Consider the following 72089-nt stretch of genomic DNA (forward strand, 5'->3'; position numbering starts at 1 on the left):
TATATATATAAACATCAAATGTTGAGGCGCTGGCTGAGTGATTAATTATTAACAGTATAAAAAACATTTGACATGCGTAGTATATCTTAATAATCACTTGTGACAAATCAATATATAAATGCCATAAAAAGTCTATTAAACCACTTATATCTTAGTACATACAAATATTGTGATGGTAAGCATATGTGAATACAATCAATACAAAATGAATAACTCAAAATACTGTAAGTCCTTCCCAATATTATTAAATTTCTTCTCATCCACTTCTTTAAAAATTCACCACGTGCAAAAGAATTAATACATGTTGCATGTTCTTCTTATATAATGTGCACCTCCACCTAAGGTAAGGGAGCCACACCCCAGATCACTTTGGGCCACCAGGACCTTCACAGCTTTGGGGAATACATTTCTGTAATGGATCCTGGTCATCCTCTCACTGGTCTGTATCCTTTCATTTATGTTGTGCCCTGGAGCAGTACCCACTATGCAGAGCCTTAGTAAATTACAATATCGCTGCTGCTCGTGTCTCTGAGTCATCAGGAAGTCATCACCTTCCACCCCAAACTCGCTCATCCATGTCTCTTTATGGACCTTGCTTTGTGCACTGGTACGCAGTCATGTTGGAACAGGAAGAGGCCATCCCCAAACTTTTTCCACAAAGTCTGGAGCATGAAATGTCCAAAATATCTTGTATGCTGAAGCCTTAAGAGTTCCCTTCACTGGAATTAAGGGGCCAAGCCCAACCCTGAAAAAGAACCCCACACCATAATCCCCCCTCCACCAAATGATTTGGATCAGTGCACAAATCAAGGTCCATAAAGACATGGATGAGCAATTTTGGGGTGGAGGAACTTGACTGGACTGCACAGAGCACTGGCCTCAATCCGACAGAACACCTTTGGGATTAATTAGAACAGAGACTGCGAGCCAGGTCTTCTTGTCCACATCAGTGCCTGACCTCACAAAAGCACTTCCGGAAGAATGGTCAAACATTCCCATAGACACTCCTAAATGTTGTGGACAGCCTTCCCAGAAGAGTTGAAGCTGTTATAGCTGCAAAGGGTGGGCTAGCTCAATACTGAACCCTATGGACTAAGACTGGGATGCCAATAAATTCATGTGTCCCAATACTTTTGGTTATATAGTGTATAGTGGTTACTGCACAAGATAGGTCTGTATAGAGTTGTATCTTGTCAACATCACTATTACTATTGTTTTATTTTATTTTTTAAAACTGTGTTTCTTTGCCATTGAAAGTCCCATGGAAAAAAATGATATTATACTCATTCTGATTTAGCAGCTCGCTAAGTAGCAACCTCTATAACACGTTAATAAAGGCAACACTGATACCTTTTTATAGCAGGTCCAAACGGTCCAGACCTTTTTCAGTAATGGCCGTCCGGCTTCTGTCAGATTGGCTGCCGTACACACGGGCCAAATGTCGACCAGTTTCAATTGCACCGGCCGATCCCTCCTGACTTTCGGCCCATGTGTAGTAGGCTTAATGAAGGGAACTGCTTTTAGTGTTTGTTTATTAGCTACTTAACTCAGGTCCTAAAATGTGTGGTTTCAAGGACCTGTCAAATGTGTCAGTCATAGTTGGTAATTCTGTACTCAGTAGCTGCTGTTTGCATTTTGTTTCGGTCAGAACAAAAGTGTCAGTTCCGTGACAGACTGTAGGACCCTACTAAAGACTAAAATGTCCCCTACTTGAGCTCAGAGCTGATAAGCAAACCTGTGTCCTGGTTGCTGAAAAAGGGAAACGCTGTCAATTAACAAACATGTCGTTTTTGTTCATATAATCCTTATGGAACCTTTTTTTTTGTTTCATGACTGTTTTTTTTTATTTCTTATCAAGTTCATACAATGGGAAATGACAGTTGCATAGACTGAACCTCAGCCTTTTGCTTGAACAAAAAAATAAAATGAATACTCAAAAATTAAGCAATTCATGAGTGGTGAGCTTGCACTATCATAACAATTCAAGAGTGAAAATTCAACTAAAAATGCCCATTGGTGACTGGTTTTCTTTGAAGTTATTTTAAACCCTCAGTTTTTTAAGCATTTTCAGCAACTGATTTGATTACTTACTGAGTATGCAGCTTCATTTTTAATTCTTGCCTATGTTCCAGTCTAATCTGGTGCCATAACTGCTGTCCCAGGTTTCCTGTTTCAGAGTTGATGTCCTACACTGTGTGCCTCAATAGAAACACATGGTCTCATAGCCTAGGATAGCAAGCTACTCCCTTAGGGCTAGTTTACACTAGCTTCAAAACATGGATTTGGACATGATTCGTTAACACTCTCTGAACGCCAGTCAAAGATCCTGTCACTAAATAAAATGGTTAGCTTATAGTCCTGTTTACACCTGCTTTTGCTTGGTGCTTTGATAAGGCTTTGATGAGGCTTTGGTGGGGCTTAGGTGGAGCTTCGATGGGGCTTCGGCGGGGCTTCAGTGAGGCTTTGTGGGGCTTCGATGAGGCATCAGTGGGGCTTCAAGCGAGCTTTGCCATAGACTTCTATGGAGGCTTTGAAGACGCTTTGAAGCACCACTGAAGCTACATGGGGTATCATTTTTAAAGAAAAGCTGAAGCAAAGCAAAAACAGGTGTAAACAGGACTGTAAGCTAACCATTTTATTTAGGACAGGAGCTTTGACTAGCGTTTAGAAAGCTTTAACAAAACCTGTCCCGAAGCCTTGTTAAAGCCTTATTGAAGCCGAAGCAAGCGTAAATGAGCCCTTACTCTTCCCTCTTCCTCCAATCTAACAGACTGGCTGGAGACTACACGGCCCACTGTTAACTCTGTCCTGTGAAGTTCAGTGAAGCAGCACCAATGGAGCATAAGCAAGTTGTAAACTGTAAGTGCCGGGGTAAGATTTTTAACAAATAGTTTACTGAGGAGTGTTTATTTTATTGTGCTTAAACAACAAAAAAATGCTGCAGATTTAATACTACTTAAACTATATCAATATCTACCCAAAACACACAACTAGCCAAATGCAAGACCACGTACCAGTTGACTGGGGTGAAATATGTTGGAAATTTAGAATTAGAATAGAATTCACATAGAATTCGATAGTCTAAGCTATTTATAAATGTATATTTCCAAATATAGTACAGTACATCTCATACTGGTTGAGCTATGTGGGCTTATAAGGGCGACGTCAGGGCTGTTACGAAAAAAAATGAAATTCTGTGCCGTAATGAACAACATTTGGTTGTTATGGAAGCAGAGAGTTTCACTGCTCATACTTTGTTTTCTCTGTTACACTTCCTCCTCCAGAGCCCTTTTCCTTCCTAGATTGAAATATCATCTAGTGACTTCAGATATATATGGTATGCATAAGGTGCTAACAAAGTGTGAACATTGGCCAGAGATATAACGATAATAATTATATTTCCTGGAAGTCTTCATGGTCGAAAAAATAATATTTTTTAATAAAGATACTGCAGATACCTAGGCTATGCCTTATTTCTATCATTTGTTTTTATATGTGTGCATGTTCTACTATATGCCTGTCTGTATACATACATTTTTTTCAATGCTTTTTTTATTTTGTATGTTTAGATTTTACACTATGTAATAGCATCTGTTGCATTTAAAGTGAAGGATCACTATCTGCTTCTCAACCATATTACATTTTTCTATCAGACTACTATATTACAAATAAGGCATATTGTTGTAAATATATATTTGTTCTCCAGAGAGATAGCATTTATTAGGTTAGGTATGTCTAACAAAAACTTTCTGTTATGTGCTACAAATTCTTTAGACTCCTGTTATTGGCTAACTGACAAGATCTCTGCAATTTTGTTTTTGTGCTAAAAAAATGGAAGAAACTAAAACAGATAAGATCAATCATTAGAACACCCCTGCAGTTTTCCAGAAATTTCCCATTGACCATTTAGCACAATAATGCCACCACAGATGTGACTATTTTGTAGCACACAATTGTTTTATTGCAACATTGGCAACCGGGTTCATGTCCAAAAAGTGTATAAAATATAATTCTACTTGAAAGGTAAAGCAATTGCCTCTTTTTACCCGTACTTTCTGATATGATGCTGACTTTGATAAATATCCCTGTAGCTGCACTAAGGAAGAGAAAAGTAAATGTTTGCATTTATTTCTGGATTTTCACTTTAAGTGAAACGTTAGTCAGAAAATTAAGTCTAGCTAGATCACGTCAGGCTGGCCCCTTTTGTAGCTATAGCTTTGTAGAACATTAAAAGTAATGCCTATACTGTTTAAAATCCAGTAATACACTGTCTCGCTCTGCTCTGCACATGCTCAGTTGCCTTCTATTTTTTGGCACTGTGCAGAAAATATAGAGGCCGATCTGCTGACAGACTAAATATTTAATGCTATTCAGGGACTTTGGGCTTCACCAATATGGCAGCCAGGGGCTGGCTGACAACATTTGGCCCAGGGGGCAAGTACAACCCAGAGGCTCATGGTGGAGCGACTTGGCTCCTCTCCTACTTTTCTTCTTGCCTGCCTCCTCCCAACCCCTACCTGCCACTTTTGTCATCCATGTAAATTAACTGGTTCCCGACCGGCGCAAGCCGATGTACGTCGGCAGAATGGCACGGGCAGGCATATTGGCGTACAGGTACGTCCAATCTTTAATCCGCCCTGCCATCGCGAGCGTGCCACCGGTGGCGCACTCACGTGCCGGTCGGGACCCCCGTGAGTCTGGTCGCGGGTCCCGCGGACTCGATCGCCGCGGGCATACCCGCGATCGTCTCACGGGGCGGCTGAATGGAGGAAATGCCGTGTAAACAGCATTTCCCCATTCTGCCTAGCAACTAGTGACGCTGATCTCTGCTCCATGTGATTGGAGCAGAGATCAGTGTTCACTAAATGAAAGCCTAGCCCCCCCCCACAGTTAGTAACACACCCCTAGGAACACTTAACCCCTACACTGCCACCCACTGGTTAACCCCTTCACTGCCAGTGTCATTTACACAGAAATCACTGCATTTATATAGCAGTGATTACTGTATAAATGACAATGGTCCCAAAAATGTGTCAAAAATGTCTGATGTGTCCGCCGCAATGCCGCAGTCACAATAAAAGTCGCTGATCGCCGCCATTACTAGTAAAAAAAATAAAAATAAAAAATGATTAATAAAAATGCCATAAAACTATCCCTATTTTGTAAACGCTATAACTTTTGCGCAAACCAATCAATAATCGCTTATTGCGATTTTTTTTACCGAAAATATGTAGAAGAATACGCACCGGCCTAAACTGAGGGGAAAAAAATTTTTTTTTATATATTTTTGGGGGATATTTATCATAACAAAAAGTAAAAAATAATGCATTTTTTTCAAAATTGTCGCTTTATTTTAGTTTATAGCACAAAAAATAAAAACCGCAGGGGTGATCAAATACCACCAAAAGAAAGCTCTATTTGTGGGAAAAAAAGGACATCAATTTTGTTTGGGAGCCACGTCGCACGACCGCGCAATTGCCAGTTAAAGCGACGCAGTGCCAAATCGCAAAAAGTGGTTAAAACACAAGAAAAAAATGAAACAATAAATCACATTTTAGGCCTATTTAAAATAAATAATTAGAGAACTCTTTAATCTCGTACCCACAAAATATTGCATTATTTCTGTACTATGAGTGAGAGAATCACTTAAATAAACCTACATTTGATTTAGAAAAATCCTGCCATGTGTACACACAGATACAGTCAGGGGCTAAGGCATACTTTTTTGCCAGTAATAAACCAAATATATTTAATCCCCTTTTATATCAGATGTCCCCCTTCACATCTGGAGTCTCCCCTTCACATCTGGAATCCCTCTATACATCAGGGGCTCCTACTTAGCATTGGGCATCCTCCTTTACATCAGCGTTTCCTTCACATCAGCAGTGTCCCCTTAAATCAGGACCCTCCCTTACATCAAGGGCCCCCTACATCAGGAGCCACCTTTTCAGATCAGAGTTCATTTCCATAATAATAACTGCTAACATAAGTGCCAGCTTACACAGGAGAGAAGCAGAATGGTGGTCTGCCTATGTAAACAAGGCAAACTGCTGTTCTGTCAGTAGGGAAGGTAATGATCCTGTGTTTCTGCAAGGTAGGAACATGGATCAATACCTTCCCTTAGTACAAGCACCTCCCCATAGTGAGTAAGAACATTTTAGGCACACATTTTACCCTTTGATCGCCCCTGTTAACCCCTTCTCTGCCGGTGCCATTGGTACAGTGACAGTGTATATGTTTTATCATTGTATTAGTGTCACTGGTTCCCAAGACAGTGTCAAAAGTGTCACTTATTGTTCCGATTTGTCCATAAAAATATTCCCCATTGACAACGTCAGGTATGACGAAACGCGTCTGGGAAGGCACGCAGTGACGCCACCACGTTGTAGGAGAGGAGGACCGGGCTCCTGTTTGCCGGCCGGCTTTTCTCATTGCTCCTATATGCTGTGTTTTATCTACATACTTGTAAGTGCATTACTTTTATTTATTAAACTGTTCCTACGTTATTACGCTATGTCAGTCCCTTTCTTTCCTGTGGGCCTCTGAGTGCTTCATATCGAGACCACTGAACAGACTACTATCTTGGAAATACTGCTAAGAGATGGAGTGCTGACCCAGCTGAGGAAGGTTAACCTGGATGTCATCCACTTATCATTTATATATGCTTCATTCCATATATTTTCTGGTAAGCGCATTCAACATATGGTGACGGGTATTTCACGCGCCTTGGAAAGTGTTGAACCACTGTGGTGTTGTCATTTAAGAACACTTACGTCCGTTACTTGGATTCACCTATGAACTCTTCTTAGATTGGACTTTTTTCACTTTATGCCATTTTTTGGCTTTTTTTGGTTATCTACACATTATTTGAGTTTTTTTTGCATAATTGTATTAGTTTTTATTTTTATTTTTATATTTTATTTTTTAATTTTAATTTCACATTATGTAGTGGAGGGTTGGCGCGGCTTTGTATATACTTTATTACTGTTGGGTGCCATATCACATTTATTGCTGCCGCCTATTTTGTTAGTTTGTCTATTTTACACTATTTTTCCTAGCGCGGTTTACATTTTTCCCATAAAAATATTGCAGTCCCACTATAAGTCGCTGATCCCTACCATTACTAGTAAAAAATAAATATATCCCATAGATTGTAGATGCTATAACTTTTGTGCAAACCAATCAATATGCGCTTATTAGGATTTTTTTTTTACCAAAAACATGTAGCAGAATACATATTGGCCAAAATTGATAAAGAAATTTGACGAATTAGTGACCAATGGCAATTAATTAACCCCTTTGTGCTGCATTAGTGGCAGTGATAACAGTGTTTATTAACCCCTTCATGCTGCGCCATGAAGGGGCATAGAGAAATTAACAAACGTGAACTTAGCAAAATACATTTTTTGTCAATTGGGAAGCTGAAATTAAGGAGATTTTTAGTGGTTTAATAGGCGCAGTGAGCTTTAAGTGGCTTAAGAGTTTTAAGGGTTACAAAGGCTCATTTTCCTGGTCCAGTTCTTTTGACAAAAAGATTTTTCATTAGCTTCATTATGTTATATTTTTTCACAAAAAGGCAAAATTAGACAGCAAAAAAGAACAATTTAAATAAAAAAGTTAAAGTGACAGTACACAATTAACGGCCAAATACACACAAAAAATCGACTATTACTGGAGTACTAACTCGACCTAACCCGGCCTTGGCGATTCTCAATTTAGGTATTGACATGTTTCGAACGGTGATTACCCACATCTTATTGGGAGTTGGAACTTTGATAGTGACCCATTGGAAAGCATATAAAGCACCAAATGTATCAGAAGTCATTAGAACTACCCAGATCACACGACAAGTAGAGGCGCAAAAGATCAGAAAATAATATACTCCAGAGGGCTGTCTGTATAAAGTTATATTGGACGATAATATGAATGAGAACTTTTAGTTCTCAAGTCCCGTGAAAGTGTCTTTCGTTCTTTGAGTGGGACTTTGGAATGCAGGGCTGCCACCACAGGGAGCTGAAACCAGGCTCCTAGACTGTTGCAGGAAAAGAGAAGAAGAAGGGGGCGCCTCTGGGTGTAGATTTTTAAAAGGCAATTTATTCACAGGTAAAACAAACAGATGATGCACTCACATTTTCCAAGGCATAAAAAGGCATGTAGAATACAAGGGGGGCGTTTTTTTCATCTGATTCGTCTGTCACATAGGATCCGGTCCATCACATAGCATAGCGGTGACACGCGGGTCGCGGGGTTGTGACGTCACAACCCCGCGACCCGCGTGTCACCGCTAACCAAGCCTCGCTTTGGAAACACATCCTCTGCGTCCACCATGCCGGCATTTTTTAACAACAAACTCGTGGTAACGCCAGGAGAGGACAACATGACACCTGTGGACCGGATCCTATGTGACGGACGAATCAGATGAAAAAACCGCCCCCCTTGTATTCTACATGCCTTTTTATGCCTTGGAAAATGTGAGTGCATCATCTGTTTGTTTTACCTGTGAATAAATTGCCTTTTAAAAATCTACACCCGGAACTACCCAGATCCACTACGTTTACGAGTCCCTCCTAGCTGGTAGAACTGGGCGGAAAAAATACTTTGATAGTCAATGGAACTTGTGGAGAATTTGGATAAAGTATAATTAATGGAATCTTAGACTCAAATATAATAAGTTCTCTTTACTGATAGTTAAATGCAACAGGATCACCAGACCACTAACCCATCCCTAAGGGCCGGTTCACACTGCGGCGCGAGGCGAGGCGACACGGCTCGCCTCGCCTCGCTCCCGCAAGTCGCCCCCATTCTGTACAATGGAACCGTTCTGAGAGGAGCGACTCGAGTCGCTCCGACTCAGAAAAAAGGTTCCTGTACTACTTTGGGGCGACTTCGGGGGCGACTTGCATTGACTTCTATACAGAAGTCCTCTGCAAGTCGCCGCTGAGGTCCGTGCAAGTCGCGGCGAGGCAAGTCGGAGACGCCTCGCCGCGCATCGCTGTGTGCACCGGCCCTAACCTATTCCTTTCCCTGTCCTTCCCCTTGCACCCTGTAACTTTCCATATAGTTTCTATAACTGCATTACTGAAACTCATGATATTATTTAGAGCTACCTGGTAGATGACCTCATGTTGGCAACAGGAATGGGAATTGCGAATGCAAACCATGGTTCTCTTAGTAACCACTTATAATTGTCAATGCACATAATGGTATATTGCAGCTTGTATTTCTGAATAATATCTTTGTGTAACTATGCTGTTGACTCCTTTTCACGTGATGCAATGTTCTTTCTCTTTGCTACAGTTATTTGTTTATTATTTCTTGTGAAAACTTAATAAAAACTATTTGCAAAAAAAAAAATACACATAAAAAAAAAACACAAAATACAAAGAACACCAAATTAAATAAACGAAACTACCCAAAAAATAAGAATAATACACCCTCTAATTAAAGAAAAAATGTATTTATTTTCAAGCTAATTTAACCTGAGCAGCTCAAGGAGTGATATCTTGGGGGAGATTTATTAAAACTGGAGCACTCAGAATCTCTGTGCATGGTAGACAATGATAAATAAAAGTACTGATAAATAAAAGTCAAGTAAATGATAAATAAAATTTCAGTAAATTAAATTAAAACTCCATGAAAATATATCTTTCAGTACCCATGTTCAAGGGTGACAAACCACGTGTTTCTGAAACTTGGAAGATCCTTTGTAAAGTGAATGAGCTAACGCAGGTCAGGCCAGCTAATGAATACAGGGTGAGCATGGCAAAAAAAAATTGTTCCAAATTGCAGACCTCCCGAAAATTTGATTGGAGATGGTCTCCAATGACAATTGCATCTTGGAAATGCAAACAATAATCATTAAATATGTAAGTTTGGTTTCAGTTTTTAGTTACTCACAGCCTTCTATTTTCAATCAATAAAAACTCAAATGTAATCGAATATAACTTGTCCTATGTTTGGATAAACTTGATTTCCACTGCTATTTTTCCAACTTTGAGAACTTTATACATGTCCTACCAAATAAAATCTCATCATGAATGTCTCATCAGTATCAGTGGGATACCTTGAGCCAATTTTCTTTTTCTTCTGCCTGTCACCAATCAGTAATACATGTCTCTTCGCTATATGTACTTTCATTTATAACTGGCGCTGCTGTCAAAATATGCCATGTTGTTCCCTTAAATGTTATGACAAGCTGCGACATATTTACATCGCAGGTTGACTTTCACATCTTCAATAGCTTTAATCCCAGGTACTTCTCTAAAGATCCTTCTACAAATTGGAAAATTAAATAGGTAGATGCTTTAATAGATTAACAGCAAATAAGGCAATTAAATAACTTTGTGAACTTTCCGTATACACCGGGATTGACACACTGACGGGCCAGGGCTTGCACGTGTGCAATTATTGTTATTATTGTTTTTATAATGTGATGGGTGGTCTGATCTGAGAGATTAAATGTCTAGATCGGATGACTACTATAGATTTTATTTATTTCTCTCTGATCTTAATTTATCTTGAAGTCCAGGAACAGCCAAAATGTTTTTTTTTTTTTTTTACAGTCCTAGAGAGAGTGGGGAAAAGTTTGAAACTCTGTCAGGCTTTACTGATACCTGTGCTCTCATTTCCTATTAATATCTAGTTTATCAGCGTCAAAACAGAAAGTTAAAGTGGTTGTATACCCATTCAGATGACTTTTATTTATATTGACAATTGCAGGTTTCTAAACTAGTTGTGCTATATGAATGTCCTCTTACCTGCTTGCCTTGCGTGTTTTCTTATATTTCTCGCTAATGACATCATGCGCGCATGCACCGTATGTCCTATTTTTCTGGCAAGCAGAGACCCTGCTGGAAAAATGCAAGGTCTATGCTGGGGCTGCGTCATCTCCTAGTGTCGACGTCAGCCCCGACATCCCGCGATACTTGCTTATAGTTTTTCCATATTGTAAAGAGGCTTGGATACCCCTATTACTGTGCATGTGCGGGATTATGGAGAGGAAATGCTACGTTGGGTGGAAGTCAATTAGAAACCAGATGCGAAATACCAAAGTTACTATAGCATCAGCTAAAATCGAGGATGAGCGTTTCTAATATAAATGAAAAATGACAGTAAGAATGATTTTTGGGCATACTCTTGGTGCCCATTTTATTGTTAATTGATATTTACATTTGAATATTGTTTAAATCTTGTATCTTTGAGAGAGTGTAATACCACTTTAAAGATGCCCCTGAATGGGAAATACACACACATCATTTAATATTTGAAAGAGGTTTGCACTCCTTTACCACAAATCAGTTTATAATGGTGGTACATGAGATCGGGGATATTGATAGTATACGACCAAACGTATAAATCAAGAGCGATTATGCCTCATATAAATTGTGTACACTATTGCTCCCCTTAGTCCACATGTGTGAATGAAAATTGGTATAGACAGATAGCGGCTGCTAATAAACATAGAATCCTAGAGTAGGGAGGCAGCAAGGAAGCATGGATTGTCTATCACCAGACACTGACATTCTGCCTATAAGTAGATACATGTCAAGTAGTGAATACGTGTAACGCTTTCTTATTACTTCTGGAAATGAATCTGGAAATGCAGAACTCCGTGTAAAAAGCTGAATACACATCTGAATAAAATATCAGGCCAAAAAGGAAAGAGAACAAAAATGGAAAAACAGCACACTATTATAATAATTATCATATACTATAAAACCATACTACTGAAATAGAAAAGTGCTAAAAAAAAAGTAAATCATCATCACAAAGTCATGTAATTTCTTTCAGTCCAGTGAGTCTAAAGAGTTAATTACAACTCTAATATAGGCCAGGAAATGATGATCAAAGTAATTTCAAAGATCCCATCACCACACCTCATGGGGTCCCGCTCCTTATAGTGATTACATTCACCAGATATAGATAAAAATCGTGCCTTGGAATAAACCACTTTATCCAGAAAATCTGTAAAAGCATGTAAAATGCATATAAACACTTTGAATCATTTCTCAGACTGTGTGTGAAGCTCTCACTGCTCGTAGGGTACCTGCTTGTGGCGATCCCGAGTTGAATGCAACACTCACTGCCAAAGCTTTGTCAAAATTGAAAAGCTGACTGGCTGTGAAGAGCTGTGTATATCTGCTTCAAAATACTGATGTGCCTACCATTGTTACTACCTTTGCATGTACTGTACAGTACATAAACTAAATCATAGCATACACTACTAGTTGAAGGAAAAAACAACTGACAGCTCCGGTCGGAGCCACTGTACTAGCAATCCAATGTTAGTACAGCAATCTCCCCTGCTGTTCTATTGTGTTCTGATGGGGGTGGGGCAGCCCCCCCACCAGAAAACTCCGGTCAGTGCTCTCAGCCATTGGCACTGGTTAAAATTTGCCAAAGAACACATTGACTGGCCTAAAGAGAAATGGCGCAACATTTTGTGGACTGATCAAAGCAAGATTGTTCTTTTTGGGTATAGGGGTCGCAAGACAGTTTGTCAGACAACCCCCAAACACTGAATTCAAACCATAGTCTGTGAAGAAAGTGAAGCATGGTGATGCAAGGATCATGATATGCAGACGTTTCTCATACTATGGCGTTGGGCCTATTATAGCATACCAGGGATCATGGATAAGTTTGAATACTTTAAAATACTTGAAGAGGTCATGTTGCCTTATGCTGAAGAGGAAATGCCCTTAAAATGGGTGTTTCAAGAAGACAATGAAACACATCACTAAACAAGCAGCATCTTGGTTCCAGACCAAGATTAAAGTTATGGTGTGGCCAGCCCAATCCCTGGACCACAAAGGAAAACTTGTGGGGTGACAATAAAAAATGCTGTCCCTGTGGTAAAACGAAGATATGCAGAGGAATTGTGGAATGTAGTGCAATCGCCCTGGGCTGGAATACCTGTTCACAGGTGGCAGAAGTTGGTCAATTGCATGCAACACAGATGTGAAGCAGTTCTTAGAAACAGTGGCTATACAACCGAATATAAAAAAGTTTTTTTGGAAAAGCCTAATATTCACTGTTTGTTATATTGCATTTAAGTTCATTATTTTTCCTGATTAATGTACACAAAGCACCCCATATAGACAGAAAAACACAGAATTGTTGACATTTTTGCAAATTTATTAAAAAAGAAAAACTGAAATATCACATGGTCCTAAGTATTCAGACCCTTTGCTTAGTATTTAGTAGAAGCACCCTTTTGATCTAATACAGCCATGAGTCTTTTTGGGAAAGATATAACAAGTTTTTCACACCTGGATTTGGGGATCCTCTGCCATGCCTCCTTGCAGATCCTCTCCATTTCTGCCAGGTTGGATGGTAAACGTTGGTGGACAGCTCTGGCTGGGCCATTCAAGAACAGTCGCGGAGTTGTGGAGCCACTCCTTCATTATTTTAGCTGTGTGCTTAGGGTGATTGTATTTTGGAAGGTAAACCTTCGGCCCAGTCTGAGGTCCTGAGCACTCTGGAGAAGGTTTTCGTCCAAGATATCCCTGTACTTGGCCACATTCATCTTTCCCTCAATTGCAACCTGTCATCCTGTCCCTGCAGCTGAAAAACACCCCCACACCATGATGCTGCCACCACCATGCTTTACTGTTGGGACTGTATTGGACAGGTGATGAGCAGTGTCTGGTTTTCTCCACACATACCGCTTAGAATTAAGGCCAAAAAGTTCTATCTTGGTCTCATCAGACCAAAGAATCTTTCTCACCATCTTGGAATCCTTAAGGTGTTTTTTTAGCAAACTCCATGCAGGCTTTCATGTGTCTTGCACTGAGGAGAGGCTTCCGTTGGGCCACTCTGCCATAAAGGCCCCACTGGTGGAGAGCTGCAGTGATTGTTGACTTTCTACAACTTTCTCCCATCTCCCGACTGCATCTCTGGAGCTCAGGCACAGTGATCTTTGGGTTCTCTTTTACCTCTCTCACCAAGGCTCTTCTCCCCCAATAGCTCAGTTCAGGGCTGGACTGGGACAAAAATTTGGCCCTGGACTTCATCATGACCAGCCCACTTTAATTTTGAGTGTCTCAATCAGCACTTCCCCTTACATCAGAGTGTCCCCCCTCTCCTCCCCCTCCCACGTGTACTCACAGTTTTGAAGGCAGCTTCTCGTTCCTCTCTCCAATCATGTGATAAGTGACAAGTGATAAGAGGAGAGAGGATGGAACGTCTGCCAGCTGTCTATCTCCCTCTGCAGGCTGGAGGGAGCAGAAAGCCTAATGCCCTCTCCAGCAAGTGACGGCAGCTGCTGCCCCTAACAGGAGTGAAATTGCGATCACTCACTGTCAGAGAGGAGCAGCTCCAGGACTGCACCTGACCGTCCCACTGAGCCATCGGCCCACCAGGAAACTCCCTGTAGCCCCGATGGCTCAGTTTGGCCGGTCGGCCAGCTCTAGGAAGGGTTCTGGTCATCTCAAACGTCTTCCTTTTAAGGATTATGGAGGTCACTGTGCTCTTAGGAACATAAGAATTTTTTTTGTAACCTTGGTCGGATCTGTGCCTTGCCACAATTCTGTCTCTGAGATCTTCAGGTAGTTCCTTTGACCTCATGATTCTTATTTGCTCTGAAATGCACTGTGAGCTGTAAGGTCTTATATAGACAGGTGTGTGGCTTTCCTAATCAAGTCCAATCAGTATAATCAAACACAGCTGGACTTAAATGAAGGTGTAGAACCATCTCAGGGATGATCAGAAGAAATGGACAGCATTTATATATGAGTGTCACAGCAAAGGGTCTTAATACTTAGGACCATGTGATATTTCAGTTTTTCTTTTTTAATATCTCTGCACAAATGTCAACAATTCTGTGTTTTTCTGTGAATATGGGGTGCTGTGTGTACATTAATGAGGAAACAAAAATTAACTTGAATGATTTTAGCAAATGGCTGCAATATAACAAAGAGTAAAAAATTTAAGGGGTCTGAATACTTTCCATCCCCACTGTATATTGTACTATATATTTATATACAGTGTATATATATATATATATATATATATATATATATATATATACTGTATATATCAATGATAAAATAATAGTACTTGGCAGTGTGGTGGATTTGTATGGAAGACACAGGGGGACATTTACCCTCTGGGCCAGTACTATTACAATATACTGAGCCACATAGTGGGCATTACATAGCTATAAGCTTCCACTTGATCAAAGCATCTGTCAAAGATAAGTCTTCCAGCACTAACTTCTATTGCGGCTATTATTTATCTGAATGCCAAGAGACATAAAGGAAGAATTGCTGAAGGATGTGGATAGGGGTGTCTTTTAGAAACATGCATGTCCTTTACAACCATACACTGTTCATCACACGCACCAGTCAATGATGGCATTTTTTGCACTGTGCATTTTTACGAAATCTGCCTATACTATGAAAGGACCACTTTGTTGTAATTGCCCCTAAGGCCAAGATTTCCAGTCCACCCCTGAATACTGGTAATCATTTCAACAACAACAATAATAATTATAAAAATATCTCTTAAGAGACCCCACAAAGGACCAGTATTTGTGAGTATAATTTAATTTTTATAACGACACTTAAACATTTGAACAATTTTTGAACTCCAATGTTATTTTTTTCGTTTTATTTTTATTTTTTCGTTTTTTATGTAGCTGATTGACACAGTAAACCCATGGAACTGTAGCTTTAAAATCTGCAGATTATACTTTATTCTGCAGAGTCTTAAAAGTTAATTTCCTATTGTCTGCTGAAAAGCATTTTGTAAGTTACTTGTTGTTCACTGAGACAGTGCCTTATACTCTTAGCCTTTTAAATATGGCTTGACTTCCATTAAACTTGCATCCACCAGCACTCCTGCAATCTCCTCTTTGCTGTCAGTAATCCACGTTGATAGATGCCCGGTTGGTGTCAGTGAATCCTCCTGTGTACATTGCGTGAGTTCACTATATGACGTGCCTGAAAGCTTTCTGAGAATATTTGGCATAGGTTTGGTTGCTTGCACAGTATTAAGTAATAATGCATCAGGAACCTGCAAGCAGACAGACAGAAATAGATATTTGACAGGCAAAGGAGCCTCTCTTTTTTCACGGGGGCAGCCTGAAATGTATTCAAAGTCACAGACTGGAGGATTTTCATTAGGTGCTGACATATGCAGGCCTGGACGATACAAGCAAATGCAAAACTGACAAGATTGTTAGTCAAGCGTATCAGCAATTTACAGCAACCAGAGAGTACTGAAATGCTTTGAATATTCAATTGCAGGAGACATTTGCAATAACCACTTTTTTTTTCATTTGCATGAAGATAGAAATCACCTACTTATACTTAAAGTAAAACTCTAAAGCATGTGTGACGATGTTGAGCTGCTCAAATTTTTAATATGTATATGACAAAAAGGAAAATTGATTAAAAATATTTATAGAAGTTTTTGGTTTGTTTTTTTATACCAAGGAGCAATAGAGGACCGGCTAGCTAGAACCCCACTGACATACTGTAAAAATAATTTTTTTCAATTTTATTTTATCTGATTAGGTCACCTTTATGCCCCACCCTTGATTCCCCCAAGCCGTACTGAAAACATCCACAGCGTCTTAACATGTTAATAACACTTGAATGTTTTTTAATGTGTTTGTATATAATGGTTTTAACGTTATCCTATTAAAAACTTTCAATTTTTTACCTAATCTCTAAGTACATTTGTGGAGTGTAGTTATCCTTTAAAAATTAATACATACCTATCAAGCTCATTCCCTCTGTGTAAATAATGCTTTCAGTATTCACCAAGAAGTAAGGCCCCTTTCACACGGGCGGATAGAATGGTGCTTTTAGCTGCGGATTTTCTAGTTTTCCACCGCAGCCAAAGGCACACAATGCTTTCCTATGGCCCTGTTCACACGCAGCGTTTAACTGCGATTTCGTTACGTGCAGTTCGGTGCGAATAGAAAAAATAGAATTGTATGCGTCCAGGTGCGATGTAGCGCAGCTATATGCACATAACCTCAGGTAATCGCAGTCTTTTGTGTCAACTGCAGCTAGCAGCGTGAAAGAAAAAAAAAACACCTGGAAGCACATCCTAATCAGCAGGTGTACCTGGGAAATGACACAGGAAGTTGAGAGGGATAGAGGAAAGGGGAGAAGACAGCATGGCGGCAAGAGACATCTCACATGAGGCCATTATAGCACTGGTGCCTGCCCGACCAGAGTTATGGGACTCAGAATGCCCAGGATATGCTGACCGAGTGCTGAAGAGAGCAAAGTGGGAGGAAGTCTACAAATATGTCACACCGAACTGGGACGAGATGTCTGCAACTGAACAGGATAACCAAGGTGAGTGCAAGGTTTGTTGTGTCTATGCAGCAAGGTACACATGCATCATAGTGAAGATTATAACCCCTAACCCCCTAATGATCAGGCCATTTTATAGCAATACAGCACTGTGTCACTAACAATGCTGCAAACAAACTAAATTGAATGGGAAACCAATGGTTGGAGTCTTCCCTATAGTGTTGTCCGGGTGGGAGGGGGCAGATCTGTCTCGACTTTTGTCCCTAACATGTGTTATGTTTTTATATATTGCAGGAAAGGAGATTTATACACGTTGGAGGTCCCTGCGCGACCGGTACAAAAAAGAAGTCAACGAAGAGAAGGCTGCGGAGAGAAGCGGAGCACCCTCAACTCGTCGCAGGCCTAACCCCCATGCAGAGGCTTTGTCAATTTTGAGGCGCACCACCGAGATGTGCGCATAGTATATCCATTTATTTTACTTAGCGATTTGTAACCAGTATAGGCGTATTCATGTTTTTAAAGTGTAATGTTGTTATTGTTACCTAGAACTGTGTCAAGTGTCCCTGTGAGAGCAAGCGCAAGGCGTGAAAGTTCGTCACCATCACCATCAGGAGACGATGACACCAGTCAAGAAACCACAGAGACAGTGTCATCCCAAGAATATCATCCATCCACTCAAGAACCTGCGGTATGTATTTTAAAAATGTCACAATCTCTGTCCACAAAAAACATATTACTTACATTTTGAAAGGGCAGCTGGTGTTGGTACAAATGTTGGAGAAACAACAACGGCTTATTTTTGCGCAAAGTGTCACTTGTACTTCTGGCTTTGGAGGTCTTCAGTGAGATCAGTTTTTTGCGGCAAAACAAGTACCTGTGTCTGATCTATTCTAAACAGGTGCTGCAAGCTCAGACACGACTTCAATATTTGTACAAGCATCATCATCATATGCTGTTCACTAAAGTGTGACCTCAATATCAGAAGCATAATCTATATATTCTAACTATTGCAGGCAAATCCAGATAGGAGAGTCCGGTCTACTTCCACCACCCGTCGAACACGCCTTACTCAACAAGAGACACCTTTTGAGGAATATTTCAACCGTATCATTGCAGAGATGAGAAACCAATCACAAAACCAGGCCAAAGATGAAGAATTCTTCAACATCTCAGACCCAGATGTTATGTTCTTGAGAATGTTGCTTTGTGTCATCAGGGAGATTCCTGCAGATAAGCGCACTGAGGTCAGGGGTGATATACATGCCTATTTAACGTATATCGTGTCCGCTTGCAAAGAGCAACGCCCATATCCTAAATTTCAGCCATGGGCTATGGGTTTTAATTCACCTAGTGGCTCTTTCAGTAGACCAATGCCCAGTCAGCAGTGCCATGACACAACATCTGCCATTAACCCTTATGCAGGACCCCCACCACTGTATACACCTTACCCATCTAATCCTGGTTACCAAAGGATGCATGTGCAGCCACACCCAGTGTCTTCACCCTCATCTTCCCATTCAGGATCACCCGTAGATTTTGGCAGTGAACCAAGCCACTAATGTTTACAACCAACCCCAGATTCCTCCATCTACACTGAACTGTACGCACAGAAGAATCTCCCACTGTCCCAAGCTTATATGTGTTGCTACTTGGCCCCACTTGCTCTCACAATACCTGAACATTCTGATTGGGTGCTAGCATTGTTTAGGTTGAGAGCCTTGGCCCAGTGGGAGATAACCCCATCTACACAGTGCAGTGTACATGGAGACATATTTTGCACTTTCTCCATCTAGCCAAATATTTCTGAACTATTTACTGCACTCAGTGTCCATCTTTAAAGTCTAAAAAAATGTATAAGGCCCCTTTCACACATGCATACACATATGTCCGTATTTCATCCATCTGTTTGCGGATGAAATACAGATATACATGCATCCCTATATTTTTATATATATATTCCAAAGGAATTAAAAAGTTGTCTATACTTGCAAGCATTCAATGTTTTCTAAGGTTTGTCTATTTTTTCTAGACCCTGTGCGTAGCAAAAGATAGAAATAAAAACAATTTAAATTGTAGAAAATTGTCGACTACTTTATTTAAGGCAAATGTGAAAACTGGCACAAAAACTTGAAAACTGTGATAAAGAACAGTAAAACTTTGACATGTAAGGTCCATGCAACACCGGTAACAAATTTACACATAGTCATATTGCCATGGCAGCTGTCCATCTTCAGTCAGAAAGTAATCTGTGAAATGTTCACGGACTTGTAGGGCCTGATTACTTGGACGAGTGCCAGTAACATGACCCATGGGTTCTTCAGAAACAGGGGTTTCGGTGGCCACGATCTCCTTACCCCTCAAAAAATTGTGGAGAACACAACATGCCAGAACCACATTGACGGCATGATTGACTTCTAGATGCATGGCTGTCATCAAAACACGCCATTTGGCAGTGCAAATGCCAAATGAGCACTCAACCATTCTTCTAGCTCTGCTGAGTCAATAGTTAAAAATTCGCTCAGGGTCTGAGCAGGTGAGTAGATAAGGCAAATGCCTCATCTCTGAGCACTACAAATGGAAGATCCGGTCCAGTAGTGCCAGGGAGAGGCCTTGACCGTGGCACCTGAAATTCGCCATATTGAAACCGCCGGCCCATTATGGAATTTCTGAAAATTCTAGAATCTCCAGAACTCCCATACGCTCCAACGTCCACAGCGATGAATATCATATTTGCATCGCTGATTCCTAGGAGCACAATGGAAAAGTATTTTTTGTAGTTGAAAAAGCGGGAACCGGATTTTGGAGGTGTCACGGAAGGGATGCCTAACACAGGCATCCAGCACAGAATAAACAGATCAATGGGCTGCACTGAGGAATGAGGCTCGAAAGGTAAGTGAAAATATAAATATTTATTAAGGAAAAAGGCACACCTGCAAACCAAACAAACACAGCAAACCATAAACAAGCAAGAACACAAATAATACACAGCAAACCCCAAAACCCTAAACTAACTAACTAACTAACTATATACATGGAAAGGGAACACATATATAACAAGGCAGGGATGAGAGACAAGGGGAACAGGAGGCCAGGTGGAGGAAGCGGAGCCAAGGCAGGGATCAGGGGACAAGTCACAGGTATAGGGAACAGAGTCCAGGACAGGAAGCAAATCAGGAACAGGTCTCAGGCAACAGGTCAGGCAGGGACAAGGCTAGCAGGAAGGATTCTGAAGCAATGAGCCTCAGTGAAGGGCGGGCTTATATACTTCCAAGCCATACCACTTCAGGTGCAGCTGGATTATTAGAATGTCTGTTTGCTGGGAGACACCCGCTGGTGACCACCAGAACTGCAACCTTTGATGGCAAAATAAACAGTGACACCAGCAGGCGATCCCAGCAACAACACCGTTCCTGACAGTTCCCCCCCCTAAGGAGTGGCCTCCGGACACTCCATTCTGCCCTTGACCTGACAGTACATGTAAATGGGGAAAAGTCCAGAAAAGTCTCCCCTGTGACTGCGGACTTCCTTGCGCTCTCCGGCCAGAGTCTCTTAACCAACTGGGAGGCATGCCACCCAAGTCCGACAATGGAACGTGTATCCCACCACCAGGGTCTGGAAGTTTAGATCTGGAAATAAAAATAGGCTGGGCAACGTGCTTCGGGTCATCGGGCTGGGCAGCAAGCATCGGGTCATCAGGCTGGGCAGCAAGCATCGGGTCATCAGGCTGGGCAGCAAGCATCGGGTCATCAGGCTGGGCAGCAAGCATCGGGTCATCAGGCTGGGCAGCAAGCATCGGGTCATCAGGCTGGGCAGCAAGCATCGGGTCATCAGGCTGGGCAGCAAGCATCGGGTCATCAGGCTGGGCAGCAAGCATCGGGTCATCAGGCTGGGCAGCAAGCATCGGGTCATCAGGCTGGGCAGCAAGCATCGGGTCATCAGGCTGGGCAGCAAGCATCGGGTCATCAGGCTGGGCAGCAAGCATCGGGTCATCAGGCTGGGCAGCAAGCATCGGGTCATCAGGCTGGGCAGCAAGCATCGGGTCATCAGGCTGGGCAGCAAGCATCGGGTCATCAGGCTGGGCAGCAAGCATCGGGTCATCAGGCTGGGCAGCAAGCATCGGGTCATCAGGCTGGGCAGCAAGCATCGGATCATCAGGCTGGGCAGCAAGCATCGGATCATCAGGCTGGGCAGCAAGCATCGGATCATCAGGCTGGGCAGCAAGCATCGGATCATCAGGCTGGGCAGCAAGCATCGGATCATCAGGCTGGGCAGTAAACACCGGGTCATCAGGCTGGGCAGTAGACTTGGCAGCAAGCACCGGGTCATCAGGCTGGGCAGTAGGCTTGGTAGAAAGCAACGGGTCATCAGGCTGGGCAGCAAACACTGGGTCATCAGCCTGGGCATTAGGCTTGGCAGCGAGCTCCGGGTCATCAGGCTGGGCAGCGAGCTCCGGGTCATCAGGCTGGAAGGCCGGGACATCAGACTGCAAGGCATCAGACTGGAAGGCCGGGACATCAGACTGCAAGGCATCAGACTGGAAGGCCGGGACATCAGACTGCAAGGCATCGGACTGGAAGGCCGGGACATCAGACTGCAAGGCATCGGACTGGAAGGCCGGGACATCAGACTGCAAGGCATCGGACTGGAAGGCCGGGACATCAGACTGCAAGGCATCAGACTGGAAGGCCGGGACATCAGACTGCAAGGCATCAGACTGGAAGGCCGGGACATCAGACTGCAAGGCATCAGACTGGAAGGCCGGGACATCAGACTGCAAGGCATCAGACTGGAAGGCCGGGACATCAGACTGCAAGGCATCAGACTGGAAGGCCGGGACATCAGACTGCAAGGCATCAGACTGGAAGGCCGGGACATCAGACTGCAAGGCATCAGACTGCAAGGCCGGGACATCAGACTGCAAGGCATCAGACTGGAAGGCCGGGACATCAGACTGCAAGGCATCAGACTGCAAGGCCGGGACATCAGACTGCAAGGCATCAGACTGCAAGGCCGGGACATCAGACTGCAAGGCATCAGACTGCAAGGCCGGGACATCAGACTGCAAGGCATCAGACTGCAAGGCCGGGACATCAGACTGCAAGGCATCAGACTGCAAGGCCGGGACATCAGACTGCAAGGCATCAGACTGCAAGGCCGGGACATCAGACTGCAAGGCATCAGACTGCAAGGCCGGGACATCAGACTGCAAGGCATCAGACTGCAGGGCATCAGACTGCAAGGCCGGGACATCAGGCTGGAAGGCGTCAGGCTGGAAGGCCGGGGCAGCAGGCTGGAAGGCGTCAGGCTGGAAGGCCGGGGCAGCAGGCTGGAAGGCGTCAGGCTGGAAGGCCGGGGCAGCAGGCTGGAAGGCGTCAGGCTGGAAGGCCGGGGCAGCAGGCTGGAAGGCGTCAGGCTGGAAGGCCGGGGCAGCAGGCTGGAAGGCGTCAGGCTGGAAGGCCGGGGCAGCAGGCTGGAAGGCGTCAGGCTGGAAGGCCGGGGCAGCAGGCTGGAAGGCGTCAGGCTGGAAGGCCGGGGCAGCAGGCTGGAAGGCGTCAGGCTGGAAGGCCGGGGCAGCAGGCTGGAAGGCGTCAGGCTGGAAGGCCGGGGCAGCAGGCTGGAAGGCGTCAGGCTGGAAGGCCGGGGCAGCAGGCTGGAAGGCGTCAGGCTGGAAGGCCGGGGCAGCAGGCTGGAAGGCGTCAGGCTGGAAGGCCGGGGCAGCAGGCTGGAAGGCGTCAGGCTGGAAGGCCGGGGCAGCAGGCTGGAAGGCGTCAGGCTGGAAGGCCGGGGCAGCAGGCTGGAAGGCGTCAGGCTGGAAGGCCGGGGCAGCAGGCTGGAAGGCGTCAGGCTGGAAGGCCGGGGCAGCAGGCTGGAAGGCGTCAGGCTGGAAGGCCGGGGCAGCAGGCTGGAAGGCGTCAGGCTGGAAGGCCGGGGCAGCAGGCTGGAAGGCGTCAGGCTGGAAGGCCGGGGCAGCAGGCTGGAAGGCGTCAGGCTGGAAGGCCGGGGCAGCAGGCTGGAAGGCGTCAGGCTGGAAGGCCGGGGCAGCAGGCTGGAAGGCGTCAGGCTGGAAGGCCGGGGCAGCAGGCTGGAAGGCGTCAGGCTGGAAGGCCGGGGCAGCAGGCTGGAAGGCGTCAGGCTGGAAGGCCGGGGCAGCAGGCTGGAAGGCGTCAGGCTGGTAGGCCGGGGCAGCAGGCTGGAAGGCGTCAGGCTGGTAGGCCGGGGCAGCAGGCTGGAAGGCGTCAGGCTGGTAGGCCGGGGCAGCAGGCTGGACAGCAGGCAGAGACACTGGCACAACAGGCTGAACAGCAGGCATTGGAACATCAGGCGCGGAGGCAGAAGTGGGGGATGACAGAATGGTATGGGTTGGGAAAAACTTCCGTTTCTTTTTGGTTTTAGCAACTGAAGATTTGTATGTGGGTACAGGGCTGTAGGTAGTGGATGCAGCTGGTAAGAGCGAAGAGTGGAAGGATGGTAAAACAGAGGGAGCAGAACTTGAGGGGAGATTCAATGGAACTGATGAAGGCAGCTGAGAAGTAGCAGAGGGGTTAAAGGCTGGGTAGGTACAGCAGGAGGAAACAGGGTACTGGTACTTCATTGGTAGCAGGGTGTATGGGTCAGAAATTGTGGTTGTTGGGGGTAATAGAGAGGAAGATATCCCAGCAGGCTGGTATCTGGACACAGAAATGGGTGGTTGGGAGCTGACAGAAGCTGAGTACAACAAGCTTGACCAGGCCTGTAATAATGGTTGCACAAAATCTGGTTTGCACACGGTTTGTCTGACCAGAGACTGCACTGAATCAATACATGCTGCAAGCACCTGTTTAGGACAAGCTGAGTATTGCTCAAAGAAAAAAGGTGAGTCATCTTCCAACAGCCACACCAAAGACTCTACCTGAGCTGCACTAAAAGGGGGTGTATAGTCATCACCTCCACTAGAGGCATCAGACAGAGCCAACTCTGTACAGATCCAAATCAATGGTTGCACATCCTCAAACAGAAAACTGCCCTGATCAACAAAAACATGGGCTATACGGATACATTCCAGCAGTTGCTCTCTAGTGTATTCACCTAATGTCTGACGACAAAAATCTCTGTCATCTGTTGCCAGAAGCGAAAGATACAGGATATCATCCAGATGCATTTTTCTTGCCAATAGCAAGTGTCCAGATCCTATTCCCAAGTGCAGCCGATCTGTTAGTATGGCTTCAGAATTCTGTCACGGAAGGGATGCCTAACACAGGCATCCAGCACAGAATAAACAGATCAATGGGCTGCACTGAGGAATGAGGCTCGAAAGGTAAGTGAAAATATAAATATTTATTAAGGAAAAAGGCACACCTGCAAACCAAACAAACACAGCAAACCATAAACAAGCAAGAACACAAATAATACACAGCAAACCCCAAAACCCTAAACTAACTAACTAACTAACTATATACATGGAAAGGGAACACATATATAACAAGGCAGGGATGAGAGACAAGGGGAACAGGAGGCCAGGTGGAGGAAGCGGAGCCAAGGCAGGGATCAGGGGACAAGTCACAGGTATAGGGAACAGAGTCCAGGACAGGAAGCAAATCAGGAACAGGTCTCAGGCAACAGGTCAGGCAGGGACAAGGCTAGCAGGAAGGATTCTGAAGCAATGAGCCTCAGTGAAGGGCGGGCTTATATACTTCCAAGCCATACCACTTCAGGTGCAGCTGGATTATTAGAATGTCTGTTTGCTGGGAGACACCCGCTGGTGACCACCAGAACTGCAACCTTTGATGGCAAAATAAACAGTGACACCAGCAGGCGATCCCAGCAACAACACCGTTCCTGACAGGAGGCTTGATGAGCCGGATGTGTTTCCCATCTAACGCCCCAATGCAGTTTAGGAAGTTGGTCTTCTCCCAAAATTCCTCCGCTATTTCCTCCCACAGACTGGATGTTGGTTCCGGCATAACTGATGTTTTCAGTTCTTCCCATATAATAAGACAGGTATCGTGCACTATGGTGGATACGGTGGAAATTCCCATCAGAAATTGATGATGGAGGGAGGTGAAACTGGCACCAGTGGCAAGGTATCTGCAATACAAAATTGATAACAATTCAGAAAATATAAAAAATAGTAAAATAAAAAAAATAAAAAATAAATCAATATACATATGAAGTTCTACATGGTAACAAATAAACATCAGCACCTATATAAGCTGCTGACTTTTAACACATCGCAGCCCAAAGATGAAACATCCCTCGGCTCTGGTAGTAGGTGCTGGCATCCAAACAGGAAGCCTTGTGGTGGGTGGGTCTAATAAAAAAAATAATTTGGTGGTACCTTGCTTGTTAATGCAAAATTCTGCCTTTGTGTTCAGAGCTCACCTACATAATTATTAACTACTGAAATATTATGATGTTTCCTATTTGCATAAAAAGACATTCACGATTTTCACTAGAAATAAAACACCAGAAAATAGTAAACATTTTCTTTGTTGGGACAGAAACGTTATCCGCCTCCACACAAATTAGGCCCTATCACATATGGACATGATAAATATATGGTAAGGATAAAAAAAAAACTGACTCTGCAAGGCACGATAGATAGTTTTCAAGGATAAAAAATAATGGTAATGGTAGTAATGTGCGAAAAATCACTGTTGTGATATAGATTAGGTCACAGATTTATCTATATATATATATTTATACATAAACACTATTGCCAATATTGGCTAAACCTGCATGTACATGAATTTAAGCATTTGTTCAACATATGGAAAACCTGCCTTAAAGTAAGTAACAGACATTCTTCTGGACTAATGCTTCTTCGCATATTGGTCGTGGTTCTGGTCAGGCGTCCTCCCCATGAGTCCTCAGCTCACTGAACATGAGGGCAAAGTAGCCGATCGATAGGCGCTGGGACGTTAAGGGATGGACCCAGTAACGAAGAGGACGTCGCCTACTCTGGATCGCTCTTCTCGTCTTCATCCTCATCATCAGCAATATGAGCATTGCAAGCAAACTACCCATATTTGCATTCATTTTTCAAAAAAAAACTCTGGCACAAAACTGAACACTCCTCTCCCTGCAAAACACACACTCAGCCAGAGAACAAAGAAACAGGTTTGAAATACAGAGGACCAAAATGCATCATGGGTACATTCCAGAGACCAAAAACATAAATAAATAAAAGGGTTGCTATGGGAATAACACTGCAGTTAAAACCCAACCGCACAAAAACGCACGTAAACGCAGTTAATCGCACTGTACAAACGCAGCTGATCGCTGTGCCTTGGAGCCTTGAATATCGCAGAAAAAAATAAACATGCTAAACTGCGGCAGAACAGCCGCCCGTGTGAAAGGGGCCTAATCCATTAGTTGCAGGTACCTACTAATGCTGATGGTCAAGTTGCTGTTACTTGTACAATTGCTGCAGCCACCAGTCAATAAATGAAATATGTGTGATCGTGAATGTTAAATCAACATGTATTGGTAATGCAGATGCCATTTAACCTAATATATAATTTGGGATGGAGCCTAAAGTATATGTAAATTACTAAAATCTCATTTAAGCGTTTCCATATAATGTAATGTCAATAAATATGTATATATATATATATGTATATATATATATATATATATATATATATATATATATATATATATATATATATATATATATATATATATTTATTTCTTTATTTTTCTTTTAATCTGCAGCTTCCATTAAAAAACAAATGTAGTGTTCCAATTGTGCTGTTGAGTTGTCACTGAGACTTGGCTGCAAAGAGGTCCAGGAGATCAGCAGCAGAGATCAGCAGCATTGCGAGGAAACTTAGGAGGTAAAAAAGGTGAAAAATTATGTATTTTATTATAAAAAAAATTGCAATTGTTTATAATACATATTGAGGTTGATTTACTAAAACTGGAGAGTGCAAACTCTGGTGCAGCTGTGCTTGGTAGTCAATCAGCTTCTAAATGCAGCTCGTTGAATTAAAGGATACGTTTCCATTTTCCAAAAAAATTATAAATGCACATTTTTTTTCACCTGCAAAAAAATGTGCTTTTATTATTTTTTGTTGCAGGAGCATGGAAAGCATTGCACCAGGGATCCACAAGTCGCTGATGCCATGCAGGTCTCCTGCACACTGTCAGTGTTATCTACTTGCCCATACATCCTGTATGGGTAAGCCAATACTCCCTGACAGGAAGACTCAATGAAATACCATGGCGCTTCACAGTGCCGTGGTAGTTCATTTAGAACTACAACCTGGCAGCCACTAAGAATGTCGGGGCTTGTAGTTCATTCAGACACACAGAAGCTCTGTGTCTGAATGACATGGCCAGGAGGGCAGAGCCCCGCATGGCCACACTGTTTTTCAAACTGTGGCAGCTAGTATAGGGAACTTATTCCCATACTGCTGCCACAGGGAGGGTTGCAGTGGGCAGCGGCTGCAGCACTGGGAGGTTACATGTTCCAACCTAAAATTGGGTGGAACATGTAACATGTTCCCAAAGGTGAACTTATCCTTTAAACTTTGACAACAGAAACCTGGAAGTTGAATAGTTTCTATGCAGAACTGCATCAGATTTTTCACTCTCCAGCTTTAGAAAATCAAGCCGATTACTAAAGTGATTATAAAAGTTGTATTTTTTGAAAAATAACAAACATGTTATACTTACCTGCTCTGTGCAATGGAATGGTTTTGCACAGAGTAGCCTTGATCCTATTCTTTTTGGGTCCATTGCCAGCGGTCCTGGCTCTTCCCCCCTGCCGAGTGTCCCCATTGTCAATTCACACACAGGGCACAGCTCTGCCCTGAATGCGTAGAATGCATTAAAGTAATACAATTTCTGCCTTTAAAACCACTTTAAAGAAAACTAAGCAGTATATTTATAAAACAGTGAATGTGACTATGAAGGTTCTCATTTATCCTGGTCATGGTATATCTAGATACTAAATCACATTCAGCTGGACTTTTTCTGTAATATTGAATATGTTTTGTAGTTTACCAAGACACTTCTTCAGTTTCTAGAGTGCCAAGAAGATACGCCAGAATTTATATTCACACCTTAGAACACCTTGATCCAATCACAAAGGAATGTACAAATGCTGAATGTACACATCTTGCCCAAGAGCAGGATGAGAGGTGTGAAATGTATGGTGCCATCCTGTCCTAGTTACATCACACCATTGTCAGTGTTAAAAAGCCTGCATAGGTGTTAATTCCTTGATTTACAAGATTACAAGGCTATAGATATGAATTGTTGTCAAATTGAGATGTTCAAACTTGTGCAAGAAATATGGTGACAAAGGCACCCACCCCTGTTCAAGGATGGTTTTTCCATTTTGACATAGAAGGCCACATTCGTGCCTTTTGCGAACTGTGTACCCCACTGTTCTCAAAAGAATGCCACTTTTCCTTAAGTGTTAGGAAGACTGCTGCTTCTCACTCTGTAGAATTTGTCATCTTTTGTTGGACCACTCATTTGTTAATAGCTTGTTTTGTTTCCCCAATGTACAGCTCTTTGCATTCCTACCTACACTGCACTGCATATACCAAGTTGGGTCTTTGGGTGCAGGCTAAACTTTGGCTGTTAAGGCGTTCATATGAACATAGCCAAACTTTTGCTCATCCAGTGGAAGCCAAACATCACATATGTCTACCCCCTCTTTATATGGTAGCTTCCCACTGTCAATGGTTGCTAGCACCCCTAGCAACCACAGACATCACCAGCACCATTAACTTATATGGTTGGGAATATAACAAAAGAGACGGGGATAGCAACGACCTCACTGCCCAAAAACTGCTCAAACTGAACCCAGGACAGTTCAGCTCATCCCTATTAAGGATGTAAATGCAGTTTATTGCTGGGCTTTGTGGACACAGGGATGCACTATTTGTTACAGATCCTTCTGCATTTTTCCAAAACAGCTACATACAGGATGACTATATTACACTTGTGTGTTTTGTTTTGCCTCACTGCTACTGTCACTAACTAGTTTTTATTTGCAGAGTGGCAGCAACACTTTTTGGCTTTCAGCCAATCCTTTGGCATATTGTCAAAAACACATTTGTGTCCTCAGCAACATGGTGACACACTGTGCCGTTGACAAAAATTGTCAGTATTGCAGAAACACGCCAGCATTATGCAGGTAAGAAGGGTTTAGTATTCCTTTTAGGGTGGGACTTCACCCAATCTCAAGTCAGTCTGAGCTAGCCTTCCTCTCCCCTGCAGGGTATTTTTACTGGGGGTGAAGCTGCTAGCGGTGTGGTGTGTGGAAATAGCAGAACCCTGCTACCACCACCTACAGGGGAGCTCCAGCAGATGGTGATAAGTGAGCCACATGTCTTACTCAGGGGCCGTCTTTAATATTGATTGGACCCTGGGCCAAACTTTTCTTAGGGGCCCCCTCCCCATGCAGTTTTGCTCTCCACCTGCTCTGAGACATACAATAAATAGCAGCTAGACTCAAAATCAGTTTACTGAATCAGATCAGGTAGCTATTGCGATTGGTTGCCAGAGGTTTTTAGTGTATCATTATCACTCACTGACTGGTTGCTAGAGGTTACAGAACACATTATAGCTCACTGGTTAGTTGCTAGAGGTTACAGCACATGATTTCTGCTTGTTGATTGGTTGCTAGAGATTACTGTGAATATGATCTCAGGGGGGCATGATATACATATCAATGCTGCTGGCCACCTCTATTTACATATGAATGCCAGTAATTTACATGTAAACACAGGGTCTCCAGGTGAGTCATCTGGGACACAGCACAGGACTAAAACCTCAAGGGGCAAGAGAATTTAAACCAGCATAGTTGGCAGGTATGAAGCAGCCACTCAACAATGTCAGGGCCCAGGGCAGCTGCCCCTTTTGCCCTGCCTTAAAAACGACCCTGGTCTTACTCTAAGTGGACCAAAAAATGCTGCCATTTGTGACTGCATAAGTCCATTGGATTTATCTGCAAGCCAACTATAACTTATAGTTCTACTCCATGGACTATTTTGTATTGGCAGATCAGTTGCTGCAAAAACAGCCTGGAATCAGCAGTCAGCTAAGGAACTACTGACACCAGCCACTGACCACCAAAGTAAGGGATACTTTACAACTGACCATGATAGTAGAGGGCCACGTAACCACAGACCACCATAGTAAAGGAGCACCTTATCACAGATCAACAAGGTAAAGGGGCATTTTACCACTGACCACCATTGCAAGTGGGCACTTTACATTTTCCACTTAGTGCAAAATAACATATGGGAAATATGTGACCATACCCACCCAATCCTAACCCTAACATGGGTATGAAAATACCTATGTGATTCTTTACCTTTATACAGCATCCCCTTCCAAAAGACAGACTTGAATAAACTGGCACACAGTGTGGTTGGTTTATTAAAGGATTACAGACTGTGCACGCTACCAAAGTGTATGTTCTCTTTGCAATCTCACTGTTTACTCAGCTTAGTGAGTAGAGCGCAGTTACATTCAAATTGAATACCCAATCATGTCCAGGAAAAATCTAAAAAAAAAAACAGGATTTTTGCTTGCACATGATTGGATTAAATTTACCACATTCACCTTGTTTACAAAGCTAAGTGAACCATTTCTTTTTTTTTTGTAAATTAACCATATTATCTTTTTGCTATAAATTGCAAAGTGGGGTGCTCCTTTATTGCAATAAAATGCTACTCTATAGAGGTGATGCAGTCATGCACTAAAAATGTAATCTGAAACTGATGATTTATTTAGATTTATGAATCTTTTTTCCAGTGATGTCACACCAGAAGCTGAAGTAAATATTTGATTGTAGGCCTTTCCTCCCACAAACTATGGGTGTTTATTGCTTCCATAGAATGTGTGTGAGAAGTGTGTGTTTACCCATAAAGTGCTCCTGTTCCAAAATAAAGCAGCCATAAGTTCCCTACAAGAGAAGAAGTACTATATGCTCATCTCCCCGGCTGCCTTTGTGTCCTAGTCTGTTCCACCGTTATGGTAGTTTCAGAAACCTGTTTCTCATGATTGATGTTATTGTTCCTTTCTACAGACCTTATATAATTACAGAATTCAACTGTGATTTAGGGGTTGGAGGAAGAAACCACAGTGCCTGGTGGAAGACACCGGCATCTGACACTTTAGGAAGTGTCAAATGCTCAAGGACAGAAGACAGCCAGGTAACCATACTACACTTCTTGCAGAGAATATTCAGGCTGTTTTTTCTATTTTAGAACCTGACTTTTAACCATTTTCATTTACTGTATTTTTCGGACTATAAGGCGCACGTAAAAGCCTAAATTTTCTCACAAAATCGACCGTGCGCCTTATAATCCGGTGCGCCTTATATATGACCTGTTGACATCGCTGGAGTTCTTTGGTTAATGCACCCGGAATGATGGCAAGCACCGAATTAGTTTTCTTCACTTGGGCTTTAACAGTATCTGTCAGATGGGCGCGCATGGAGTCACAGATCAATAGGGATGGAGATTCGTGGAAAAAGCCACCCGGTCTCTTGACGTAAACCTTCGGACTATAAGGCGCACGTAAAAGCCTAAATTTTCTCACAAAATCGACCGTGCGCCTTATAGTCCGATGCGCCTTATATATGGAAATATCCATTTTATCAGCCGGTCGTTGCTAGTGCGCCTTATAATCCGGTGCGCCTTATAGTCCGAAAAATACGGTATTCACCTAAGAAATAGAAATGGACAACTTTCATTGAGGTCTGAGCCAATGGCTTAGCTGGTCATGGTGGTTCATTTGAATAATGCATCCTCTGTTTTTAACTTGTTATGTCTGATGTTTTCTCTGATGAAATTTTTGTCCAAAATTTAAGACATTTCGCTACCACTGCACTTTTATAAATGTTAAAGAAGTTATGGATTTTTCCATGGTAAGTATGCATATTACAACAGTTAGCACATATCACGTGATATTTTTCTAACGCACAAGTTGTAGGTTGTAGAGCTGAGAATCAGGGTATAACCAAAGCTGACTATCATTTATATGTGCTCAAACAGTGCATGGAGAATCCTTCTTCACAGATCTAGATAAGAAAAGCTCCCCTAACAGGGGAACAATAGTCCATGATTAAATGAACAGATTCTTTGTTAATCCAAATTTTTGGGACAAGTTGCTCAGTGTAAATGGAGCATAGTGGAACCTAATTTCCTTCAAAGAATGCATTACTCAAGAAATACATCAAAACCTTCCACTGGTGACAAATCACCTGTTGAGTGAGCACCTGAAGACAAGACACCGTGAATGATGAATTTGCAGCTAATAATTGATCAACGTACTTTAGGGACTTTTTTTCCACTAGATTGAACTAGATTAACTGATGCTGAGGATAATAACTGGGACATCTGGCATCAAAAGCTGGAATGTTCTTTATTCTTCACCCCATTAGAGGTGGAAGTATAAAAGTACTTATTTGTAACACTGTTAAACGGTCATTATCTTGGATTACTAGTGTAAGTTTGAGAAAAGTGTTGTCAAATACTTTTTGGGTTAGTTGTGATATATTTCTCATAAAACCAGTTATTAGAGAACAATTAAGACAACAAAGTGAGTTATTATTGATATCCAGGAAACACTGCTATTGTGCTAAAATCAGTTTTGCTTTATCTGAATTTTCTGTATCCCGTGGCAAACAGAATCCAGACAGAACCTCACAGTCACTGGAAGTATACTTCCTGAATAGGGATGAGTGAATTTGCCCGGTTTCAGTTTGTGAATGGTTTTGCAAATCTGAACTTTACAACCCTATTGCAGCCCATAAGGGGTGAATTGTGTTATTCAACTCTGGGCATGTGTATAGCTACAGTACTAGGCAAGCTATTGTTAAAAAAGACTGGGCACTGCCAAGGGGAAATTGGCAGCTCTTCTTCCACTGACACCATGTGAGCCCACCCTTTTATAGAAAGAGGACTGGGTTATCTATTCCTTCAAATTATTGTCTTTTGTGGACAAAAGTTTGTGATTTGCAAATTCCCAAATTCCAAGGATTCACAGTCGATGCAAACCTGTGGAAGTGGTAAACCCAAACCTCATCCCTATCTCTGAAGGGTGTTCCCGCATCTTGTATCATTAATTATGTTTAAACCCAGTTCCAATAAGTTGAAAGCAGATTGGTGATGGAGAGAAATGTTATAGTACTGATATTATATACACAACAATTCCTATGCTAACAATGATAGTTGTCCATAACAGGATAAAATAAAACAAAATATGGTTCACATGCAGTGTTACCATATTTTTGTGAAATGCAAAAAAATGTAAAACAAAAAAGGTTTAATGCTCTATGTACTACAAAGGGAAAAGCTATGAAACACAACACATATCACAACCTAATACATAAACGATTACTAAAAAGAAAAAAAAAAGTTAAAGGGTATTCAGAAAAATAAAAAGGTGAAATAACACCCTACACCCCCCCCCCCCCCAGCACCACCCAGTCCTTGCTGTAGTTACCTCCATGAGTGATGTGCTGTTATTGCCCATGCAGCCGGCATAGCAGTCCAGGGATTTGAAATCACTGCTCTTCTTCAGCACGGTGCATTCTCTCCTGCCGTTGGTCCCCCCTCTTCCCTTGGTTCCCGGGTTTTCCCACTCTTACCGGGAACACAACCGCTGGCTAGGGGAGGGAGAGCGCTGTGAGACACAGGTAAACTCACATGTAAACAATGAAATGGGAAACAACTTTACTTCTGGTTTCAGATGCACCTATTCCAGGCCAGTACAGCCAGGGGAAACATCTAACCAAACCCACCTATGCTTGGTTAGATGGCATGAAGGGCAGGGGAGAAATTGGGGTCTAATGTCTCTATGAAGAGTACCTTTCACCTGCCCAAAGCTATCACATGGGGTTTATTAAGAATAAATAAATACAATTATAATAAAATATATCAAAATATATTTTAAAAATTGTTGTTGCCCTGCACACATGTGCAAATGCAAGCCCAGGGTGTGCGCGCTTATGTAAACCTCAGTCGCACCACACATGTGACATATCGCCGCAAAGGTCAGAGTAAGAACATTAATTCTAGCACAAGAGCTCCTAGTCAACTCTAAACTGATGAGCTGTAAAGGCTTTTAAAGTGTCACCTATGGTGATTTTTGGGCAGCATCATTTTTGTTTGTAATATCATAGGGGGAACACAATGAAATGTTTGATATCTATTAACTCAATGCCACCTTTTATATTTTAACCAAAAATGGGTATTATATTGTGTGTTTTTGCACTAAAATTACATTTACAGGCATACCCCACTTTTAAGTACACAATGGGGTTTATTTACTAAAGCTGAAAAGTGCAAAATCAGGCTCACTTCTTCATAGAAACCAATGAGCTTCTAACCCCAGCTTGTTCAATTAAGTTTTTGTAATAAAACATGGAAGCTCATTGGTTTCTATGAAGAAGTGAGCCTGATTTTGCACTGTTAAGCTTTAGTAAATAAACCCCATTGGGTACTTAAAAGTGGGGTATGCCTATATTATATTTTTCCTTGAAAATTTGCGTTTAATAAACAGTATATACAAGTATCATGTTACATAAATTTCCTCAGATAGGAAAAGGAACAAAAAGACAAAAGGGGTTGAAAAGAGAAAAGGAAAAGCAACTGTTTAACCACACCACGCTACCCAAGATGTTGAAGAGCCAAAAGGGTCCCTCCCCGTGAGATATTTGATCCATGGGTCTCAAGTTTTTTTAATCCTATAATTTTATCATTCAAGATAGATGAAAGTCTTTCGTTAATCATTATCCAAGATAATTTAGCCTTAAAGTGGTTGTAAATCCACAAAAGGAAACAAAAACCTGCAAGACAAAGGCATAATGAGCTTGTATGCATAGCATACTAGCTCATTATGAAATACTCACCTTAGACCCTGTAACGGTTCCCGTACCCCGCTCTGGCTGGCGACATCGCTCCTGGAGTTACTTCCAGGTATTGCGGGCTCCAGCGCTGTGAATGGCCGGAGACTCGATGATGTCACTCCCGGGGAGCCACTAGTGAAGGCACACTAGCTGAAACAATGGCACGAACATGCCATTGCTTCAGTGTGCATGTGCCGATGACGTCGGCACATGCTGATACAGGGGATAGCCCCTAAACCGTGCAGGTTTAGTAGATATCCGGGGTAGCTACAGGTAAGCGTTATTTTAGGCTTACCTGTAGTAAAGGGTTTACCACCACTTTAACCAAGTCAATTAGGACTATCAAAGAAGCTACTGACTTTTAATATACAGACACATGGGCATAGCATAAGGGGTCTTCAGGGGTCACAATCCCACCCCCACAGCTAGCTCCAGGAAGTCCATGCAGCCTCCCTGTCATATTATCATACCTTTCACGAAGTCTAGATCCGATCTGTCCTAGAGCCCCACAGCCACGCTCCAGTACTGGGATTCCACTTTGCCTTCCACAGTCCACACCCCTTCATTCTCATTGCCTGGGGAGAAGCTGTGAGACATTTCCTGAATGGAGAGGAGCACGTCGTGAGACAGCCCAGGATGGGGAAGAGTCTGTGCTGTGTGCTGGCAAATGGAATGGTAACCAAGCTCAGCGAGGTAAGAGGAGGAGAGTGCTGTCCTGTAGCCATGATAAAACCAATGTCACTGGGGAGATAAGACACTGCTCAGTGTCTCCTAGTCACCAGCTGGGATTCTCTGTCCCCCCAATCAGGGGATGACTGCTTACCCCACTTCCCTGACAACTGTGGAAAAGACACACACGCCCGAAAGGTGGCCTCCCCCCACACCTGCCAACACTGACAGTGAAATCTTCAGGCTTTACCCTCCCCCCCCCAGATCTAAGTTGCACCCCTCCAAGACCCTTGACTACCCCCTCCACCCTGCATGCTATGCCCAGCTACTGAGCTCCTTTCCCATTACAGCACTCTATACTGCTCCTCCTCTGCAGGGCTGAAATAACATTCCTTTACAACACAGCCAGTTAGCCACAATCTGAACAGGGTATATACTACTGCAACTGCACTGCCGTTTCGACCAGAGAATTTCACAGGTCAGAATGGCAACATAAAAGCTAGATACACCCATGGAAGATTGTGGCTGACAGACTGTGTGTAAAGGAATGGAATTTCAGCCCTGCCCTGTGTAGTGTAGGGGGGAGGAGCTGTATACAGTGCAAGGATGGGAAAGGAGCTCTGCCAAGGGGCCTGCCCGAGGTTATCCCTGTCTTCTGATTCTTCAGCAGTGATTCCTGTCCTCTGATGTAAGGATGAACTCTGGGGACTCAAAACTCTTAAACCACTTTGAGTATCTTGGTAATGCGGTGAGTGTATATGCATGCACAGTGGTAGCAGTAGGTGGTATTGGGGGGGGGGGGGGCAGGTCAACTTTTGCATCAGGCCCCCAAGCTTCAAGCTACACCTCTGTATAGACACCAGTCCAAGGATCCAGCACTGTCATCATCTGAGTCATCAGTTCTGGTCTTCAAGTCCTTTTCTTGTGGGAAGCTGGCTGTGACTTCCTGGTGTCTTACAGCTGACTTCCCACTGCGTATGTCTGAGACACCCTGTGCTTTCTCAATGGTCCCACAATCTCCTGGGACAAGTGATGTGTCCCAGAAGGTTGTGGAGGGTGACCTTTTCTCTACTCACCTAGGCGAGCAGAGCAGAAGTGGGAGCAGGAGGGTTCCTCTCACAAATCGGTACCCACTCCCAAAAAGAAAAATCACAATGATGAGATGGGGTGGTAGTTGCGTGGAGTCATGGTTGCAAAGTTCCCAGTATAAACTCTTAGAACATTATGGACTAGTTTACTGCTACTGTTAAAATCATGATTAGATGAAGCTGCAGGCCACACAGACTGGCCACACAAATTGGAGTTGTCATTCACACTCAGCACTATACTATATGCTGGTATGTGTTGTAACTTAATTGAAAAGCACTAGACAAATACCACCTTGTAACACAGCACAAAAATATGGAAGTGGCACTTCATCATTCCTGAAACTCAGCCTTCAACATGAATAAAACCTACTAGAAGGATACTACTAAGGAATGTGACAGTGATTTACGAGCTCATTTGTGCAGTGCTATTAAGTAGCAGTTCTGTATTCAGCAGGCCATATTCTAATAAGTGAAGTTGGATTTTTTACTGAAATATGACTGTTCCATGCATTTGGCTGGAGAAGCACGTGGTATGTGTAACTATTCAGTATTTACACTCCAATATATGAAAATGTTGCTACAATGTACAATTACACTGCTCAGCAAACAGACAGCTTCATTTACACAACAGCCCTGTGGATACACATGCAAAATAAACTCCAAGAGTGTTTAGTGTCTGTGACCTCATGTCAAAAGTAAGAGGATGCCTGGTTTGTTATTAAACAATGTTTGCTAATGCGACTTTTGTATCCTCAAGATCTTGTGGTCACCCTGTCACTGTAGCTGCGTATTTATGCTAATCACTGTTTGTTTTATTTTTTTGTTTGTATTGTAGGTTTGTTCAAGAACCGATGTGAATATGTCAAAAAAAATAACAGCTTGGGAGATTCACTGATCTGGAGCTTCAGCTGACCTCTGCACAAAGATGTGGCCATACAATAGCATACGAAGACTCATACTTGTCTTGTATTACCTTTTCAAGGGGGGGCCCTTGCACATTTTTGTGCAATAAATGTAAAAAAAAAATGTTATTTTAAAACATAAATATTTGTTTACTCAAGAGAAAATAACCCAGACCAAGGGAGCCTATTATGTCTAGCAATATTTTACTTACACTATATTACCAATATTATTGGGACCCCTATCTTTACACGCACATGAACTGGCATGAATGGCATCCCAGTCTTTGTCCATAGGATTCAATATTGAGTTGGCTCACCCTTTGCAGCTATAACAGATTCAAATCTTCTGGGAAGGCTGTCCACAAAGTTTAGGAGTGTGTCTATGGGAATGTTTGACCATTCTTCCAGAAGCGCATGTGTGAGGTCAGCCACTGATGTGAATGAGAAGGCCTGGCTATCTGGTTAAGGTCAGGACTCCACCTCAAACTCGCTCATCCATGTCTTTGTACCTTGGACAATGGACTTTGGTTTGTGCACTGGTACACAGTCATGTTTGAACAGGAAAGGGTCATCCCCAAACTGTTCCCACAAAGTTGGGAGCACAAAGCCGCCGTGAAGCCCAGAAGGAGGCGTCACAGAGTACCAGTTGCCCGGAGGAAGCGCTGTCCATGACCTAGATGGGGCTGGTGACCTGGAGGGTGCCTGCGACCCGACCAACCAGGGAGGGTTTCGACGGGTGGATTGTTTGCCACCCACCCAAAAAATATACCACCAGCCACCACTGGCTCCAAGGCTTAGCCAGCTTTGTTTGTTTTTTGGGGATTTTGGGGGGAGCCAAGAAAATGTTTGCCAGGGGTCCAATCAATATTAAAAACGGCCTTACGCAGACTGGTTGTACTGAAGTCGATCCATCGACCAACTTCAGTACAACCAGCCTTTCATGCGATTACTGCTGGTGGCTATAGCTATAGGGAAGGCTCCCCACCGGCAGAACAGTGAAGTAGCTTGGAATATTGGGATTTTGGAGTATCTTGGAATATTGCAAGTAACTTGAGGTATTTGTGAGTAATTTGAAGTAACTAGGGGTACAGTAAGTAATTTGGAGTAACTAGGAGTATGTGAGTACAGTGAATAACTTGGAGCATTGAGATTAACTGGGGCACATGGTACTAAGCAGGAGGAGAGGATGCTGTGTTGCCAGTGAGCAAGGAAAGCCTCTCCATTGAAAATAATGGAGGATGAAATACAGCCCCCGCCAAGCGTTGCAGCAGTAAGTAGGAGAGAACCAGATTTTCCTAGGCAAAGTCTGCTCCTCAAGTTGGCTACCTGCCAGAGTGTGCTGGGGATACCATCTGAGAGACAGAGCCTGGGCCAGCGAAAGCTCACTGCCATGTGTTGGACTACCACAGAGTATTGAGCCTGACCTGGGTACAGAGAGACAAAGTTGCTGCCAGGATAAGGACCTGTTGTACTGCCTACCAGAGTTGCCACGGGCAACCCAGAATGATCAGACACCTGATTGGAGGGATCACAGCTGCTGTGTTGCTGGGTCTGGTAAGAGAGCCTTGTGGCCATTACTTGTTACCACTGTTATAGACTTAGGAACTACCTACCAGCTACCCTCTATCACTATTACCACCTGCAGTTCCTACTGACTGCTTTTTTTTGTAAATTTGTTTTTATTAACAGTTTTTCAACACAAACAACACATACAAACATATGACCCAAACCCCCCCCCCCTCCCACCCATGCCCCTGTGCAGCCCCCCAGTCAAATACAAATCACCAAACATATTCATAGTCATCAACTGTATCCCACAGAGAAAAACCGACTCCCCAAAAAGTAATGATGCACCCTGACTCCGAATGCACAACAGAAAGACCCATAAAGCTCATAGCATCAATCTGCCCCGTGCACCTATTGGCTATCCAGGAGTCCTCTCCCCACTCAGCAAACTAATTCAAAGTATCTTTGGCGTCTAGCCAGCCCTGCCACACTTTCTCAAATTTTTTGGAGCATCCCCTACTAAGGTATGTGGCCTTGTAAAGTGGAAGTGCTTTGTTAATCAGGCTTTTCCAATAGGACACAGTAGGTGGTTCAGGCCTTTTCCAATATAGCAGAATGGCTTTACGCGCATAGAACAAAGACAGAGATATCATAGTCCTTTGTGCCCTTCTAGGAGCCAACTCCTCCACCAGCCCCAGCAAACAAACCGCGACCGTAAGAGGAATCGGCACCAAGAGGACTGTTTGGATGGTGTCCGTCACTCCCCTCCAAAAGTCCCTAATCTGTGGGCACTGCCAAAATATATGATCAAAGCCAGCTCGGTCCTCCGTACACCTCCAGCACCCCGCCGCACCCGTACCATACATTCCAGCTAGCCTTGCAGGTGTGTAGTGTACCCTGTATAGAATTTTATATTGAATAAGTCTATCTCTGGCCGACACCAGAGTCTGGAAAGGATAGGCCCACATGTCGTCCCAGTCCTCCCCCCCAAAGTCCGCCACCAAAGCGCTCCATGTGTCCCTACATTTTTGCACCACACTGGGTCTATCAACGAACAGCTCTTTGTATACCGCGGATAAGGGCTTCAAAAGGTCCCCCGTCTGCAGCACCCTCTCCAGGGGAGACACACCCAGCTCCAAAGCATCCGAACCAAACTGGGTGAGGAAGGCGTGTCTCAACTGGAGGTAGCGAAAAAAATACCAGTTCGGTAGATTGTATTTCGTTTTCAGTTGATCAAAAGTGTATAGCCTAGTCCCCCCCGCTATGTGCACGAGTTGTTTGATGCCAACCCTGGCCCATATCACCGGGTCAGGAATCGCACCAAAATGTGGCAGCCTGGGATTAAACCAGAGAGGGGCGTCCGGCGACCAGCACCCCCCTCTGTTCTTCATCAAGACCTGCGCCCTGTCCCAAGCTCGCACCGTTACTTGCATGGAGGCTGTCAGGGAAGGAGAGGCCCCTGGATCCCTATACACCAGGTAGGATAAACTCTCATACGAGCCCATAAGGGCTGCCTCTAGTACCGTGGCGGAGTCCCCATCATCCCTCATTAACCATCTCCTGGCGACCACCATCTGTCCAGCTATAAAATACTTAAAAAGATCCGGTAAGGCCAAGCCACCTTGACCCCAGGGCTCCTGTAAAACACGGATACTTATCCGGGGATGCGCAGCGGCCCACAAAAACGAACTGAACAGACTGTTCACCCTCCTGAAAAAGGAGCAGGGGATCCAAACTGGCGTGTTTCGCAAATAGTATAAAAACACTGGTAAAACTTTCATTTTCAGTAGGTTAACCCTACCAATCAGGGACAGCGGCAAATGTTTCCATGCATCCAGTTGTACCTTCACCTTAGCCAGCAACGGAAGAAGATTGAGAGACATATAATCACCTACTCTTGGGGACACCCTCACACCCAAATACCTGAACTCCTGCACCCATGCAATGGGGACCTTAGTGGTCGCCAAAGCACGAGCCCCCCCGTCAATAGCCATAACGTTTGACTTCTCCCAATTAACCCGAAGCCCGGAGTATGTGGCAAAGGTGTCGAGCACCTTAAACACAGCCTCCAAGGAAGGCCCTGCGTCCTGCAGAAATAGAAGCATGTCATCCGCATATAACGCTAAGCATTCCTTGATACCCCCTACCTCCAAAGCTCCAACCTCAGGGGACCGCCGCAGAGCTATAGCCAAGGGCTCTATCGCTAACGCAAATAAGGATGGAGACAGCGGGCACCCTTGACGCGTGCCCCTGCCCACTTCAAACTGAGAGGAGATCAAGGCACCTATTTTGATAACCGCCCGAGGGTTGCTATAAAGTAGAGAAATCCAAGTTACAAAAACCTCCCCAAAACCCATGTGCCGCAGAACTGCTAGCATATACTGCCAGTCTACAGAATTGAAGGCCTTAGCCATGTCAAGGGAGACCACTACTCTCTCGCCCTACTGACTGCTTTAAACATGCCAACAGTTCCCAGGCCCCAACCAGTGGCGGCCCGTCCATACAGGGCAACGCCCACCAATCCATTCGTCCGGCCCTTAATCTACATGCAGGGTGCCTGACGCATGGATTCCAATGGGTTTTTGTTTTTATTTAGAAGCACGTGATTAGAGCCAGAGGCTTCTAATTGGCTTCAAAATAGGGTGGGCTCAGGAAACAGAGCACTGCACCCCAAGCCCACCCAGTTGTGTGGCAATAGCAAATTAATATTCGCTATTGTCATCCAGAGACCCGTCACCCAATTGGCAGAGAGGAGAAGTGATCTTATTGGCCACTGAGGAGGGGGAGGAGGGAGGAGTCGCAGGGGAAGCCACCGTGAAGCCTAGGAGGAGTCGCAGAGTGCCAGCTGCCCGGAGGAAGCTCTGCCCGTGACTTAGATGGGGTAAGTGCGGGGCTGGTTACCATTGGACCTGGAGGTGTGCCTGTGACCCGACCAACTGGGGGGGTTTCGGCGGGTGGATTGCTTGCCACCCACCCAAAAAATATATAACCAGCCACCACTGGCTCCAATGCTTAGCCAGCTTTGTTTGTTTTTTTGGGATTTTGGGGGAGCCAAGAAAATGTTTGCCCAGGGTCCAATCAATATTAAATGCGGCCCTATGCAGACTGGTTGTACTAAAGTCGATCCATCGACCAACTTCAGTACAACCAGCCTGTCGGATTTTTTTCATGAGATTACTGCTGGTGGCTATAGCTATAGGGAAGACTCCCCACCGGCAGAACATAATAGCGCTGTGGGAAGGATGACTGGCTGTGTTGATGGAGGAATCAAGCAATTTTCTTTCCTTTCATCCATGGTGGAAGGAAAGAAAATTGCATAATCTATGGGCTGCTTAATTTTAATCAGAAAGCCCAATTCTGAGAAGCTTTTAAAAAATACCCTTGTAGTGAGGCATTCCTCACTGCAAGGATTAAATGTTCGTTAAGTCTACAGGTAAAGGAACTAGAAAATGCATTTTCTGGGAAAAATGGGTAGGAATGCTGAATAGCATCAAAGCTGCCCCATCAAAACTGCCCCATCATATTGCCCCCATCAAAACTGCCCATCATATTCCTCTATTATAAATCAGTACATGGTGTATCTGTGCTCTCCCCCACTGCCTATCACTGTGTATAAGAAGTGTTGGTAACCATGGAAACAAAACAGACAACAAAAGCCTGGCTTCCCTAAATTTAATGAAATTTTCTGAAATTATCACTAAACTTATACAGCTTTTTCAGAAAAAACTGTAAAAGATATCAAACTGAAAATATATACAAATAGCTGAATATTTTGTGAACATTTTAAAGTTTGTTTGGCATCTGTAGGTGAAAGTATGAAGGAGCTGAAACTTGTGGCAGCAGAAGAAGATTTTATGGGTTTTAAGTATGCTCTCATTGACTTCAATGTTAAAAAAAGTGTTAAAAAGCTTAATATTTATAAAAGTAGAAATAGTAGAAAAAAAGTTGAAGGGGAGCGCACAAGCAGCTGAAAGAGCTGAACGATTTAAAAGTTGAATGGCTTTAACCTCCCTGGCAGTACGATTATTTCAGATTTTAGGTGCTGAAAGCGGTACAATTATTTTGCATGAAAATTTGATGTTTTATATTGTAGTCCTGAAATTCTTAGGAATAACTTACTTAAATCTGTCCAAACCAGAGTCTAGCAGACATCCCGGGTATGATAAAGTTTGAAAAATGAAATCATAACTTATAATATAATAAATAACTATAAATAATTATACCAAATAATAATATAACAATAATAAAAAATATTCAATAATGTAATCAAATCAAAAACACTGAAATTTGCTCAGTTGCAGAATTGTCACTGTCATTACTTTTCAGTATTTGATGACGGATCTCCCCACAAATCGCTATCGCTTAATTCTGCGAGTGATTCCAATTTATTATCGCTGTTTTCTAGCTGGTCTAAAACCATTTTTGATGTAAAGGGACAGTTTTGGTTGCTATGGACAATCTCCAGTTTCCTTGCATAAAGAACAGTTTTTATATTATAAAACTGCATGCAGGACACTGGGCAGACCACTGGGGACAAAGCGGATGTGAAATGATTACATACAGCAATGTAATCTGTAAGATCACATTATACTGTATGTATACTGTGTGTTTTACTTTTTGAATTTGGCGCCGTTCTCCGTCCCCGTGCATCGCAACTCTCAAAGGGAACGGAGCCTGGCTCCGTGATAGATCGAGCGGAGGACGGCTCGCTCATACAGCAGGGGGACATCGCTGGATCCAGGGGACAAGATAAGTAACCTCTTCCTGATTCCAGCGATGTGGTCCAGAGTCTGGCTCGGGGTTACCGTTAATGGTACAAAATTTTCCCCCCGAGCCAGACTCGGGAATCCCGCCAGGGGGGTTAATAGCTGAAAGTGTGCAGAAGTTACACAGAGCCAAAAAACTTACAGAATAATAAAATTAACTAGAAAATGCATTTCCTGGAGAAAATGCTGAATAGCATCAAAATTGCCCCATCATATTGCCCCCATCAAAACTGCCCATCATATTCCTCTATTATAAATCAGTACATGGTGTGTCTGTGCTCTCCCCCACTGCCCATCACTGTGTATAAGAAGTGTTGGTAACCATGGATACAAAACAGACAACAAAAGCCTGGCTGCCCTAAATTTAAAGAAATTTTCTGAAATGATCACTAAACTTAAACAGCTTTTTCACAAAAACTGTAAAAGATATCAAACTGAAAAGATATAGCCAGATATCTGAATACTTTGTGAACATTTTAAAGTTTGTTTGGCGTCTGTACTTTTGGCAGCGGAAGAAGATTTTATGGATTTTAAGCATGGTCTCATTGACTTCAATATTAAAAAAAGTGTTAAAAAGATTACTATTTATAAAAAGTAGAAATAGTAGAAAAAAAAGTTGAAGAAGGCCCATCATCAGCTGAAAGAGCTGAACATTTTAAAAGTTCAATGGCTTTAATAGCTGAAAGTATGCAGAAGTTACGCAGAGCCAAAAAATGTACGGAATAATAATAAAAAGATGATGATTAACCACTTAAGCCCCGGACCAATTTGCAGCCAAAGGACCAGGCCCCTTTTTGCGATTCGGCACTGCGTCGCTTTAACTGACAATTACGCGGTCGTGCAACATGGCTCCAAAACAAAATTGGTGTCCTTTTTTTCCCACAAATAGAGCTTTCTTTTGGTGGCATTTGATCACCTCTGCGGTTCTTTTTTTTTGCCCTATAAACAAAAATAGAGAGACAATTTCGAAAAAAAAATTATATTTTTAACTTTTTGCTATAATAAATATCCCCAAGAAATATATACAAAAAATTTTTTTTTCCTCAGTTTAGGCCGATACTTATTCTAAATATTTTTGGTAAAAAAAATCGCAATCAGCGACTATTGATTGGTTTGCGCAAAAGTTATAGCGTTTACAAAATAGGGGATAGTTTTATAGCATTTTTATTAATATTTCTTGCTGGCCGTGATCAGCGATTTTTATTGTGACTGCTACATTATGGCGGACACATCGGACATTTTTGACACATTTTTGGGACCACTGTCATTTATACAGCAATCGGTGCTATTTAAATGCACTGATTCCTGTGTAAATGACACTGGCAGAGAAGGAGTTAACCACTAGGGAGCGAGGAGGGGTTATGTGTGACGTTATGTGTTTTTTTATTGTAGGGGGCGTGGCCTGGCATGTGATGTCACTGATCATCTTTCCCTATAACAGGGAGCAGACGATCGTGACAGCCACAGTAGGAAGCACGGGTTTACACAGACCTCTCCTTGTTCTTCAGCTCTGTGACCCGATTGCAGGACACCAGCGCCGATCGGGTCCCCTGGTCCCGTGGCCATGGTCACTGAGATCAGGACCGGGTCAGGAGCACGGCGGCGGTGGCACGCTCCCAACCCACAGCTGGGCACTTAAAGAGCAATGTACCGGTACGTGCTTGTGCCCAGTCGTGCCATTCTGCCGACGTATATGTGCAGGAATCGGGCCTTAAGCAGTTAATATCTAGAAAATGCATTTCCTGGAGAAAATGTGTGGGAATGCTGAATAGCATCAAAACTGCCCCATCATATTGCCCCCATCAAAACTGCCCATCATATTCCTCTGTTATAAATCAGTACATGGTGCATCTGTGCTCTCCCCCACTGACCATCACTGTGTATAAGAAGTGTTGGTAACCATGGAAAACAAAACAGACAACAAAAGCCTGGCTGCCCTAAATTTAATGAAATTTAATGAAATTATCACTAAACTTAAACAGCTTTTTCAGAAAAAACTGTAAAAGATATCAAACTGAAAAGATATAGTCAGATAGCTGAATATTTTGTAAACATTTTAAAGTTTGTTTGGCGCCTGTAGGTGAAAGTATGAAGGAGCTGAAACTTTTGGCAGTGGAAGAAGATTTTATGGATTTTAAGCATGCTCTCATTGACTTCAATGTTAGAAAAAAAACGGTTAAAAGGGTTAATATTTGAAAAAGTATAAATAGTAGAAAAAAAGTGGAAGGAGAGCACACATCAGCTGAGAGAGTGGAACATTTTAAAAGTTGAATGGCTTTAATAGCTGAAAGTATGCAGAAGTTACGCAGAGCCAAAAAACATACGGAATAATTCAATTAAAAAAGATTATTATTCCGTACATTTTTTGGGAGTAAAAATAAATAACTAATATCAATGAACTGTTTTAAATTGTCATACAAATATATATTTGAAATCAAATCTTTATTAATTTGTGGAAATAACATGTTGTGGGTGGATTTCTGCCAGTCACAGGCTGTATCACACCCCTCCAGCCTGCGTCTTAGAATAAGAGGGAGGTGAAGTCTCCATTAATCCAAATGTAATATTCTGCCCCCATTGTTTTTAACTGGTTATTGGGCATGGAGGAGGAAGGAGGAGTGGACTGTCATTTACCACTGTGTACAAGCCCACATGTGTGACTCTATGGTCACATGGTATGCTCAGATGTGATGGGGAGGAAATGTTTAGCATAGAAACCCACTAAAAACTGAGCATGTGTAGAGCTGCCTACACTGGTGTGCAAAATCCCTAGCTGAATTGGGGACATGGACAGAAGGTGGAAATAGAGAGCAGCAGGATCAACCATTTTTTTTTGCAGAGTACAGAAAACAAATCTGATAGTAACTGAGTGAGTGTAAACAGCATGTTATACACTGTTTATTTATGTGAGTTTAGTGACACTTTAACTCTATAATATTTTTTCTTTGTTCATCGCTTCTCTTCTTTTTGCTTTTAAAATAAATAGAACATGAAAACAATTAATGAAAGGCAATACCAGTAAAAGATTACACCATCAACTGAATAAAATATACAGTATGTCTCACTGTCCTATGTAATTATAATGTTATTGCTAAAATAACTCTAGATTTTTTTTTTGTTTGTTTGTTTAAGATAGAGCGGGATAGGAAGAATCTCTGTCAGGTTTTTATTGCTGCTTGTGTGCCTTTTGGGAATGTGTCCCCTTGATTCCTGCCAGGACAAGAAGTGATGGGTAATTATTCCAATGGCCATTTGAGGTGGCCGCTGCGGTGTAGCACATAGGTGAATTTTAACACTTTTTTATTTCGTTGGTATGTTATTGTTGTAGCGCAGCTTATTTATCTTTCTTTTATTTTTTCTGTAGTTATGTGGTACAGTTAAGCTGCAGCTCCCAATAGGTCCTCATATTGACCATTTCCCACAAATTTGCGTATATTTAGTATATTTGTATACCGTAGCGCAGTTTCTTTTGTTATTTTTCTATATTTATTGTTATTTATTGTCGCAATTCAGTCAATACCTTACCTTGTTATTGAGGCGGCGCGATCACACTTTTTCATAATGATTTTTTAACAAACAAGTTGGTCTTTATTGGAAAAAATATGGGGAAGTCCACTTAATCAGTATCTCTTTTTTGGCATAATATAACATAAAGGAAATCAGGAGTTTCGTGTATCGAGGACGCTGTTCATCATCCTGAATACCCGATATGGCTAATTTGCCTAACAGTGGGAGGGACAATTGTAAGCGAGTATTTATGCAACCCCAAACTGCAGTCCAGTATTGTACCAACTTAGGGCAGGTCCAAAACTTTTGGAAGTAAGTGCTATTAAGGGACTGGCACCAAGGGCAATTCTGAGAACACTCAGGTTCCTTTAACCCCCCGGCGGTATAATTATTTCAGATTTTAGGTGCTGAAAATTTGTGTTTTATACTGTAGGCCTGTAATTCTTAGAAATAACTCACTTAAATATGTCCAAACAAGAGTCTAGTAGACATCCCAGGTTTGAAAAAGTTTGAAACACAAAATCATAAATTATAATATAATAAATAACTATAAATAATTATAACAAATAGTAATATAATAATAATAAAAATGATTCAATAATGTAATCAAATCAAAAACACTGAAATTTGCTCAGTTGCAGAATTGTTGCTGTCATTACTTTTAGTGTTTGATGATGAATTTCCCCACAAATTACTATCGTGATTCTAATTTATTATCGCTGTTTTCTAGCTGGTCTAAAAGCACTTTTGACATAAACGGACAGTTTTTGGTTGCTATGCTATATAATATAAAACTGCATGCAGAACACTGGACAAACCACTAGGGACAAAGGGGATGTGTAATTATTTGATACAGTACTGTAATTTGTTAGATTACAGTATACTGTATCTATACTGTGTTTTTTACTTTTTGAATTTGGCGCCAAACTCCATCCCCCTGTGTCGCAACGCTTGCAGGGAACGGAGCCTGGCACTGTGACAGATCGAGCGAGACATGGCGAATCGCAGATCACAGAGGGGAGACATCGCAGGATCCAGGGGACAAGGTAAGTAACCTCTACATGGATTCTGCAATGCAATCCCGAGTCTGGCTCGGGGTTACCACTTTTGGTACTGAAATCTCACCCCGAGCCAGACTAAGGAATACTGCCTGGGAGGTTAACCACTTGCCGCCCGCCATATAGCAAAATGACGGTGGCAAAGTGGTTGTAATATCCTGACCGGACATCATATGACGTGATCAGGATATTAAGCCACTGCACGCCCCCGGGGGCACGCATCGCGTCTATCGTTGTTGTGGGGTGTCAGTCTGACACCCTGCAACTATGATCTCAGATCTCAGATGGAGACTCTTTACCATGTGATCAGCCATGTCCAATCACGGCTGATCACAGTGTAAATAGGAAGAGCCGGTGATCGGCTTTTCCTCACTCGCGTCTGTCAGACGTGAGTAGAGGAGAGCCGATCGGCTGCTCCTCTGACAGGGGGGGTCTGTGCTGATCGATTATCAGCACAGCCCCCCCGAGGATGCCCACACTGGACCACCAGGGACACCACTAGACCACCAGGAGATGCTGATTGGCATGCATTATTGTTTGGCACAGATTGGCATCCATCCCTACAAAACTTTAAATTACAATGCCGCCTATCAGTGCCCATCCATGCCGCCTATTAGTGTCCATCCATGCCGCCTATCAGTGCCCAGCCTAGCCGCCTATCAGTGCCCATCCTAGCCGCCTATCAGTGCCCATACATGCCCATCTGTGCTGCCTATCCATGCCCATCCGTGCTGCCTATCCATGCCCACCCGTGCCGCCTATCCATGCTGCCCATCCGTGCCGCCTATCCATGCTGCCGATTCGTGCCAATCCGTGCCACCTATCAGTGTCTATCTGTGTCGCATATCAGTGCCACCTATCAGTGCCGCCTATCAGTGCCACTTCATTGGTGCCACCTCATCGGTGCCCATCAGTGCCACCTTATCAGTGTCCGTCACTGCAGCCCCGTCAGTGCCCATCAGTAAAGGAGAAAACTTACTTATTTACAAAGTTTTGTAACTGAAACAAAAAAAACATGTTTTTTTTTCAAGATTTTCTGTATTTTTCTATTTGTTTAGTAGAAAATAAAAATCCCAGAAGCGATCAAATATCACCAAAAGAAAGCTCAATTTGTGGGAACAAAATGATAAAAATTTAGTTTGGGTACAGTGTAGCATGACCGCGCAATTGTCATTCAAAGTGTGACAGCGCTGAAAGCTCAAAATTGGTCTGGGCAGGAAAGTGTATAAGTGCCCTGTATTGAAGTGGTTAAGAGCACTATGCAGTCTCTGAGGTGTATAGTAAATTCTGTGCAGAAATTTTGCCTGTAATAATTTGTCTCTAGAAGAGATCACTAATTTGGAACTACCCTCAAAATGTATCCCTGCTAGAGCCGGAATATCTTTTTACCACTTTTACCATAGTGCCTCCATTTTGGGGAAGTCCACTCTGAGAAGTGCTAAATACAGCGAGGAAAGAGGTTTATCCAAGGATTCCTGCGCTAGAAATTCTTCTATAGGGTCAGCCTTAAGACTAGATAAGATGCAAAATTGTGCTCTGGCCACATGACTCTTCCACTAAAGTAACCCTGCGAGTTTGGGTGGCAGCTAGAAAGCGGCTTATGAGTCCCAACTCCCTTCTGTCCATTATGAGGAAATCCTTCCCTCCCACAGTTTAGAACGATACCAAATCCACAACTATGGGCTCGGTTTGGAATTAAGGCACTAAAGAATATAAAGCCCGCAGAAATACTTTTATCATTCCGGGACCTTGCGGTCAAATATAATCTCACTAGATGGATGTTTTTTCGCTATTTTCATATCGAATTACTGTGAATGTGGGAACACATTTAGTGATTGCAGCAGCTGTACACTATTTATTTCTATCAGTAGGTGGCAGCAGGCTACTACCTTATTTACATAGATAGACATTATTGTGTGTTTTTGCATTTTAATGGACTGCCAACACACCACAATGTAGCCAGGATTATATATGTACTATCTTTTTCACGCAAGTAAGGGTATCGGTAGCATGTTAACCTGCAATGTGGTGCTTTGGTCTTGTGCACTGGGGTAATCACAATGCATATGTGCGTTTGTAAATCAACCCATCTTTTTTTTTTTTTAAATGGAGGTAACAAAGAATTTTAACTCTTGCAAATCTTGCAAATACATGCTCATAAGGAATATATATATATATATATATATATATATATATATATATAATGTATATATATATATACTGTATATATACATATGTTTATTTATGTATTTTGTTAAGCTCTGTGTAAACTGTTGGTGCTATATAAAACCTGTGTAATAATGTGTAATATACATATATAAGGGTTATACCATTATACCATTTAAATTGTAAACAATACTGTTAATAGGTGGGGATGATTTTTCAAGTAACTTTTGAAGCAAACAATTTAAAGGGAAATAGAAAATAAGAATTTTAGGAAATGATTGGTTGTTTGAAACAAACACCTGTTCAGTTTACCAAAAATGAAAATGACAGCTATTGCAAATGGCAACGTATGTGTTCTAATGACGATTGATTGCATGCTGCTAAAGGTCACAGAGATGTTGCTGAGAGACTTCTGTGATTAAATGTAAGAAAAGGGAGAGCTTCCTTCTTGCTGAAACTGCTTCTTGACTGATAGGTTTAATGTGAGAGTGAAAGAGGTGTAGGCCTTCATTAAACATTGTAACAACAAGCAAAATATCATCAGTGAAAACTGACATCAGGTAGCAATATGTTATACAGAACAGTTAGCATTCACTACACCCAGTGACATTTAGTGTGCCTTTTAGCAGCTTACACAGCTAGGCCTTTTGCCTGCCATTATAGTTTACTTTTGTTAAGAAAAATGTTTTGTTATTGAAAGGGCACTGAAATAGGATTATTTTATGTTTGTTTTATAAGCTTCTGAGTCAATGATCTGCACTTGAAGGGCAATTAATAAGAATAAACTCCAAACAAACTTTGGATTATATGGAAATCGGGATACTATTTTGTGTGTATACGTTGCAGAGACTACACAACGATCAGAAGTCAAATAAAGAGTCATCTCTTTGGTAATGGCGTATGTCTATATGGCTAGGCTGATGTATTTCAAGAATTTCAAGGTATACAAATAGGCACCAAACCACAAAATGAAAGAATTGTTTGTAATACAAATACAAATAAACCATCAACACATTTCAGGGACAAAAAGATTTCCCCCTCATCAGGGCCTAGAAAAATTAAACAAGGACCTGAATGGATTCAAAGGAAACTGCAATTAAATGTATCTACGGTATATATGGGGGGAAACCTCATAACAAATGTGAAAAAATGCAATCAGCAGCAACAGATCCATTTAATTGTTGTTTCCTTTAAATCTATCCTTTTAGTCCTTTTTCCATTTTTCTAGCCCCTACTGAGGAGGGGGGAGATTTGTTGTTTCCAGAACATATTGGATGTTTCTATGTAACATTATGATGAGCTATTAAGGATGGGTTCACACCTATGCGAATTTGATGTGGGATTCCCCGCATTCAATTCGCATGACAGGAGATTGTGACCTGTTGCGGCTGTGTAGCGGCTTGCACAGGAACACTGTGCATCTTTGGTTCCGTTTCAGGGCCTGAATTCAGGCAAAAATTCAGCCCTGATTCTTCCCTGAAATGAAGAACAGGGACGAACCGGACACTCTGCTGCGAGCCGCATCTGTCGAAGGTGTGAATCCAGCCTAAAGGTACTTTGTGGTTTACTTAAAGATTTTCTCCATGCACAAATGATTTCATTTAAATATACACTCATCGACCACTTTATTAGGTACACTTTGCTAGTAACAGGTCGGACCCCCTTTTGCCTTCAGAACAGCCTTAATTCTTCATGGCATAGATTCAGCAAGGTGTTGGAAACATTCCTCAGAGATTTTGGTCCATATTGACATGATTGCATCATGCAGTTGCTGCAGATTTGTTGGTTGCCCATCCATGCTATCATGTTGCTACAGAAAATAATTTTATTGGCTGGGAATCTTCTTTTTTCTCCATAAATTTTCTTTTCATATTACATTTATCGCACGATTCTCCCATCGTTGATTAGAAAATCTTTTTTTTTTCAAAAATTTTCCAACATGTCCAATTCCTCAAATTTGATTTCCACACGAAAATCGGCTGTTGCTGAAGGCCACTAATGGTGCAAAATTCGTACGAAAATTCTAAGATACCATTTTCAAAAGAAAATTCTTTCGAAATTCGAACCGTGTATGGCCGGCATAAGAGGTTGATTTATGAAAATGAGTTTAGAATCATGGCTGCACTGGGGTTGATTTACTAAGCCTGGAGAGTGCAAAATCTGGTGCAGCTGTGCATGGTAGCCAATCAGCTTCTAACTTCAGCTTGTTCAACTAAGCTTTTACAAAAAAAAATGGAAGCTGATTGGTTTCTCTGCACAGCTGCACCAGATTTTGCCCTCTCCAGATTTAGTAAATCAAGCCCTCAGTGTATTACCATGTAGACTAAGCTGACATTAGAATCTGTGTATATGTACCATTACTGAGCACAATCAGATGGTGGTCGGTTTATTTTCTGCGGCAGTTACAAAAAGAATGTTTCTAAAACACAAGTTAGCTGCAAACCTTTAACAGCTTGAGATACAATTTTTTTTTTTATGCGGATAGGATTTTATACTAATATCCATACATTTGAATTTTAGATGTGTAAAAAGTCTTTGGGGTTGATTTACTAAAGGGAAGTAGACTATGCACTTTGCAAGTGCAGTTGCACTAATTTTCCCCAGAACTTAGTGATGCTTTGGGGCAAATAATTGCAACTGCACTTGCAAATTGCACAGTATATCTACCTTCAGTAAAGCAACCTCTTTATTGTAAAAATAAACATGTAATACAAAGAGCACCCTGAACACTCATATCATAAAATATTATGGGTTTTTCAAGGAATGCTGAAACTCCATACAACCTCAACTGATCAGGACAGACATGGAAGATAGAGAGGTGTGTATAACTCCTCTGACTTGTGCAAATTTAAACTAGTACTATTAAGTTCTAAAACAAACAGGCTTTTTGTAACACGACAGCTGAGAATAGACAGGTAAACATATGAAAAGTTACATCAACAGCTTTTGACCGCCCCCCCCCCCCCCAACCTCTCATACCTATAATTCACTTTATACATATCTTCATCATGTGGGGTCAATGGCATCAGTGGTGTACTTTGGCCAGATCAGGCAAGGACTGCATGTCTGCAGATTCCATTTTCCGTTGTTACAATTTTATTGTTTCTTTTAAATCCTGAAGTAACGAAAAAAAAAAAATAATAAAAATAAAATAATATATATATATATATATATATATATATATATATATATATATATTTCTCCTTTGTTTGAAAACCTGATTCTTCTACTGTATGGTGAAAATGATTATATTGACGTGCAGACTTTTTTCTATAATTGAATATTGTAAAAATAAAAAAATAAAAAGTGGCTTGTTCACTTCCATCAATAAATCATAGTCTAGCAAAATTGATGTATCTCTCTCACCCTTTTTTTTAAAGTGATCCATGTTCATCTTATTCACTAATATTCACTTTACTAAGAGCCTGTTTTTGATAAGCCTGTTTTTCTTTCAGTCCTATTGCATTATCTCTCCCTGGGCTGTATACCATATTCCAAGTGTTTATTTTCTAATCAGTTGCTTTAGGAGCTAAATCATTTTTTTGTTTTATTTTTTTACTTTTTTATTTATAAATGTATTTAACAACAGGAGCATCCACTCATGATATTCATCAATACATCACATAGGGGGTTATTTACTAAAGGAAAATCCACTTTGCACTACAAGTGCACTTGGAAGTGTAGTCGCTGTAGATCTGAGGGGGACACGCAAGGAAAATAAAAAAAATAGCATTTTAGTTTGTACATGGCTGGATGATAAAATCAGCAGAGCTTCCCCTTATTTGAGATCTAACCCTTATGCCGTGTACACACAACTGAACTTTCTGGCAGACTAGGGTGTCCGTTTATGAAAGGACACCTAGGTCCGAAGGGATTAGTCCGTCAGACACAAGCAGTGTGTGCTAGTCCAATTGTTTTTTGATAAAAAAATCTGATGGACCTAGAAGTAGAACATGTTTCAAATCTATCCGACGGACTAAAATCGTGAAAACCGTTCGTCTGTGTGCTGGTCCGACGGTCCAAATACGACACAAGGGAAGCTATTGGCTACTGGCTATTGAACTTCCTTGTTTAGTCCCGTTTACGTCATCACGTTCAAAATGAACAGACTTGCGAACGGACTTAGTCCGTAAGTCTGGTCATGTGTGGCCAAGTCCGTTCATTCGGAAAGTCCGTCGGAACTTCACCGAAAGTCTGTTGGACCTAGTCTGTCGTGAAGTACGCGCCATTAGATTTAGAGCGACTGCACTTCCAAGTGCACTTGCAGTGCAAAGTGGATTTGCCTTTCTATGATATGTTATAAGAATACTATATCCTAAGGTAATTAACAAACTAAATAACTTTTTACATTTTTTTATTTGATATGTGAAAGAGTTTGAGCATGAATCACATACAGGGAGCTAAGAATTTCCAAATGTGCTGTATACAAGCAGCAGCGATGATAGCAGGATGTGGCAGAAGTCAAGAAAAGCTTGTCACTGTCATTATTTATACAAAGACCACAGATCAGTCACCACTAACTGAAATAAAAGGTATATGGAGTGCTTATTACATTCAATATATTTTCACCTCTGGTACCTGAAATATTAACAGTGATATACATAAAAAAAATCCATTTAATTGAAACATCTTTGTAACGCTAATAAATCCCCTTTAATGGCCTGGCATCTTCGCATTGGCACACTTTTTATTCCGATTTATTGGTTATTATTTCAAATTTCTTATAAATAAAATATTTCGGAGCTTCCTTTGTATACAGATGACAACTACTACATCGATTCTAATAAGATTGGTAGCAATTTTGTTACTACAATTACTTTACAAAACAGTTTGATGTAAAGTCCAAAAACAGCTACAAAATCATAATATTTAAGATTTAGCATAATATATGTTTTTATTGTTATTTCTTTAGCATGATTTTAAAAGATTTTAACGCAAGTGTTATAATTTAGCTGACGTCAATTCCTTTCTATATACTGTATAAGACACTGTCAAAAAGTTCAGACCAGCTGGACTATAATATCTCGTATAAAAGTAACAACAAATATTACTTTATAATCTTAGATTTGTCATGTTTGCTATATTTTAAGGCAATGTTCGTCGTTATAGCGTAGTGATTGGAGCTAAAAGCTGCATTTATTTCTACATTATCCTCTTTGCCAGAAAGCCTTGTATTAGTGGGATCGTCCCACCTATTTGATCTGGTCTGTATTATTTAGTCAAATATTGACATAAGAAATGCCTTCATCTTGGAGACCCAATGCACACTATGTACCAGCAATTATTGGGCCCTATTGTGTTACTGTTTTCTTAGCGGAGCCAAATTACACTATGTAAATTGTCCTATTTAAAATCATCATTTGCTTTAATCCGTTTTGTGTTTAGAATTTTTTATTATCATATGTAATGTGTGTAGAAGTTTCAATCTGGTGTTTTTATATCTATATCTATATAGAATGAAACGTCTAAACAAAAACACACACAGACACACACAAATATATATATATATATATATATATATATATATATATATATATATATATATATATATAGATAGATAGATAGATATAGATAGATAGATATATACAGCATATATAGGCAAACATAGATATATAGCTAATCAAACTAATAACAATAATAATATATATCACGATAGACCACATTAGCATTTGAAAACAGCAGGATACAATCTCGTGTTGTTTAATAGTGTTAAAAACATTTTGTCATGTTTACCTGCATGTAAATCTTTTTTTTTAATCCAAAAAAAAAATACAGGACGGTCCTGTATTAGAATGAATACATATTAATTATATGTTTCATTAAATAGCAGGCTACTGAAGATTATAAAAATACACAGAATACTGGATAATACAAATAATAATTTTAAAAACATGTTATAGTATATTAATCCAAAGATTTACCCCATTTTGGTGTCAAGAAGAATTTTTTTCCCCTCTATTGGAGCACTAACACATGAGTTAACTCCATATGTGACCATACTCTTCACAATCTGATTGTACAATCAACTGTGTGGTGCAATGGTTTGCCTGGTTAGATACAACCTAAATGGGTCGTTTAGATTTGTCCCCATAGTACATATTTTGCTTTAATCTAAATGAGATTGTACAATTATGTGTAGTGTATGGCAAGCATAACTCAGATATAAGTATCACAATCCTATGGGAAGGAATAACGTGTGCATGGTTCATTATTAGCATGAAATGGATAAATAACGTAGAGAGCACATTTTTAGTGCAGTAAATTGTAATTCGTGGAGATTGATTCTTGAGAAGACATGACATTATTAATTTATTGCTAATAAATCACTGTTTATTAAAAAATAAAAACAAAATAACAAATAAACATGAATAATTAAATAATACAAGTTAGTAGGTCTTCTTACCAATGTGACACAAAACGAGGTGGGTGGCACTCTGTGGAGACTGAGAACTTTTATTTTGTGAGCTCAGGAGTGCTAGGAATTCCCCTGTGTGTGGGTTTGTATGGGACTCTTATTGTGACAACAAGGTGTGCAGGTAAGAGCTTCTCTACTATATAACCCTTTGTACCTGGGGAGGAGAGCAGATCCAGCCTAGTCTTCAGTGTGCACACACCGCACCTCTCACCTGTCTGCAAGGTAAGGAACACTATACAGTTTACAAGTGGAATTATACCTTCATATTATTTCTTTATGCTGAAATAGAAGTTGCACTTTTTTTTTTTTTTTTGCTTATTGGGCAATAAATAATTAGTAAACGCATTCCAGGGATGTGAGCTGGATATTCTTTATATATATATATATATATATATATATATATATATATATTAAAATATCTTGCATTTGAAATTAATCGTATTTTGCTTAGGGTTATTTATTGTACTATGAAAATCACAAGTTCGATTATTTTATGTTCGTAATCACCGATCAACAATTATTAAATATTGACTTTTTTTTATTCAGAAGTAATTGGAGGTTACTATTATGTGTTGAATTATCGGCATACATTTGTGTGGTTGCACTTATTTTTAATGTAAATTATGTAGTTGGAAGGAAAGCAGGAAAAAGACAGCATTTTATTGTGTTCCTTATTCCAGTGTACCCCCTTAAAGTATGCTCCTATTTATTAAAGCTGTCCCCTATGTAAAAGGAAGTGTCTACTCACCCTCTGGGGTGGGTCACCTAAGCTAAAGTTCTACTTGAGAAAGGTATATTTATTTTCTAATATCCTCCCATTATGAATCCTTGATTTACACACACACACACACACACACACACACACACACACACACACACACACACACACATATATATATATATATATATATATATATATATATATATATAATTTTTATTTTTTCATTTTATTTTTTTAAGAATTGTCAAAGCTGTACTAATTTTCTGGTATCTGTGTTAATTTTGCAGGTTTCTGGCTGTGTGAGGATTCTTCTTAATATCCCCGGGTGTATTTGACAGACAGGCGACAAGCACAGAAGAAGGTTTACCCCTGTACCCTCCTGGTTGCACTATACAGGTGTATTGTAGACCTATAGGTGAGGTCTAAGGTTTGGTCATAAGTGCCTTGGTTGGTGGTCTTTCACTCGCTGGATTCTTGGGATTATTCAACAATACATCTACAGAAATTTGAGAGGATCCTAACTGCAGCTAGTTTGTTTGGAGAGGAAAGGTGTATTTGAAGAGGAAAATCCTGTATTAGGATGACAGCAGAGAGCCACCAGTCTCCTACCCGAGCCACTGGGGCTGGTACCAACCTCCATCAGGCCAGCAATTTCACAATACCAGTGGTAAAGGTGGAGAAAGAACCAGCTCCTGAGGCAAGCGTAACCCCTGAACAAACAGACTCAGATGACACTCCAAAGGGGAGGAGAAGGAAAAGACCTCTTCAGAGGGGCAAACCACCCTACAGCTATATCGCCCTTATAGCCATGGCTATTGCCCATTCTTCTGAAAGAAAGCTGACCCTTGGAGGTATATACAAATTTATCACAGAGAGGTTCCCTTTTTACCGAGATAACTCCAAGAAGTGGCAGAACTCCATCAGACACAACCTTACTCTGAATGACTGCTTCATCAAAATCCCTAGAGAGCCAGGGAGGCCTGGAAAAGGAAACTACTGGGCTCTGGACCCCAATGCTGAAGATATGTTTGACAGTGGAAGCTTCCTAAGAAGAAGGAAGAGGTTCAAAAGAATGGACCTCACCACTTACCCAGCTTACATACATGACACCAGTATGTACCCAGCACTACAAGTCTCCAGACCTTCTTATCCCAACTCTGTGTATTCCAACATGACCATGAGCCCCACCTATACCCAGCAGATCGCTCCCCATTCTTCTGTCTATTATCCCTCTTCATCTCCTGCCTTCAGCTCTGGCCAGTCCAGAATGTTTAGCATCAACACAATTATAGGCCATTCCAGTGCCTCAGAGCATACCCAGCAGACCAGCAGGTCAATGAGCCCAGAAGCCAACTCCACCACTTCAAGCTCCTGTACCTACGCTAGCCCAGGCTACAACAGTCAGACAGGAGGGAGTCCTATGCTTCAGAGGTCTACCAACCCAATGCCATATTCTTACTCAGTGCCCAATAGCCATCTGCCAATGAACCAGAGTTCATACACACATGGCAACACACAACTGTTTGGCACTTCTAGCAGAATACCTATGACCACCTCGCCAGTGATGAATACTGATAGTATGGACTTCTATGGCAGGATGTCTCCTGCACAGTACACCTCATTGACTGCCTATAATAGTAACGGGCAGCTGGCAGGTACAAACGCCTACCTGAGGCATGCCACCTACTCAGGGAACATGGACCGGTTTGTCCCTGCAGTGTAATGCTGTATGGACCTTATTAGCACATGTCCCACCATATCGTGCTGATAGTAACATGTTTTTTTTACTATGTAATGAACTCAAAGGGACACTAATCCATTAATAAGGACATTCATTCAGACGTCTGCCCTGAAGCTCTTACAACTGCAAGATGGACTAAAAGCTGCAATATTTGACAAGCGATGTATTTCTCCTCCTTTTTAATTTTCCCTATGGGATGAAAAAGGAAACTTATATTTTGTAACGACTATGAATTAATATGATATAATTCTACCTATGTAGACTATTACACGTACTTTGTGTGATTTACTGATACTTACTCTAGGAGGATTTGCGACACATTGAACATATAAAATAGACACTACATTTTATCATACCATTAGTTAATTAGATAATTAACTGGTCGCTGGTAAAGTCCCCAAGACTGCACTTATTTTTCGGGATGTGGGAATATGCTTTCTGAATGCTTTTTTTTATAATCTTCATAAATATGACAATAAAATACATTTTGATGGATGAAAGCCCCAGGTTTATTTCATTCTTGGTCGGTGACATTTTGTGGTCTGTAGGAACACATTATATATATATATATATATATATATATATATATATATATATTCTATATCGATCTCTATCTGTCTATCTCTCTATCTATAGAGAGAGAGAGAGAGAGAGCGATAAAGATATATATATATATATATATATATATATAATTTACTACATTGCAGACAAGTATGGTATATTATATACAACAACAAAAAAAAATCATAATGTGGATAACTACTCTTTTTTTAACTTTATAAAGATTTTTATTGAATCATCAAGAACAACAACCAAACAAAATTGAGAGTATCGGCACTTATTGTGAAACAGATAACATGGGTTGTTCAATATAGTATAGATGATGTGAACTATTTTAATAAATCCATTAGGACATATAAAAAAAAGTTTGCAAATGTCTATGCATTCTTGGTATAGATAATAATATATCTATTTCTCTTTTTCCACATTTGTAAAGAAAATATGGTTTGCTCTAGCGCTCTTTTTGAAAAGAAATATGCATCTGTGTAAATAGCGCATATTGATACTTAATATTCAATCAATATTATTATATTATTATACACAATTTATATAGTGCCAACAGTTTACGCAGCGCTTTACAATGTAGAGAGGGGACAGCACAATTACAGTACAGTTCAATACAGAAGGGACAGGAGGGCTCTTCCACATCAAAGACAAACATCATCTACTTTATTTTTATCTGTAGTACTGAATCTAAAAGAATATTTTACATTACAGATTGAAAAAACAAAAAACAAAACAAAAAACAAAAAAAAATAACAGTTTAGTTATGGTACTTATTACAGATATGTGAAATGGGTTTATTTAGTAACATTATGCAAAAAAAGATTATTATTGGTAGCCATTCAGAATGAATTAGCTTTTATGAACAATAGCGGTTGATTTACTAAAACTGGAGAGTGCAAAACTTGGTACAGCTCTGCAAAGAAACCAATCAGCTTCCAGATTTTTTATTTTTTTTGTCAAAGCTTAATTGAATAAGCCAAAACTAGAAGCTGATTGGCTACTATGCAGAGCTGCACCCGATTTTGCACTCTCCAGTTTAAAGCTGGCCATACACCTATAGATTGTCTGCAGATTTTCTATGGTTAGATGGAAAAAGTGCAACAGATTTCTCCATGTTCGCTAAACTGTGTGGATGGATTCATCTCCCACTTTTTCCATCTAACCATAGAAAATCTGCAGATAATCTATAGGTGTATGGCCAGCTTTAGTAAATCAACCCCTGCAAAATCTGTTGCAGCTGTGCATGATAGCCAATCAACTTGTTCAGTTAAGCTTTGACAATAAAATCTGGAAGCTGATTGGTTTCTATGCAGAGCTGCGCCAGATTTTGCACTCTCCAGTCTTAGTAAATAACCCCATAATGTCTGGTTACCTTGGGTTACTGCAATCTAACATTAAATTGACCAACCAGCATGTCCAGTAAAATTTAACTAAAACTTTTTCTACCCAATGTTCCAGTAAAGAATAGGAACCAGGCTTCCATAAGATAGTACAAAAAAATAAAAATGCTAAAATTAAAAGTGCAATAACCCACAGCAACCAATTATTTTTCTTTTTTACTTTCTGTTGCAGTCACCTCAATTTAAGTGAATTGGAGGCTGTAATTATACAATAGGGATTTGTCATACAAACCTATCAAACTCATATCTCTGTGTTCCAGTGAATTATGGAAAACAATGCATATACACAGTATTTGTTCACATTCATTAAATCGCTTTTTAACATATGAGCTTTTTTTATTTTTGTACAGCCTGTCATTTGTCCTATGAAGTTTTGACTTCTAGCAGGAATTAGATGTCTAAAATATTCTACTTTATAACACAACAATAGCAAATATGGCTGTGAAAATTTTACAGGCATACCCCACTTTTAAGTACACAATGGGGTTTATTTACTAAGCTGGAATGTGCAAAATCAGGCTCACTTCTGCATAGAAACCAATGAGCGTCCAGGTTTTATTATCAAAACTTAATTGAACAAGCTGGGGTTAGAAGCTCATTGGTTTCTATGCAGAAGTGAGCCTGATTTTGCACTTTCCAGCTTTAGTAAATAAACCCCATTGCATACATAAAAGTGGGATATGCCTGTAATTAATCCAGGTCATAGCATGAGCTAGTATTATTTGATCACCTTCAACTGCACTTGTTCTGTAATGTTAAAGACGCTTGTCCAAGTCACTTCTTCAGTTCTTAAATGGGAATTTGACCTTTTGCAAAAAAAAAATATAAAAAAAGCACCCATACTAAAAAAGCAAAAATGTGAATTAATTTTGTAGCATTGGAACCATGATCAGTGAATTATGTATGCAATGCTGTGGCTCCTCCAAACTACTCCTCTTCAAATCAGTACCATTAAGTCATTGGACTGGAGGAAATATCATGGGACTGCAAGTGCAGTGACATCAGGGCACTAGTGCTTAAATGTATACCATACCAAAGTGACAAGTGGGACTTTTTTTTGTTCTTGTTTTCATCCATAGATTTCTGTGCATGAATACCATGGCTGTGTGAGCTGGCAGGGGAAAAACCACAGGATATTTACATAAAGCTAGGGAACAGATAAACAAAATAGATACAAACTCACTGCAGTGTTTAAAATATCAGCCTCTGGACATATCACATAAAAGATGGGGGGATAAATTAAAGCAATCCAAAAACAGACAAGTGATCTATTGCAGTTTAGGAATCCTTAAAGGTGATGGCCTTTTAAGCATTTTTTCTTTTTGTTTTTACCTGGGGATCTGGTAGAGTTGCCACCTCATCCCTTAACTGGCAGTTCACACTATTGCAATGCGAGAACCCTGCAAATCAACTGCGGGTTCCCGCATCTCACCCGGAACGCATGGCAGTTCACACTGCCATATGCAAACAGCTGGAGAGAGTCATTATATGTTAACGACACCCCCATTTCAGCTCGCATATCACACTGTGAACTGACAGATCGGACATGAATCGGATTGCATATGTGTGAACACACATGCGATCCGATTCTGGTCTGAACTGAAAAAAAGGGTCCTGTGTGTGTTTGCACTGAATGCGGTGCGATATATCAGCCATACTACCTGTATGGCTGACATCGCACCCGCACAGACATCGCAAGTAATGTGAACAGCAGTGCGCTGTGAATTACATGCGATGTCTTGCATCGCAATAGTGTGAACCGGGGCTTAAACCCAAACATATAATAATTACACAGGTTCTGTGGCTGATTAAGGTAATAATCTGTGTAATTCATATGTGTTTGGGTTTAAAGGGATGAGGTGGCAACCTTAGGATCTGGTCAGTAAAGCAACCCATAGATTACTCAATTTTTTTCCTTCCACTGTGGGAGGAAAAGAAAATACCTTAATTCCCTCTTCAACACAGTATGCATTGATGAAAAGGAATGCCTCTGCGCTATTATGTTCTGCCAGTTAGGAGGGAAGGGGGAACAGGGAGCCTTCCCAGGCCAGCAGAATTCAATGATTACTGCAAGGGGCTATAGCCACTAGCAGTAATCACATGTAAAAAGACCCAGTAGGTTGGTTGTACCCAAGCCAGTCAATGGATTGAATTGGGTACAGTTAGTCTGCCCATACATGGATTACATTTTTGGCCAGGCCCTGCTGAACCACCTAAATTTTGATCCATGTATGGCCATGTTTAGGCAGCCAATACATTAGTCTTTTTTTTTTTTTCAACCAGCAGGTTCAATGGGAAAAAAATGGACTAGATTCCCCCATCCACATATTCAAGGTTTGTATTCTGACAGCAGGGAGTCTTCCCCGCCGTCAGAATACGCTGATCAGTGCTGCCAGCTACAAACAGCATCACCAATCGATCGGGAAATACCCAACAGGGCAGGTGTGCAGACGTCAATCAGTAGACTGATTTCTGTACAACCTCCCTGCCCATAGATAAATTTAAATTCAGCTGATATCTGCTGAACCGGCCTATTTCCGATCCATGTATTTGTGCAGCGAAAGTATCAGTTAGAGGAATCAGATAAACCATTTACCATTGACAGGGGTGCTTACATGGGTCAGATTTTATTCATTTATGTCAAACCTTAATGCTTTTTTTGCTATAACTGCTTAAAGTGGTATGAAACCCAAAAGCAAACAGTTATTATACTACAGCTTACCAATTCTTAGATATAATGGCTGTATTCTTTATTTTTTCCTTTATTTTAAACTGGTGATCCTGGCAGTAAATCTGTTGTTTTTCAACAGAATAAGCTGACCTGCAGGTGTAGCAGTTAGAGCGTTAAGACAAACCGTTTACCACTGCCAAGAATGCTTACAATAGTCAGCTTATATTTTTTCATGTAAAACCTTTATCCCAAATGGAAAAAAATAAATACACTTCTGCAACTGTTTAAAAAGTGTTAGCTGGAGTTTGGCTTCAATTTATTGGTTTATCTAAATCTTCTATTGCATCTAACACTACCCTCCCCTCAGATTATCAATGCTGCTGTAAAAGTTTTTTCTTTTTTTTAAAATAACAAACATGTTATACTTACCTCCTCTGTGCAAGGGATTTGTACAAAGTGCCCCCAATCCTCCTCTTCTAGGATCCTCTAGTGGCACTCCTGGCTCGTCCCCCCATTGAATGCCCCCTCGGAGACCCGCATTCCAAGGGGACGCGCTCCCGAGTCCTGCAGCTGCGTCCATTGGCACAGACAGCCCTACCACTTCGCTCCCTTGTCACTGGATTTAATTGACAGCTGCGAGAGCCAATGGCTGCTCTGCTATCAATCTATCCAATGAGGACCCGAGACAGAGGCTGGAGCTTCTGTGCCATCGATGGAACGATCGGGTTCAGGTAAATAAAAGGGGGGCTTTGGGGGGTTGCTGCACTTACTGCATTGAATGCAGGGCCGTCTTTAAGGCAGGGCAAAAGGGGCAGCTGCCCTGGGCCCTGTCATTGTTGTGGGGCCCAAAACAGTTGCCTCATACTTGCCAACTATCCAGGTTTAAATTCCCTTGTCCCTTGAAGTTTTATTCCTGTGCTGTGTCCCAATATCTCAGTGTGAAGTGCTGGTACTAATGTTGCCCAGCTCTGCCCTATTGTTGTGTGCAGATGACTCACCTGCAGACCCTGTGTTTACATGTAAATAACCGGCATTCATATGTAAATAGCGGTGACAATACTGAGTAAATAGCTGCGGCTCGTGGCATTGATATGTAAATAAAGGCGGCGTTCCTATGTATATCATGCTCCCCTGCTGTGAGGAAGTAATGTGCTGTAACCTCTAGCAACTAATCAGTGAGCCGTAATAGGTGCTGTAACCTCTAGCAACTAGTCAGTAAGCAGTAATGATATGCTGTAACTGCTGGCAACCAATCGCAATTGCTGCCTGATCTGATACGGAAAACTGATTTTAAGTCAAGCTGCTATTTATTGTATGTCTCAGAGTAGGTGGAGAGGGAAATTGCATGGGGGGGGGGGGGGGGGCCAAGAAAATTTTTGCCAAGGGTCCAATCAATATTAAATGTATACAATTTTTTTCAAACAAATAGAGCTTTCTTTTGATAGTATTTGATCATCATTGGGATTTCTTAATTTTTTGCTATATAAATGAAGAGACCAAAATATATATATATATATATATATATATATATATATTTTTTTTTTTTTTTTTCTACCTTCTGTTATAAAACATATCCAATAAAATCCAATTTCTTTATAAATTTAGGCCAAAAAACCCCACTGTATTCTGCTGCATGCAAAAAAAAAGGTTTGTCTGAAAGTTATAGCATCTACAAGCTATGGTATATATATATATATATATATATATATATATATATATATATATATATATATATATATATATATATATATATATATATATATATATATATATATATATATGAAAATCGATTAACCATGATGTACTGATGGCCTCATTTCTTGAACCCTTAGGCCGCGTACACACGCGGGGACTGTTCGCTCAACTTTGTCCGTCAAACAGTTTCAGCGGACAGTCCGCTCAAAATTAGCATGGACGGACTTGGCCACACACGACGAACGAACAGTCCGCTGAAACCGTGCGTGATGACGTGAACGGCACGTACGACGGGACTAGAAAACGACGTCCTATACACTGCAATGCAAACTTCGGCGTGTAAATCCTTTCTGAGCATGCGCGGAACTTAGTTTGACGAACAAGCCTACACACGAGGGGACTGTTCGCTGAAACAAAGTTTCAGCGGACAGTTTTTCGGAATTTCCGAAAAACTTTGTTCAGCAGACTGTGCGCTGAAACTGTCCGCTGAAAGCCCACACACGAGCGGACTGTCCGCCGAAACACTGTTCAGCGGACAAAGTTGAGCGAACAGTCCCCGCGTGTGTACGCGGCCTTAGTGAGATTATTGGACGAATCTGATTTTTTTGTTTTTGCATGCTAGTCTCCATATCGAAAATGAAAATGTTACCAAAGTACGATAAAATAAAAATTTAGAAGTGATGTGATGTATTTTATTTTTAGACAAAAACTGTATAGATTAATCGAAAATCGTACGATCTTATATCGTGTGAGAAAAATGTTTGTGCTCGTCTCTTCAGAAAATTTTGGATGAGCTGTGTAGTAACAATTAGATTATCATATGAAAGCGGTATTTTTTGTATGATTTTCTGATTGTGTGTACGGGCCTTTAAAATGCCAGAACAGTACAAATAGCCCTCAGACAACCTCTTTTTGGAAAGTAGACAGTCTGATATTTAGGCAAGGTGAGTTTTTTGAAGTTGCATTTTTTTTTTGTCACAATTTTTTGTGGAAAATGAAGAAATTAAAAAATATATATTCTTTTTCTTTTACATACTGTCACCAGTGGAGTACAGCCTCATCGTATGACTGGTGCGGTGGTGATCAGGGATACTGACTGGTGACAGTATGTAAAAAATTAAATATATCATCAGGGATTTTTTTACACCGTTATTTTATATGTATAAGCAATAGTTTTAGCTGTCATGAATGGCTTAACATTCATGAACAGCTTGCTTATGGTTGTGATATTTGATTGGCTACAACCAGGGCTCAAGTCCTGCGGGAACGCATGGGAACGGAGTTCCTGTACTTTTTCCACAACAGGAACTCAGTTCCCGTTAGCAGCCGTGTCCTGCAAGACTTTGAAGTATTTCAAGCTGTGTGGCTGGTGCTACACCAGCAGCTGCTGACACAGCTCGCAATAGTAAGCGTCGCACAGCTGACAATTCAGGCATTGCCAGTAGAGGGCCCCATTACAGCTTCAGCTTTGATCTACCTGTCAATCACAGATAGCCGACGGGTAGATCAGGTCCCTGCTGCTAAGAGATTGTATTTAGTCAGACCTCTCGTGATGCGCTCCTCCCTGCCGGCCCCTCCTGATTTTCTGTCTCCTCACCCCCCCCCCCCAGTCTCCTGCATACTTGCTCTGTGTGTCCCGTTGAATCCTCCCTCCTCTATCTTCAGTGCCATATGATGAGAGAACCTAGAGGAGGAGGACAGCTATTCTGCTCACAGGACATGCAGGGAGAGAGGTGAGCTGAGGGAGAGAGGTGAGCTGGGGTGATAAGCTGAGCACAATACCTGGCAAAGTTTAATGCCAGGAGGGAAGTTTATGTGGAAATATGTGAAGGGTTGGAATAGCAGTGAGTGTGTGTTGGAGCCCTGCAGAGTTTGCAGCCCCCTGAGCTAACATACATCTCCTAAGCAGGAACACATCGCTATCTCCCTAAGCATTCTGTCCAGATAATGTGCAGTTCATTTATGACCTTTCCGTTTAATCCTATGTTATCCAAACTCTGTTCAATAAAAAGTGTAAACTCACCACATAAACACTCTATATACATAATAACATTCCCCAATAAAGATCAGAACATGATATTCACATTTACATGGAAGCACAATTGAATGAATGCTGATTATTCAGATAATTAACGTATTTATGTTTATTGAGGATTTTTTTTTTTATGTACTAACAGTTAAGCTTCATACACACAATACGAAAATTGGATTAAAAATACCACTTTTGAAGTGTTCGTGCATATGAGCGTATCATTTTTTTTTTTTTGGTGGGGGAGTGGACCTTGGGTGGGAGTTCCCACACTTTTTTCCCCAGGACTTAACCCCTGGCTACAGCTAATCACATGGTACAGGTAGCTAGGTATCATGTGCTGTGGGTCAATCACAGATCACAACTGTAAGCAAGCTGTTCATGAATGGAAATCCATTCATGACAGTATGTTTACATTGCTATCATGTACCTAGTTACTGGTTTCATGTGGGTGGGTTCGGGGCAGTGCCCCGAGTCCAAAATTTTTCAAGCCAATTAGAGCCTCAGGCCAGTGGCGTAACTAGAACCTTCAGGGCCCCGATGCAAGAAACCATGAAGAGCCCCCCTGAACCCCAGCCAGGGCCCTTCCCTCCGAGTCCGGTGGTGGAACTCCAGGGCGTGGTCACAGGTATGACCTTTGTGAGCCCTGTAGTTCCACCACTCTTATCAGTATTGTTTTTTATTATATTTTTTTAATTTTTAGGTGCCCCATTGGGGGACTGTCCCTAGGCAGAGATTAAGTCCTTTTCTCCAGGGCAGATGAAGTTACTGCCCCCAGGTGAGAAGGGGTCCCTATCCCCAGGGGGAGATGGAGGGGGTATGTAATGGTGTTTGGGGGATGAGGTCCTCTCACTCACCATGACCAAACTGTAGGCCGCGCACTCATCCATGTTGGCCTGGGCTCCATCCAGTGTGCTGGACGGGCGATCAGCATATCTCCCAGAAAGACCTTTCATCATCTGTGCATGATGGGGGAGGAGGGGGCCTGGCAAACAAGCCTGCAGTGTCCTCCGGGGAGCTCTCATAGGGCTGCACTGCATCTGTGTGCTTAAAGTTTGTTTACCCGGGAGAAGTATGCAGTGCAGTGTGGGCCGGACTCAGCGGGGGCGGGACTCTGGCTGGGGAGAACAGACATCAGACTGAGCGGCAATGCATGGAGCAGGAGAGGGGTACTCTGAGGAGCCGGCCGAGGACACAGGTCATGCGGGGAATGCACAACTAAAGAGCAGCCAGTGCGATAGTCGAGCATGGAGCTCTGCTAGCCACCCTCCACCTCCAGCCACCTGTGTGCATGGTGCACTGGTACCCCTAGCTGCCTATGCTGCTGCCAGCCATATGTAGAGGGGGCTGCATGGGCCCCCTGCATCACAGGGCCCGGTTGCGGTCGCTACTGCTGCATCCCCTATAGTTACGCCCCTGCCTCAGGCTCTAATCATGTGCTTAAAAAAAAAAAAAGCCTCATAGAAAGCTGTGTCCGGTGCTAGTTACTGTTACTGGCCAGATCAGAAGGAAAAAGAAAAGAAAAGAAAACTGATGCGACAAAAACAATTAAGGATTGTGTTGCAATATTTTAAATTTTTTGAATTTTAGGTTTACTGCTTTAACTATCAATCATTCCAAGAATAGTAATCATAGATTTAACAGACTATGCTAACATACACAAAACACATAAGACCTCATATGCCATGTACACACGACCGGAACTTTCTGTCAGAAAAGGTCAGACAGAATCATTCCATTGGATATTACGATCGTGTGCTTCATCTGACTTTTTTCTTCAAAAATTCAGATGGACCTAGAAATAGAACATGTTTCAAATCTGGAATACTTTTGATGGTTCAGCGTCACACAACACCTAACAAAGATGGCACCACATCCCTGAAAATATGAAACATTAATCAAAGAACAGGAAGGGAGATTTAGGGATTTTGGCGGTGCTGATTAACAGAGTACAGTTAATTGAAATACAAATTTTGTAGTACAAAAATTTATTGAGTTTGAAGTTAAAATCAGTAGCAATAAATGCTTAAAAAGTACAGGATAATACAATACAGTGGTTGTTCTCGTCAAGCACACATAGTCCCGACATGTTTCGCATTGGATTGCTTCTTCAGGGGATGTGTGAATATTTGAACAAAATCTTCAACCACTACATTGATGGTAAAGTAGGGGAATTGTCCACCTCAGGGGTTAACCACAGCAGCGCTGAATCGCAGGGGGATGGGTTGAATAGTTGTGAGAAATGGGGACGCTCGTATTTTGAAAGAAATCTTTTTGAGCACTCAGGGAGACAAAACTGCACAGAAATACCAGCAAGAAGTACAGAGTGTGGAGGATCAAGCGTCACCCTTGGTTGCGACCCGCCTTGGCGGGTCGCAACCAAGGGTGACGCTTGATCCTCCACGCTTGATCCTCCACACTCTGTACTTCTTGCTGGTATTTCTGTGCAGTTTTGTCTCCCTGAGTGCTCAAAAAGATTTCTTTCAAAATACGAGCGTCCCCATTTCTCACAACTATTCAACCCATCCCCCTGCGATTCAGCGCTGCTGTGGTTAACCCCTGAGGTGGACAATTCCCCTACTTTACCATCAACGTAGTGGTTGAAGATTTTGTTCAAATATTCACACATCCCCTGAAGAAGCAATCCAATGCGAAACATGTCGGGACTATGTGTGCTTGACGAGAACAACCACTGTATTGTATTATCCTGTACTTTTTAAGCATTTATTGCTACTGATTTTAACTTCAAACTTAATAAATTTTTGTACTACAAAATTTGTATTTCAATTAACTGTACTCTGTTAATCAGCACCGCCAAAATCCCTAAATCTCCCTTCCTGTTCTTTGATTAATGTTTCAAATCTGTTAGACGGAATCAATTTCTATCGGGAAAACCATTCATCTGTATGCTGGTCAGACAGACCAAATACGATACAAGGGCTGCTATTGGCTACTGGCTATTGAACTTCCTTTTCTAGTCCCGTCGTACAACATCACGTTCAAAACGAATGGACTTTGGTCCATTCATGTGTGGGCAAGTCCGTTCGGCTGGAACTCAGTCAGGAAAACTGTCAGACCTTTTCTGCCAGAAAGTCCGGTCGTGTGTACGTGGCATTACATGCTGCAGCTTGAACATGCTCAGTACGGCATCATTTACTGTGCTAAAATGCAGCCCATTGTTTACAATGCCTGTACACACAAGCGCATAAACAAGTGCTACGTATTCTTCAGTAAAACAAAAATCGAAAAATCTGCATTCCTGGTAAGTATTTTGCGCACATGTTTGAGCAAGTACGTGCAAATATGTGCAAATACACGCATATGCCACACTTCCGTCATTAAAATAAAGTTTGAAGAATGTGTACTCATACTCGCAAATAAGCAAATGTGTGCAAACTCATGTTTTTTTTTTTCTTCCTGAAATGTCTGATGCTCATACATCAGTATCGTGTGCAAGAGGCCTAATACTAATAACATCCTAGGTGCATATGTTATCAAATATCTTTAAAAGGAAAAAAAAACGGAGACAAGCTGTTGAATTCTCTCCATCCAGACACCACAGACTGACTTTCTTCTAGTGTCTTATCCAGATGAAAAGTGATCTACCTAGACAAATAGTGACTAGTTTGGCCAGATAATAGCTGGCAGACTTTGGATTCCCCCATGAAACCTGATCATTTTTGGTTGCTCAGATTAGACATGTAGTTTACTTGTTAATGGCTAGTGAAACCTATTAGACTGCTGATTGATTGCTAAACAACTAAAATGCACAACATCCTCAGCCCTCACTATTGTCCTCATACATGCTTGTTCACGGGCTAAGCAGATCAGAATGATGAATGCACAGTGTACTGTCAGCCTACAGAGAAGCCCCACATTCTTTCAGCAGGTGGTGTGGGGGTGGCAGTCTGGGACCTTACAGAAGCAACCTGCACCTGCAGTAGTTAAGCCTCCAGTGATATGACACAAATTTTATGATTTGCATTAATCTTCAACGTTCTAAACAGACTGTTTTAAGATGAAATGCTAAAATTAAAGTCGGATTCTAGCACAGATTTTAT

At 41.6% G+C, this 72089-nt stretch overlaps 2 protein-coding genes across 2 annotated transcripts; one reads left to right on the forward strand and one right to left on the reverse strand.

Annotated features, from left to right (window-relative positions):
- Window positions 1-15786: 15786 nt before the first annotated feature.
- Window positions 15787-53905, reverse strand: LOC143975853 (uncharacterized). Its single transcript, XM_077478412.1, has 3 exons — window positions 53769-53905; window positions 23377-25334; window positions 15787-16014 (listed from the first exon to the last, which is right to left on the reverse strand). Exons 2-3 carry the CDS (start codon window positions 24406-24408, stop codon window positions 15787-15789), a joined length of 1260 nt encoding a protein of 419 aa, XP_077334538.1. The 5' UTR covers window positions 24409-25334; window positions 53769-53905.
- Window positions 53906-57313: 3408 nt separating this feature from the next.
- On the forward strand, window positions 57314-60166 carry FOXE1 (forkhead box E1). Its single transcript, XM_077475298.1, has 2 exons — window positions 57314-57426; window positions 58213-60166. Exon 2 carries the CDS (start codon window positions 58506-58508, stop codon window positions 59646-59648), a length of 1143 nt encoding a protein of 380 aa, XP_077331424.1. The 5' UTR covers window positions 57314-57426; window positions 58213-58505; the 3' UTR covers window positions 59649-60166.
- The last annotated feature ends 11923 nt before the right edge of the window (window positions 60167-72089 follow it).

The sequence above is a fragment of the Lithobates pipiens genome, unplaced genomic scaffold, assembly GCF_037356315.1.
Source record: "Lithobates pipiens isolate NorthernLeopardFrog02 unplaced genomic scaffold, aLitPip1_a1.2 Scaffold_13, whole genome shotgun sequence".
NCBI classification, from domain to species: domain Eukaryota; kingdom Metazoa; phylum Chordata; class Amphibia; order Anura; family Ranidae; genus Lithobates; species Lithobates pipiens.

What these genes read in the sequence shown, in the direction of transcription:
- LOC143975853 (XM_077478412.1), bottom strand. Translation starts at nt 24,408, where the DNA reads ATGCATCTGGATGATATCCTGTATCTTTCGCTTCTGGCAACAGATGAC. An exon ending in CCTTCCAGCCTGCTGCCCCG is followed by an intron (nt 16,015 to 23,376) that starts GCCTTCCAGCCT and finishes GTCTGCTTGCAG; the next exon opens with GTTCCTGATGCATTATTACT.
- FOXE1 (XM_077475298.1), top strand. Translation starts at nt 58,506, where the DNA reads ATGACAGCAGAGAGCCACCAGTCTCCTACCCGAGCCACTGGGGCTGGT.